The 60,948-nt window shown below is 20.8% G+C and overlaps 5 protein-coding genes across 5 annotated transcripts; 3 read left to right on the forward strand and 2 right to left on the reverse strand.

The window, feature by feature from the left end:
- The first annotated feature begins 5,999 nt into the window (after positions 1–5,999).
- LOC128957072 (peroxidase-like) lies at positions 6,000–23,804 on the forward strand. Its single transcript, XM_054302787.1, has 8 exons — positions 6,000–6,662; positions 14,632–15,188; positions 16,647–16,751; positions 17,388–17,664; positions 22,484–22,805; positions 22,904–23,208; positions 23,310–23,479; positions 23,570–23,804. The coding sequence occupies exons 1-8, from the start codon at positions 6,238–6,240 to the stop codon at positions 23,770–23,772; spliced, it is 2,364 nt and encodes a 787-aa protein (XP_054158762.1). The 5' UTR covers positions 6,000–6,237; the 3' UTR covers positions 23,773–23,804.
- Positions 23,805–28,405: 4,601 nt separating this feature from the next.
- Positions 28,406–30,947, reverse strand: LOC128957044 (uncharacterized). The gene is made up of 8 exons (XM_054302761.1): positions 30,752–30,947; positions 30,292–30,630; positions 30,045–30,182; positions 29,870–29,965; positions 29,694–29,804; positions 29,407–29,616; positions 28,989–29,300; positions 28,406–28,907 (listed from the first exon to the last, which is right to left on the reverse strand). The coding sequence occupies exons 2-8, from the start codon at positions 30,576–30,578 to the stop codon at positions 28,406–28,408; spliced, it is 1,656 nt and encodes a 551-aa protein (XP_054158736.1). The 5' UTR covers positions 30,579–30,630; positions 30,752–30,947.
- Positions 30,948–32,573: 1,626 nt separating this feature from the next.
- On the reverse strand, positions 32,574–35,040 carry LOC128957054 (dentin sialophosphoprotein-like). The gene is made up of 8 exons (XM_054302771.1): positions 34,813–35,040; positions 34,272–34,757; positions 34,094–34,201; positions 33,902–34,018; positions 33,601–33,813; positions 33,222–33,521; positions 32,866–33,150; positions 32,574–32,776 (listed from the first exon to the last, which is right to left on the reverse strand). The coding sequence occupies exons 2-8, from the start codon at positions 34,625–34,627 to the stop codon at positions 32,629–32,631; spliced, it is 1,527 nt and encodes a 508-aa protein (XP_054158746.1). The 5' UTR covers positions 34,628–34,757; positions 34,813–35,040; the 3' UTR covers positions 32,574–32,628.
- A 4,905-nt stretch (positions 35,041–39,945) lies between these two features.
- Positions 39,946–57,107, forward strand: LOC128957045 (probable serine/threonine-protein kinase MARK-A). Its single transcript, XM_054302762.1, has 8 exons — positions 39,946–40,023; positions 51,236–51,274; positions 51,527–51,551; positions 54,388–54,473; positions 54,617–54,715; positions 54,849–54,908; positions 56,314–56,388; positions 56,610–57,107. The coding sequence occupies exons 1-8, from the start codon at positions 39,946–39,948 to the stop codon at positions 57,105–57,107; spliced, it is 960 nt and encodes a 319-aa protein (XP_054158737.1).
- A 2,680-nt stretch (positions 57,108–59,787) lies between these two features.
- LOC128957046 (serine/threonine-protein kinase cst-1-like) lies at positions 59,788–60,681 on the forward strand (the record flags this gene model as incomplete). Its single annotated transcript, XM_054302763.1, has 2 exons — positions 59,788–60,299; positions 60,387–60,681. Coding segments are annotated over 2 exons (807 nt in total), but the record flags the coding sequence as incomplete, so codon positions are not given.
- Between the last annotated feature and the right edge of the window lie 267 nt (positions 60,682–60,948).

The following is a 60,948-nucleotide window of genomic DNA, read 5'->3' on the forward strand; positions in this document are numbered from 1 at the left end:
CACCGGTCCAGACGACTTATGTTGATAAAGGATAAGCAGTTTTTTTTGTGTGGATTATATTATAATAATATATTTATAACTATATATATATATATATATAGTTATCGTACATATTATATATTCTGTACACATCACACACACACACACACACACATACATAGAGAGAGAGAGAGAGAGAGAGAGAGAGAGAGAGAGATAGATAGAGAGAGAAAGAGAGAGAGAGAAAGAGAGAGAGAGAGAGAGAAAGAGAGAGAGAAAAAGAGAGAGAGAGAGAGAGAAGATATATATATATATATATATAGAGAGAGAGAGAGAAAAATTTAGTGATAATAATCAATTCACATAACAGACACAGATATTGATATAAATTTATTCATATATTTTTGTTTACTGTTATAACTTATATAATATTTATTTTTTTTTAAATTAATATAAAAACATTTTTTTAAATAGATTATACATTAAATGACTCTAAGCTTTTACAGTTATTTATAATGCCGTTTATATAGTGATATATATATATATATATATAGTTTACAGTATATATGTGTGATATAAATCACAGTCACAGTCATAGTCATATTAAATACTGTTTATTAACAGTAGTTATATAAACTTTATATATATATACAGTATATATAGATATTTTGTTACCCAAATTATATACTGATTATATGTGTGTCTCAAATGATAATAAACAAAAAAAATACTTATATGATATCACATTAGCAAATCATTTATTAATTCAATGATAATTAACGTATTTATATATATATATGTGATATTAATTTTTGTCGGTTAAACTAAGTATTCAAAACAAGTATTTTAAATAAATAAATAATTCAAATAACAAAAAAAAATTAACATATTATCTAAACTATAATTTTTTGTGTGCAATTAATTCATTGCCTCCTATAATATAAAACTTTAATAAAAACTTTATATATATTTTATAAAAATAATAATTTTTAATCATAAAAATATTTTTTCATATTATTATTTATTATACATAGACTGTATATATAGAAAAATAAATTCAAAACAGTTATTTATATGTGTAAAAAATATAATTAAACAAATTTAGCATGCATGATTTTCTAGTTAATTAATTATATATATATTTTTTTATTTTACTGTTTAAAAAAATTATATTATAGGGCGTATACACTTTATTATAGTGTGTGTGTTTTCATTGTAATAAAAAATAACAAAACATTTAAAGGTTATAATATTTAAATCAAAAAAACAAAAATAAATTATATTATAATATATAAATTTATATTATATATATATATACAGTATTTTAATCATTAATAGTTAGTTTTGAGCGATAGATTTGTCATAAGTTATCATTTAATTATATATATACTGTATATATATATTAAAAAGTTAATACTGTATTTACACGCAAAATAATTAGACACAATATATGTTTTAAAAAGTAAATATTAATAATTTATTTATTTATTTTTTAAAAATAAATAAATAAAATACCTATTATCAATTAAAAAATATATAAATGCCTATTATAAAAACATTTTTTAAATACATATAATTAATTTATATAACAAAAAAAAGTGTATCAAACACACAGTACACATACAATTTAGTTGTATTTATTATAATATTAAAATCATAGCACAATTAATAATAATAATAATAACTACAACAATACAAGGGTATAATCTTTTTAATTTTAAAAAGGGATAGACATATGATTTGAAAATTAAATTGACTTATAATTATTATTGTTTGAAAAACAATGTTTTTTTTTAAATAGACTTTATTATTATGAATAAGGTTTGGTATAAAAATTAAACAAAAATATATTTAAATAAAACAATTATTTATTTTAATTTTTAATTAGACTATATATTTTTAAATATATATATATATTTAACAATATTTGGACTAAAGTATTACTATATATAGAGATTTATAATAATAATAATTATAATAATAGAGTAGATATAAAAAATTTAAACTAATATTATTTTTAAAAATTTATAAAACTATTTTATTTAATAACGATTAATAAAGATATAATTATTATTCAGATTATTATTATTATTATTATTATACTGAATAAGTAGTTATTTATATTATATTTAATTTTAATTTTATTTTTTGATATACATTTAGACCTTGAGATTTTACATACATATAATATTTATTCAAATAATTTAGCAATTGATTGCTATATAATAATAATAATATAATAATTTTTGAAAAAATAATAATAATAAAAATCAAAATCATTTTAAGTTTTAGTTTTATCCAAAAGGTATTTTGTGTGGACATAAATATTTAATTAGAAAATTAAAATATGTTATCATTTAACTAGTAATAGTAGTAGTAATATAAACTTGATTTTTTGTTTTGTTTTATTATAATATATATATATATATATATATATATATATATATATATATATATATATATATATATATATATATATTGCACATATATTTACTGTATATATATTTATTGCATATAAATTTACTGTATATATATTTATTGCATATATATTTACTGTATATATATTTATTGCATATATATTTACTGCATATAAATATATAATACATATATAATATAATTTTTATAATTATATTTAATCGAGAATTAGAACATTAATTATATTAAGATATTTTATATTCACTTTTATTATTTATATATATATATAATATATTAATACTATATATATATTAATATATACTAGTATTTAATATTTTATATATATTTGAATAAATTTTTTATGAAAACCTTTAGGAAAATACATACAGTTTTTTTATATTTTAATTCATATGTATGTTAAGGATATTTTAAATAATAATAATAATAAAAAATCTAAATATTTAAAGGAAAAAGTGTTATAAGGTTTGGCACTTTCTCTCTCTCTCTCTCTCTCTCTCTCTCTCTCTCTCTCTCTCTCTTTATATATCTCTTTCCACTGTTTTTTGGGATGAATTAAAATAATTATTTAATATAATTATAATAACATTATTATTATTATAAAATTATTATGAATAATATGCATTCACACATTATTTAGTTTTAAATATTTTTATTTTGAAAAAAAATCATATGATTTTCTAGTTTATTATTTTTATTATTATTATTATTATCTAATGACTTTTGTTTTACTCCATTAACAATAATAATAATAATAATAATATTAAATTTAATAAATAAAACTTGAAATATTTTCTGTATTTAAATAATAATAATATTATTATATATATATATATATATAAAGATATAAATCGTTTTATATAAATTTTATTTAGATAATGAAAATTAAGTTATAATCAAAAATTGAAATTGTATTATAAAAACAATTTAATTAAAAAAAAATAAAAATAAATAATTTTTGATTTTTATTCCTCTTTCAAATTATTATGAAATCAATCACCGATAGACACAAAACATGTTTTATATTATATATATATATATATATATATAATATAACAGTTAAAAAAAATATTTACTAATTAGCAAAAAAAAATTTTTAGTTAATATTTAATTAAATATTTAATAAAAAGCATTTTATGTCAGATTTTTGTAAATTAAATTTATATAAATTATAAAAACAGTTTTATATAGTTATCTATTGAAATAATATGTTATTTACAAATTAGTATACTATTTAAAATTTATTAGATATTGTTATATATATATATTTATGTTAAATATTTAAATTTTTATTTAAAATAACAATAGTATTATACCTCAAAAAAATAATGTTTAATAAAAAAAAAATCTCATTTAAAAAAATTTTTTGATAATTGATTAATAATATTTGTTTTTTTGGTTGTCATGATTTTTAATTAAATTATTTATTGTTTGGCAATTTATATATAATATATATATGTTTTTATTTATTTAGTAAAATTATAATTTTTGAAAAAAAATATATTATGACATTGAAATAGAGTGTAAAATCGTGATATAAAGTCTAATAAGTTTTTCACAACAATAATATTAATGATAATTGATTAAAAATAATAGTATTTAAAACACATTATCTAATATTTTCCCATTATTTATATTATAAATATTATTGTTATCACTAATAGTAAATACTAAGCAAAAATAAAATATTACAAAACATTTTTTTTATTGTTGCTGTAATTAATTAAATTTATGAAAAATTTTATTATTTATTTATTAAAAAAATACTATTTGTCTTAAAGTAAACAATTTTTTATTTGCAAATAATAAATTATATTTTTATTAATATAATCATTGAATGGATATAATATGATTGCATTTTCCGTGAATTACATCATATTTTTTTATAAAAAAAATAAATAAATAATTACGATATGTATGATCTATATATTAATTATTTATATACTGTGTATATACTGTATATATTATATATACTATACATATATTTTTTTGATAATAGATGTGTAATTGCAATTGACTTTGAATAAAATGCAATTTTTAAAAAAAAAATAATGTCATTATGTAATAAATAATAGAAAATTAATATATAATATACTGTATATATATAATAATTACTTTTTTTGTGTTGAATATAAGTTATTTTATCCTAATGTTTTATTTAAGTATTAGATTAATATATATATTGTATTTTTTTAAAATAAAAGTAGAGCAAACTTACATTGATAATTTTAATATATATATTTCAGTAAACTAGAAAATTTCCCGGATATTTACCAATAATATATACAATATATATAAATATATATATATATATATATTGTATATACAATGTAAGTGTATGTATGTATGTGTCTGAATAAGTGTTATCCGGTTAATAAAACAGCAATTATTTTTGCAACAATTTTGATGATAAAAAAATGTTTGCAATAATTGTTATTAACTTATTATAAGCTAATAAAGCGAGTCATTTATGATTGTTTTTTTAAATAAAATAAAAATATATTTATTTCTAATAATTAATTAATGTTTTATTAAGTTTAGAAAATTAAACTAATAATACTGTATAATAGGGTATTTAGATTAATATTAAATTAATATTAAACTAGAAATCTATATATTAAATTAAATAAATAATTATCATATTTTTTTAATTATTTAAAATAAAAACATTTATCTTAATATCTAATTTCTTAAAAATGATTTATATATTATAATATAATATTACATTTTAATTAATTACAACAACAAAACATATAACTATCCTAAATGATGAACAATTTTTTATAATTAAAATTTTATTTTATAAAGTTATAATTTTGATATTAATTATTTTTTTTAATTAATTAATACCGCATTTTTCATAAAATAAAATAATTTTTTATTTAAAGTAATTATAATTAATTAAACCAACTCTATATTATATTAATAGTTTTAAACTTTCAATTATCATTAGCATTAACCCATTATTATTATTATTATTATTAATACTTTAACTAATACTATTATTTTAATATTATTATTATTATTATTATTATTATTATTATTATTATTATTATTATTCCTGTTGTTAGCATTGGGGAAGTCAGTATTGACATCATCACAAAAAACTACCCGTGCAATAGGATTGGCTCATTTAGATAACATTAATAATAAAAAGTAACAGTGACTTAAATATATATACTGTATATACTGTATGTATTAATATATATGAAAATATAATATACTGTATATATAATGAGGTTATAGTTTATTTTATTGTTGTTGCTGCTGCTGCTGTAAAGTTTTGAACAAGATTATTTTTGTTTTTTAATCAATTTTTATTTATTATTATTATTATTATTAATAATAATACCACTTTCCCAATACATACATACTTTATATTTACTACCCCTCCCCCTGATCCCCAACTAAATATCCAGTCCTCTTAATATATATAACTTATATATATATTATTTATAATTATTATAATTATTAAATATATATTTATATAGTTTAGGAGGACTTGTTTTTTTAATGAGAGCTAAAACTTTTATGAGTGTTAAAAGTTTTCATTTAGTAACTAACTCTCACAGTGTGTGTGTGTTTGTTTGTAGTGTATATGTTTGTTGTACTGTATGTATGTTTTTTTAAACATGTCTTTAAATTATTGTAATACTTAAGTGTTCAAGTATTCAAATAGATATAGATAAAAAAAAATTTGATAAACAATAATAAACTCTAAACTCATCCCCAAAAAAAAATATTTGTTATTTTTTTGTTGTTGAATACTGTGTGCCTACCTGTGAATATAGTGTGCACCCATACCATACCCATACCTAAATAATAATGTATAAGCTAACTACTATACTACTAGTTATCTGTTATCTACCCTATCTGATTGTTACCCAATACTACTCGTCATCCCATGGTGGTGGTGCGGGTGGTTATGGAGGTGCCAAATATGACCCCCAACGTGAATACTCTAGCGAATTGGCCAGTATCTATACTAAATATTTAACTGCCGGTGCCCAACAACACGGTTGCGGTAATGCTGGCGGCTATGGTGGTCCTGGTAAATCGTTTAGCCAGCTAACCGATCACGACCTACAGGAAGCCCAGGCCTACGCCGGCCAGCAGATCCAGGTCTACGAAAATCAAAATCAACAATACCTGGCCATTGATCCGCGCGGTCTAAACTTTTCGGCCTATATTTTCGGCGCTATCCTACAGTCCCGTTACAATGAGTTTACCACTGAATATTTGATGAGCAAGTAAGTTATTTTATAATTGATTTATTTTTTGATTGATCCTTGATGATTTTTTATGTAATAATTATAGTTTTAATATAATACAGTAGTATTAGTAGTAGTAATACTTATATAACTTTTCAATCAATAAAAAAAAATAATTATTATTATATAAAATATTTTTTTTTGATTTTGTTAAATAATGATTTTAATTATAGTGTTTTTTAAAAATAATTATTTGGTGTAATATATATTAGTATACTATAAATAAATTAGTTTCCTCTCTCTCTCTCTATCTCTATATATCTCTCTCTTTCTTTCTATATATATATATATATATATATATATATATATATATATATATGTATCTCATAATAATTATTATCTAATGATAAATCGTTGATTAAATTTATTATTTTCTTTTAAAAAAAATATTATTAATTATAAAAAAACACTTCAATGAATTGATGGGAATTTTTTTTTGTTGAGTAAATTTCTAAGTATTATATTATAAAAACATTTCTATACTCTCAATATTAACTATAATTGATGAATGAGTTTTAATTTCAAAATTATTATTATTATTATTATTATTATTAATACTTTATATTTAGTTCAACAAAAATAAAATATATAAATATGAAACAAATTCTGTAATTTATTTCACTTTTTTTCAAAAAACATATTATTATTATTGAATATAAAAGGATTTTCAAGGCTTTTAAGTTTAAATTAAATGTTATATATATTTATTAATTTTAGTTTTTTTGTGTAACTATATTGCTATTAAATTCAAATTTTAAATAATAATAATAATAATAAAAAAGATAAGTAAGTGAATGATAATAATAATATTAGATTTTTTTAAAAAAATATATTTACTTTCAATCTTTCAAAAGCAAACAAAACTTTTCAATCTTTTTTTGTATTTACAATGAATTAAATAAAAATAAAAATAGACATAAATTTTGATTTATAAGGATATTGTTTTACTAATACAGAAAGAGAGAGAGAAAAAAAATTAACAAAAAAAATTTCTATGTATTTAATTATTATAAATATTTAACGGGAAAAATAAAAACATTTACTTTTCACTTATAAGTTATACAGAAAACAAACAACAAAAACAATACATTATATGGTGTTATACTATATATCCATTTTAAGTGACATTTAAATTGTATTTTATATACATATATATCATATATATAATATATATTATATTAAAATATAAATAATTGATTAACTATTTTGCCTGAAAGCCGTATATATAGTTTAATCATTAGTATTATATAGGCTTGAAATTTAAGGGCCGAAACCAAAAACAATTGATATTTAATAAAAAAAAACAATTTACTATATAATGTTAGGAATAAATTTATATATTTTTTTGTTGATAAATATATATATAATTTTCATTTTTGTTACAACAAAAAAATGTTTACATAATATTTTCTATTAACTAGAGATTATATTTCATAATAATAATGCTAACAATATTATTATTATTATTATAAACAATGATTATTATGATTATTAACTAATGCGTGAAACACATACAGAAATTTATTTATTTTTTAATATACATTAATATAATAATAATAATTTTGTTGTTGTTTTATAAATGTATATAAAAAAAATTCCCGTAATTTTTCAATATGTATTACTAAATGGATTTGAAATGCACTGTAAAATGAGATTAATATCAAAAAATTCATGTAATAATAATAATAATAATAATGTTTTCACATTTTACAGGCAATAATAATATATTTTACTTTTTTGTTAAAAGAAATCATAATATTTCCTCCAAAAAAAAATTTTTTTATACTTATTTCACACACATATTACTAATACTACCGAAAAAAATAATAATCCAATAAATCAATAAATCAAATATTGGAGAAAAAAACATTATATCAATATTTTTTTTATGTATATTTTATGTTTTATTTTTTTTATATTATATATTTTATGTTTAACTAAATGGTATACATAGTTTTTATGGCCTAACATTTTTACATAACAACAAAAACACAATGTGTTTATTATGTATTTATTATTTATATTATATGATATATACTGTAGTATAGTATAAGTTGTTAGTATACACTGTATATATATATATAGCTTGTCTTTTGGGAACGTAGCACAAAAAAAACTAGACGTAATTTATGTAAATAAAAAATTTATTTTTTAAATATAGTCCCCTCCTAATTCGATGCATAGCTCCATTCGGGATCTCCACATCTCGAAAGCTTTTTTATAGCGATCTTCATATAATGGAGTGAAAATACTCCATATAGTCCAACTGTGTTCTGTCTTAAATGCTTGTCCGCGAAGAAAATGCTTCAGACCACTAAACAAACAAAAGTCACATATATATATAATATGGCGGGTGCGGTACAGTATATGACATAATATTTTTGGCCAAAAACTCTTGAGTCAGTTTTGCAGTATGAACTCGGCTGTTGTCGTGGTGCAGCAGCATTCCTTTTTTAGCAGACCCCTCAATGACTTTAGGAAGACATTGTGTGGTATATACAATATGGCTGTCTTCTGTCCGCATAATTATACCGCGGCCAAAAGTTATTGAAAAATATAACTTTTCCAATAGTTTTATGTCGCTTGACAATATCGGGTGGTACCTCATCTTCAAACACAAATATCTTTGCTTCTCGTGATAATTTTGGCTCATAATAATGAACATATGTTTCATCACCTGTAGTGATCTTATCAATTAAAACATGTCTCTCTCTCTCTCTCTCTCTCTCTCTCTCTCTCTCTTCTCGGCAAATGTTCACACGTTGTTGTTTTTGCTCATCTGATAGAAAGTGAGGAACAAACCGACATAAACGCTTCCGTACGCCAATCAAATCAGTGCATATTTTTTGAAGTGTTGTGCGATGAATGCCTGACTTTTCCTCTAACTATATGTAATCCATGGATCTGCTCTTATTATCTTTTCGACAGCGGCAACATTTTCAGGAGTCGATACAGTAACTTCCGGACCTTTATATATCTTTAAATGACTGTACACCGAGTTTGAAATGTCGGATCCATTTGGTGATTGTACTGTAAGCAGGGCTATTATTGCCCAACCTGTCCATCATCCGACGATGAATTCGTTTGGGTCTTGTGTGGACAAAAATCATAATAAATTATGACACGTTTGTGTTCCTCCGATAACTCCATTGGTATAAAAACTTCTGACCAGACCTTTTAAATGGTTATATCTTATACACGACTAGAGATAATTAGATGAAAATCACAGGTTAAGGGTTTGATATGTAAACAATCAAAAACACGTGTCAACCAATTTTTTATATTATACCGTTTAGGTGGCGCTATCTTCCCAAAAGACAAGCTGTATATTGATTTAACAGTTTAACCTAACGTATCAATAAGTTATTCAATAAATTAAACCGTAAAAAATTGGTAAAACAAAAAATAAATAAACCATTGAAGCCCCAGGTCTTTTTTTAAAAAAAATATATTGATATATACATATATATATATTGATATATACATTATATATATATGTGTGTGTATACAGTATGTCTGGGAAAGTCTAGACTTTTATTTATTCAATAGTGAACTTAATATATATATATATATAACGGATTTTACTGTATATATATATAATATATATGTCCCTAAAAATTTTATCAAACAATTTTTGTATTATATAAAAATTATAAATTAAATAATAACAACAAAAAAGTTCACTGATAATATATCTTTTTATATACAGTATATACTGTATTATATTGTATACTATATACGCCCAAATAGTTAACCCATTGATAATGTTTTGTTGTTTTTTGTTGCTGTAATAAAACAATTATATATTTTTTTATTAAACAGTTTAATATCTAATTATTTTGACATAAAAAACAAAAAATATTGGATAAAATTGATTGAAATCATAATAACAATAATTAAATAGAAATTATTATTTTTTTATCCATAAAATAATTTTACTCTCTCTCTCTCTCTCTCTCTCTCTCTCTCTCTCTCTCTCTCTCTCTCTCTCTCTTATTGATGAAATAAACTGATCATTAGCTGCTAATAAATAAAAATATGAAAAAATCAATTTTTTATTAAAAGTAATATATTATTATTATAATAGTATTATTTTGTAGTAATTAATTTTCAACAACAAAAATGTTAAATAAAAATTATAGATATAATTTGTGTGTTAATATTAAATATAATAGATAGCTAACTATACTGTAATTTACAAACATTTTTTTAATGTATTTGAATTTTAAATTAGATATTATACTGTAGTATAGTATTATGTTTCTCACATATATCTATAATTTTTATCAATTTATCAATCAATAATAATAAATGTTTGTTTCAAAAAATAAAAAACATTTTTTTTAAAAAATTACTAATTACTAGTTATTATTAATGAAAACTTGTTAGCAATAGGAAACACATATATAATATTTAATTTATATAATATATACAACATCATCATTGATAAAAAAAATAATGATAATTATTATATCATTTATTGAATTATACAATATTACTGATAATTTTGTTTTTTTTGGACAGTTATTAATAATTTTGACATAAAATTTTTTTTTGTCCAAAAACAAAATATTAAATAATTAATAATAAAATAGTTAGTAATTTTCTCACACACACATAAAGTAACCCTTAAATGGTATTTATATACTTAAAAAAATAATTTATATATATATATATAAACTATAAATATAAATTATTACTACTAGTAATAAACTGGATTAAATTGCTGGCCTAAATCGGTTTCATAAATTTATATTTAATATATATATATATATAACTTGAAATATATATTTTTTCATATATTTTTTTCATGAAATTTTTTTTAAAAAGATATAATGAAAGTGATAACAGTTATACATATATTTTTTTTGGTATAAATTATTAATAATTGTTAATTATATGGAAAAAACACTGTCAATGATATATTTTTCACACACACAACAAAATATATCCCATTTTATATTGAATAATGATTTTTTTTAAAAAAAACATTACTTATTAGCATTACTTAGAGATTTAATGTAAAAATGTTTTTTAGTAGTAGTAGTAGTAGTAGTAGTAGTAATAGTTGTAGTAATTTAAACTGTAAATCCCATTAAACATACATACAGTTTATATAGTGTAACGCAAATTGTCGTCAATTAGCGATTGTCTCGTCAAAAATGTTTATTTAATTTTATTATTTGTTTGTTTGCAATAAACAACAAAAAAAAACATTAAAAAACTTTTAATATAATTACTTAAAGTATTAACATGTAATACATATTATGTATGCAAACATATACACTGTATATATATATATATATATATATATATATATATATATATATATATATATATATATATGTATATATATATACATACTATTTAGCAATTTTAATTATTTACGAAAAACCTAATTAGCACTTAAAAATTGTGTAACAATTTCATAGAAAAAAATTAAATATATATATAAATTTATTTTATCAGATCATACAGTATTCAACAATTTATTTATAAAGTATTAAATATATATTATATATATATATAAAAAAAATTAGTCATATAAAAAATCACATACAGTACTTACAGTATTTACTGTACATTATTTTATTAGCTATATATATATAAAAAATTTTGTCATTTATTTTTAGACAGTTAAACTACAATCATTAAAGTGATCATCTTATATATATATATATATACTGTATATATATCCCCATTAAATATATATATATATATACAGTATATCCCACATATTAAATAGTTTACTATCTTTTACTTATTTTTTTTTGTTTGTTTGTTTGTTATCTTTTGTGGGGCAATAAAACTTAATGATACACATAGAAAAAAAACATTTTATTTTATATATATACAGTATTTACTGTAACTATAATGTCAATTAAATTGCATTTATCTAAATTGTATATACTATGATGATGATGATGATGATGATGCTGATAATGATGATTAAACTTAATACACATATTATTATTATTATTTAATTTTTTAATAAATAGTAAAAAATATATATTACAAAAAAATATAATAAATTAATCTAATGCTTAATAAATTTTTTTTAATTATGTGATATCTTAATCGCTAATATTAATTTATTTTAATTTTTTTTATTTTCAACAAAAAAAATTTAATAAAATAATTTCAAAAGTTAAATGACATATCAATTTATTTTGCTTGACATATATATGTATATTTATATATATATATATATATATAAACTATTTATCAATTAATTTAAATAATATTTTATAGTTTATGTTTTTTTGTTACTATTTATTTAAAGTTGATTTAATTAAAAAATATTTATTTTTGTTGACTTCCGATGACAAATATGTATATTTAATGACTTATTTGAGATAAAATTAAAATTGAAAATAAAAATTAATTTAAAATTAAAATAATGTATCATTTAAATAGCATTTAACATTACAATCAACTCTAATATTATATATATATAAATCTATGTCATAACAAATAATAATAATATAATAATAAATGTATTAATAAAATATTAAGTATTATATTATATATATATATATATATATATATATATATATAATACAGTACTTATAAAATTCATGTAACTAACAAATTGAACTAAAAATAAAAACATAAAATATTATACATAAAACATGATATGAAATTATTTTTTAAAAATAAATAAATAAATGTTAAAAACAACGTGGTATTAATATTTATTTACAAACTATTTAAATATAACTTTTATTATTATTATTATTTTATGTTATTATAGTGTATTTATTATTACTATTAAACTGATTTAACTATATTTTTATTTGTTTCACTATCTAAAAGATTAAATTATTCACAAATTTTTTTTGTTTATTAAATTTTAAATATATATATAGATTTAGAGTAATAATTAAAAAAATTATTAAAATAATTTTCTCATAACTTTATTCAACTAAATAATTAATGGTTTTTATCAAAAACTATATAATTTTATTAATTTTTTTTTATTATAGAAAAAATAAAGTTCATTCATATAATCTATTTATAGAAATTAGTTAATATATTTGTTAATCATATTAAATGCACACAAAAAAGTGATACAAATTTATTTTATATAAAAGTTTAATAATATGTTTTACTTTGAAATGATAAAAATGATAAATTATTTTTATAAATGATATTATTTCCAGATATCAATTTAGTATTATTATTATTATTCAATATTTATTATTATTATAATTAGAAAAATTATTTTAAAAATTAAATTCTAATTAATATGATTTTATTGATATTAAATATATATATATATATATATATATATAAAATTAGATTAACAAATCAAGCATAGTCAATTAACTAATTATTTATAATAACAAATTAATCTTTATTATTTATCAATAAAAGTGTCAAAAAATCTATTAATTAATAATTTACAGTTCAATATTAATTATATATATACAGTATATATATTTAAATAATATATTAATTATTATATATTTAATATTTATGAATTAATTTTCTTTAAAAGTAATTATTGTCTTTAAAAAAAATTATATTTAAACTACTAATAAAAAATAATAAAAATATTTTAATTGACTATTTATTTATATATATATATATACAGTATATATAGTATATAATTAAACTTAAACTTAAACACTCACTAACTTTAATACATACACTTCAAGCATAACATAAAATCATTTAATGATTATTATTTCATTAATATTTTTTATAAAAAAAACACATAAACACAAACATAATAATAGTCTATAATTTTTAGCAATTAATATACTATTAGTAATAATAAAATTAATATTAATAATTAACTATTAATATAAAAAATAATAATAAATTTAACACAAAATTTATCACTTTATATTAGTTTACTATTATTATATTATAAACAATTACTATTATTATATTATAAACAATTTCTAATAATATTATTATTATTATAAAATTTTTATTATAGGAAATGTATATCACGATTAGAGTCGGCATCCGTACTACCTAAGCTGGGTGTACCCCTCAATAAAAATCAAGAGTACTGTAACCTAAACAAGCCTACCAGTGCCGATATCCAATGCGACCAAAAATACAAGTATCGCCTAATGAACGGCCGGTGCAATAACTTACACAATACTAACTGGGGTTCAAGTTTTCACTGTCATCGCCGACTGTTGCCACCCGATTTTGCCGACGGTATCAATAGGCCACGTGCCGGTACCGATGGCCTACCCCTACCGAGTCCCCGGTTATTAACCGAATTTATTATGCCCGACATACCCGTCCAGGACGACAAGCGATCGGGTATGAACATGGCCTGGGGTCAGTTTATGGTACACGACAGTTTCCGTACCATACAGAATCTGGGTCTGGCCATCAACTGTTGTCTGATACCCAATGTTACCGTACATCCCGAATGTGCACCGATAACCAACTTTCCCCAGGACGAGGCCACACTGGCCTTCAACAAACAACAGTGTATCAATACGGTCCGATCGGCATCGTGCAATACGTGCAGTCTAGGTAATTATATATATACATGTATATATATATATATATATGTGTGTGTGTATACGCTAACTACCTGTCCCCGTTAGATTATATTATTTACCACAGTAAACCCCCTAATTATTATTAATGTGTGTGTGTTTGTGTGTGTGTGTGTGTGTTTGTTTGTGTTTGTGTGTGTGTGTGTGTGTGTGTGTGTGTGTGGYTTACTAATTTTTAATAATATGATATATGTTTTTTAGATAATGGGTGCTAAATATTAACTTAAATATTAGTTTTATGTGTGTGTGTATGTATGTGTGCGCTTATGTATCAAATTGTGAAATCAAATTTAAATATTATTATTTTTCCGATAAATCACGTTTTAATTATCATTTAATACCACACACACATACAGTGTCTATACTGTATTTATTATGATATTTTTGATATTATATTAGAGAATATATACAATACATATTTAATTTATATTTTTGTAAATAAATTACAAAATTTTAGTTAAATATAATAATAATAATAATAATACTGTAATTATATTTAAATTGACATAAATCAATGCTAATGGTTAATGATAGCATTTTAAATACATGATAATGATATACAAGTAAAATATTATTTTATTATTATTTTTTTTTTTCTATACTTAATTATTTGATTGAATTTAATGTTTTTTTATCCTTAAACTTTAATAATTATTTTTTTTGTTGTTTTAATTTCACTCAATTTTATTCAATATTTAAATCGATTAAATGGTTTATTTTATTATAAAAATTTTTTACTTTAGTTATTAAAATCAGTAAAAAAAGTCCATGAAAAACAAAATAAAATTATAATAATTTAATCCCTTAAGTAAAGTCCTAAATAAGTTGTTTTTTTAACTATAATATAATATTATTATTAAGAAATTTAAATAATTTGAAAATTAAGAAAAAAAATTTAGATTATATTAGTAAATCAATTTTATTTAAACTTCAATAATAATAATAATAATAATTATTATTATTATTATATAGTTTTACATTAATTAATTTAATGAACTTAATTGAAATAAAATAAAATAATAATAATTTTTTTTATTATTATTTGTTGAAAATATCATAACTCCCATCAATACTACACTACCCCTGTATATACAGTATGACATAAATATTCAGACTAAATATTTGGAAATATTTCAACAAAATACTTATAATTATTTTTTTTTTTTTTTAAATTAATACTAAAACAAACAATAATTCTAAAAAATTATATATATATAYATATAACATATAATATATATACACACATAATAATTTTTGTTTTAATTAAATTATTGCCAAATTTGTTTCAGAAATTTGTTTTTAATTGCTTTATTATAAATTGGCAAAAATTTAAGTTATTTGATTTTTATTGCATTATTATTATTATTACTATTACTTATAATTATCTATCGATAATATCCTATTTAATAATAATAAAAAAAAACTACTACAGGTCCTCGGGATCAGCTGAATGTGGCCACACAGGTGCTCGACCTGTCCAACCTATACGGCGGTAATCTAATCGATGACACACTGACTTTGAGAAGTTTTATTAAAGGTATTGATTAAAAAAAACAAATTAAATAAATAAATTAAAATATCCACAAAAATATGGGTAATTAGTGATGAAAATTAAGAGATAAGAAAAATAATTTCAACAAACAATTAAGTGATAATTTCGTTTAGTTTTATTTGTAAATTTTAAAATTATGATAATTTTTTTTAAAAAAAATTGTTGTTATGTTTTTATAATAATAATTAACTTTGAAAACATATAGATATATATATGTTTATAGTTGTTTTATAGCAATAATTATCTATAATATATATACAGTACAGTATATATATAATAGTGATAGTGATATCATATATTGTTGACAATAGTAATAATAATAATAATAATAATAAATTATTTTTTTATGTGTAAGCAATAATTTAATTACTGTTTTTGTTGATTATCATTAATAATAATAATAAAATATCGGTTATTAAGTAATTAACTATTTAGATAAACATTTAGATAGATAGATAAGCCAACTATTTATTTTATACAACAATATATACAGTTTTTTTTGATCAATTAATTTATGTAATAAAAATTATTATTATTATCATTTTATATTAATATATTAATAATTAAAATAAATAATGTTTGACACCCTTCCAACCCACCCCACCCTTGGTAAAAAATAAGGTCAAATGCGTGGCTCATTGGATGTCAACGGCAATGAGACACTACCGGTCCGGCGACTGCCCAAAGAACAGGACACCCTAGACCTAACCCCCTGTAACGAACCGATGGGCAACCCGGAGCTTACTTGCTATCATACCGGTGACGGTATTCGGGGTAACCAACAACCGGGTGTCAATTCAATACACATAATGATGCGCAAACGTCATAACCAACATGCCAAGGCACTGGCCTATGTTAACCCCCACTGGGACGATGAGATACTGTTCCAGGAGGCCAGGTATGTATTTGGCATAATTAACTAGTATATGATTTTGTGTGTGTGTGTGTGTGTGTGTGTGAATGTATGTATTTATGTGTATGTGTGTATGTATGTACTGTATGTATGTGTGTGTGAATGTATGTATTTATGTGTGTATGTATGTATGTGTGTGTGTGTGTGTGTGTGTGTGTGTGTGTGTGTGTGTGTGTGTGTGTGTGTGTGTGTGTGTGTGTGTGTGTAAAATTAAGTTAAACGGTAACAACAAATAAAAAAATAATAGAAAATAAAAGTGAAATTTTATTTTATTTTTTTTATATCACTAAAAGATATCTGTATTATTGTGTTTAAGATTTATATAATATAAACATTTTTATTATAAAAATGATATAATGATTAAAAAAATTAGCCAAACATTTATCAAATGTTTTTTTTAATATATATATACAGTATAAACAGCAGCACTGGTATTCAAACACATACACACACACCCATGACCCTAACCTACCAGTACACAATAATACAGTAATAATAATAATGAAAAAATAAATTGTTTAGGTTTTTTTTGTTGAAAAAAATAATATAAAAACCATTTATTTTCATACAATAGTAATGTTTTGTTTCCCCCCCCCAAAAAAATCAACATTTTATGAATGAATTTAGTATATATTATATTATAAATAAAATAAATTAATTGTATTCAAACTTATAAATTATAATACAATTTAATTGTTAGGTGTTTATTATATTATAAATATCCTATTATTTAATGTGATCTGAATATCGCTAACTTTAATCAAAGTCATGATATATTATATGATAGATATTTATATAGAAAATATATAAAAAAAGTTTTTATTTTAAATGTAAGTAATATTATTACATATATATAATGATTAAAAAATGAAAACAATTTAAATACTATACACACAAAAAACAACACATTAAGCAATATTTTTTGCACTTTTTTTTTGGGCAATATCTTAAAGAAAGTTATACTAAATTTATTGTTAATGTTGTTGTTGTTGTTGTTATAATTATATTATTATTATTATTTAATTTTTTTTATTTGTTGATTGTTTGTTTGAAAAAAAACAAAAAGTTGTTTTACTTGATAGTAAATTTGATTAAAAAATATATATATAATTTGAAATAGTTTATAGTTTTTTTTTGTTGTTGATTGTTTTGTTTATTTTAAATATTTAAATATACTTTATATACTGTATATTGAAACACGTTTTATTATTATTATTATTACAGTATTTTACATATCACTGTAATAGTATAGTAACCTATTTGAATACCAAAATAAGTTTAATAATTTAATAATAAAAATAAATAAATAATAATAATAATAATTTAGTTCAATTTCTAAATAATATTAAGATAGATAGTGTTTACTGATATATAAAGTTTAATAAATTATTTTAAACTATTTTAACAAATAAACAAAAATTGAGATTAATTTTTATATATAAAAGGCATTAGATTTTTAACTACTTTAAATATATATATATACTTAAATAAATAAAATAATAATTAAACTTTTATAGTATTTAAAATATCTATGTTATCATAAATGATACCATCATTACTGTATTAAAAATATAAATGTTTGCCCAAAAATTATTTTAATTTGTTGTTTACTTTTATATATATATATATATACTGTATAAATATATGATTTTATATAAAATAATACACTTATGTTGTCTTATATGGAAAAATTATATTTTTATTTATTTATTATTATTATTATTCAATAATAAACAAAATAAAATAATAAATAAAAATTAATACATATATAATATATTTAAAAATTTATTATCTATTTTATGTATTATATCATATATATATTAGATATATAATTATAAGAAAAAAAAATTTAGTTTTTTATTTTAGCATAATTTTCTAGCAATTAGTATCAGCTATTATTAATACAGTATTATTATTATATATTATATATTATTTAAAATATTTATAGCATAATCAAATACAATAGGATTTTACAAGTAAATGTTTTTGACACATACTTTTTTCGTGTTAGTCATCTATGTTATCAATTATCTATCATTACAATAATAGCCTTCAAATATAATAAAATTAGTTATAATTAATTAAACTATGTTGATTAAGTTTATTGATTATTTACTAGAGAGAGAGAGAGAGAGAGAGAGAGAGAGAGAGAGAGAGAGAGAGAGAGAGAGAGAGAGAGAGTAAATTAATTGTCTTATTAATCAATATATATATATATATATATATACAATATTTGTATTATTATATACGGTATGTTAAATAATTGAGATTTTTGTTATTTTTTGGTATCAATTTTCAAACAAACAAAATAACATAATAACCCGCAAGAAACCAGAGAAAAATTGTTTTAATGAAATAATAATAATAATAGACAAAAAAATAATAATAATAAGTATATTATTATTGTATAATAATTCCGAGAAATATTCTAATATGTAAAAAAATATTTGTTAATATTATTTGACAATTATTACTATATTTCTATTATCATATTATTTGTTAAAATTGAATCAAAATAATAACATTCATAAAAAATAAATAAATAACTATCTATTGAAAATAGAGTGAAATCATATTTCATTATTAATTGAGTTTATACAGTAAATATATATATATATATATATATATATATGATATATTATCACTTATACATACATTGATTAACAATTGATAGAAATTAATACCTTATTGTTTAACGGAACGGAAAATTCCTATTGAAATAAAAATCTATTTTTTTGCAACAAAAATCCCATATTATTATAATATTAAATATAACTTTTCTAATGTTTCAATATATATATATATATATATATATACAGTATATATGTATTAAAAAAAATTATATATATTTTTAGCCACAAAAAAATCTAAGTATATAATATATAAGCAAATTGTTTAGTCAACTATTTTAATAATATATTATTTTGTTTTTTTTGGATTAATATATAGCTTTAAAATCTTTAAAAAAAACACATAATATTTAATATTAGTCATCAGATTTTTTTTTAATATACAGTTTTGATTATTGAATTTATTTTTAAATAATAATAATAATTTGCTATTACATATCATACGATATTTTACACATATCATTGTTTGCATGAATGGCCACTAAATATATGACTATTTTTTTTTGGTAGCCCTGACCTCCTCTCATCATAAATAGATAATAATAGTAATAATTATAATTGTTATATACTCACAAAAAAATATATGTATGATTATAGTGTATTAGTAAAAAAAATTTATAAATTATAAGTGAAATGAAAATTAATGCCAACTAAAAAAAATCATTAAAACCTTTTTAAAAAAAATTAGTTTAGACTTTTAGAGTTTTAGTATAGACATTGAAATATATAATATAAGATTTTTTTTGTTGATTTTATATTTGATATCATAATAAAATATATACAATAAAAAAAAGTGGACACAAAAATATATAACTTTTATTTTTTTTATCACATGATTTTTGTGTGTATTAAATATATTTATATAAAAATATATATTATTATTGAATAAAAGTTTTTTTTGTTTAGTTTTTTTTCTAATGTATTAATATATAAAAACTATATAACTATATCTTTATGTACTATATTTAAGAGCTAATATCTCAAGGATAGGTTGTTATGTTATATTTATATGAAAAAAATGATATATATTTTGTTAAGACAATTGTGTTTTGTTTTTATTATTATTATTATTATTATTGTTTGGCCACCACTTATAATATATGAAGTAATCGTCTACTATTGGGAAGTACTGTAATATTTATGAGTATATACTGTATAATACTTTATATAACATACAAAAAAAAACAAAATAAATCGTTATTTAATTATAATAATAATATACAGAATATAAGATAAATATTTGATATGAAATATATATAAGTTATATATATAAAAATATAATAGTTTTATGATTAAGGATTTCATGGTTTTTTTTATTGTTGGTGTAGTGTTTTGTAAGACACCTAAACATTAGATAATTTTTTTTGTTTATTATTATTATTATGTGTTATTGTTATGTATATTGTAATTAAATCTATAATAACTTTTTTGTTTGTTTGTTAATATATTAAATATGATATATAAATATAATAGATATAATATTTTTTTTCAATGTCTCCTATTAAAACAATAAAATTATATATAACTTTTGTTTTTTATTGTTTTACTGGGATAAACATTTTTTACCCCCCCCCCCAAAAAAAATATATATATTATAAATATATTTAGTAAAGTTTTTGTAAAACTTTACTTTAATAAACCAACAACAATAAAAATAAAATAATATGATATATTGTTTTTTAAGTCTACCACAAAATAATAACAATAAAAACAATTGCATAATAATAGTTGCGTTTAGTTTGGTGTATATATATATATATATATATTTATAGTATATTGATTTTTATGACAAAACCATTAATTATATACTTTATTTTTATATATATATAAAAAAATTGTTTTTTAAAAATTTTACTCACATACACACACACACACACAAACAAAATAGATAAATAAAAAACACAATGTTTTATTCATACCTATTGTTTAAAAAAATTTATATATATATTAATAATAATAAAAATTATAAATTATAAAATCATTGAAAAAAACACTATAAAAAAACTCCTATAAAATTCATTAATCATTTTATTTATAAAAAAAACTAAACACAAAACAAACAGATTATCTCTAATTATTAATTACTCTATTATTTATTTATTACGTTAATTATAATCACATTATTATTATTATATATTTTTTTAATTTATTATTATTATTATTATTTTGGTTAGACGTCTATTGATCGCCGAAACCACTAAAATACATTACGCCGAATATATGCCATCGATTTTGGGCGAAAAATTGATGGACTATTTCGGTCTGAATGTCCAACACGACGGCCACACCCAATACAATCCGCACATCGATCCGTCAACCCTGCAATCGGTAGCCGTGGCCGCTCTCCGTATGGGTCATTCGCAAATATTTTCCCGATTTAATGTCCTCAACAAAGGCAACGGCAATAACCCGCACGGATTTGGCCAACAAAAACAATCGTATAGTTTTCTATTGAGAAACAAGTTTTTCGAAATGTCCGACATTTGGTTGGGAAATGTATGTCATATTTTTGTTTGTTGATACCGTTTTTTTTTGAGTATATATAATATTAATTTTTGTTGGTCACCCCCACCCGCCCCACCCGACCCCTATAGTCCCAGGGTATCCTACGTGGTCTGATTGAAGGCGAATCCGACAATCAAGTCGATCCGTTTATTGTTACCGATGTCAAAGATTTCTTGTTTTTCAACCCCCGTACGACTACTAACGGTAAATCAGTGATCACACAGCCGTCGGTAATTGACTTATCGGCCATCAATATCAATCGTGGCCGCGAACACGGCGTAGCCGGCTATGTCTACTATCTTGAGTACTGTACCGGCGCTCAGATTAAGTCGTGGCAAGATTTGGCCCAATTTATACCCGACTCACGTATTAAACGACTGCGCGATGCCTACAGGTTTGTTGTGGTTGTTGTTAATTGACTATTTAGCGCACGGGTAGTACATCCGTCCCTATTATACATATATAACACCTCCTTATTTGTACCCCCCGCCGTAGAAATGTCGGCGACATTGACCTGTTTGTTGGCGGCCTATCCGAGAACCGGGCATTCGGTTCGATACTTGGACCGACTTTTGCCTGTCTGAATGGCATACAGTTTCACCACTGGAAATATGGCGACCGTTTCTACTTTGAACACGGTGGCCAGGCCGGTTCATTCAAATCACGTTAGTACTACCACACCAACCCTAACCCCCCATATGATCCCGGAGCTGGTGACTAAATGTTGTTGTTGTCCCCCCCCCTTAATTGTACAGAACAATTGAAAAACATCCGCCAGACATCATCGCTGGCCAACTTGATCTGCAAGACCAACGACTTTGACTCAGTTCAGGCCAATCCACAGTTCCTGCCGTCCGATCACAACCCGAAAGTGCCGTGTCATGCGTTGGCCGAAATTGATTACGAGCTCTGGCGGGAAACACCCGCCTACGGAAGCTTGGAGTATAAAAAGAAATAATTTTTTAATTAATTAATTAAATAATAATTATTAATAATAATATCATAATAATGAATAATAATATGAGAGTAATAGTAATAATACTGTAATAATAAGGTATTAAATGATTATTTAAAAAAAAAAAATTTTAGTTAAATATCAATTTTTTTTATTAGTTATTAAAAGAAAAAATGATATTTGATATTAAATTGATATATATTTTATTTTTATAAATAAATAATTGTTAAGTTTTTTTTATTAAAAAAAATTAAAGTTGTTGTCAACAAATTAATTGGAAAAACAAATTTTTATTTATATATCAAATGTTAAATTTATGTTTTTTTAAATTGTAATTATAATTGTTATTATTATTGTTATTATTACTTAATATATATATGAAAACGCACTAATAAATTATTATTCATAAAAATATTTATGAATAAATAGATATTAAATTATATAATATATTTAGATTATTCCCATAATAATAATAATAATAAGTATTATAATTGTTTTATATGTTAAAATATAATACTTAATTATTATTATTTTTCTCCCCCTCCCCTCCCCCATAAAATAAAATGTTATTTTTTGTGTTTAATTTCATCATAAAAATATTAAACTATTATTGTTATTATTGTTATCAAAATGAAAATAAGTAAAAGTGTATACAATATCTATATAAATATATAAAAATTATTATTATTTTATTTTATTATTTGTTTGCTATTATCATATAATATGAAATATGTTTTTTTATATTTTGTTGTTATACACAAACACATAACACAAACTAAATTACCAAAAAATAATAATAATCTAATGTTATAACTATTAGTATTAATTTTTTTTATTATTATTATTACTTTCATATTATTAAATGTTGAATGTATTTAAAAACATATATTATATGAAAATATATATAATATATATATATAATAAAATAAAATATGGAAACAATTGTTAAGTGAATACTAAGAGAAAGAGAGAGATATATAAATGAAAACAATAAACAAAATTTTTATTTGTTATTTATTTTTTATGGTTTATATAAATTGTTTAGTTTTTATTATTATTATTATGATTTTTATTATTAATTACAATATTATTTTACAGATATATATAACTTTTGTTGGTTAACACAATTTTTATATAATAGTATTTATTATTATTTTTCTTATTTGCCAAAAATATATATATTTATATATTTTTAAAAAGTTTTTGCAATTTTTATTGTTGTTGTTATGTTTGATATACAGCATCATTATATGTAAGAAATTATAATTACATTATTATTTTTTTTTATGAAAAAATTATTATTACTTATTACTAAATTTCAAAAATTATATGACATTTGAAAACAAAATTAATTTAATTTAAAAATTATTTTTACAAATAAATTAATTGTTGACTGTATATAATATTTTATTCATAGTTATTAACAGTTAAATATTTTTTGAAATAATTGATAAAAATAAAAAAATAATTTTAAACTTAATTATCACTATTTATCTTTAATATTGATTCAAGATTTTTTTTTGAATCATTAATAGTAAACATAAAAATATAAATATAATACTTAAAAAAATTCAATAATTATTATTAAATTTAAAATTTAAATATTTATATTTCTGTATTAAAGTTTATTTTTTATTAAACATTGAGATTTATTTTTAAAAAAATTAAAATAACTATTCATAATATCAAATATCAACATAAACTTTTTAAATACAATAATATTATTAATAGTATTATTACAATAATAATAATAATCTTGTTTTTTAATACACTGTATAATGACTATAAAAGTAAAAATTATTAACAATAAAATTATTATGAAATATATTTTTATATATTAGATTATTTTTGTACATTTCTATTAAAAAACTTTTTTTTCTATAAAAATACAATATTTATATGAAATAATAATAATAATATCAATAAAAATATAATTAGTTTTATATTTCAAACTATAGTTGTAGTCAATTATATCATGAAAAATATGACACAACAAGTACTGTATTGTATTTACAAATGTATTATTAAAAATAGAAAATTATATTATTATATAATTTTTTTAAAAAGAGACATTTATGTGTAAAAGTATTGAAAAAAGTTATATTTATAACTTTATATCAATATTTATAAAAAAAAATTTTTTTGTTTGTAAAAAAAATCTTAAAAAAATTAAAATATTTTGTTACAATATTACACTCAATAATTGTATAATCATATTATAACTATAATTTGTTATATGATATAACACTTTTTTTTATATTAAAAACAAACTTAAAATAAAAATACAATTATTTTTTTTAAAACAATTATACATAATTTACAACAACAAAAATTTACAAATAATATACTGTGATAAAATATTAAGTTTTGATACATAAAAATAAAATGTTTTTTTATATATGTATAGTCCTATAATATACTATTATATACCGACTTTGCTGACATATAATAGCATGCAATTATATCTAAAGTGGTACCAAGGGGTGCAATTATATCTAGATATAGTTGCATATATTTTTTGTAATATTAAATAACATGATTACTAAAATTGACGTATAGTTGCTGTCATATAAAAGTTTTTTGAAACTGTAAAATAAGGTAAAATTTTTTGTCAAAAATATTTAGCAATTAGTATCCATTTTCACTGTCTATGTGTCTCATTATGACAACAAAATGACTGAATGTTTTATTAATGTGTCATCAAGTGAAGACTCAGAGGTAAATCAAGTGAATGATATGTCAATGGATATATCAATAACCTCAAGAAGTAGTGAATTGAATCTGACATCTGTATCAACGAAAAAGTCAAAATTAAAGACTAGACGGTTATCATATACAATACAATTCAGATTGGAAGCCATTGAATGGCATAAAAACAATGGTAATAATCAATCAGAAACTGCAAGACAATATGGGACCTCAAGACAAAACATTGCATTATGGTTACAAAATGAAGACAAATATTGCAATTTATTAGACAATAAGTCCGTTAGTGTGAAAACCCGCCGAAGACTTCTTAAACCACGTATCGGTAAATTTCCAGAAATGGAGTCCAAACTTATTGAGTGGTTTACTAAAACACGAAATGATAAACTTTTCGTCACATATGAATTATTAATTAGCAAAGCATTAGAGATATTTAATGAAATCAATACCAATAAGAGAGAGACTGTGGGTCTGGAGAAGTCAGACAGTCTTCTGTTTAAAGCATCGACTGGTTGGGTCCAAGGATTTATGCAAAGATATCAATTATCTGTCAGAGCTGTTACAACAATTGGTCAGAAAATACCAAAGAATGCGAGAGAAATCAGTTTTTGTTTTTTTCAAAATGTGGATAATTTTCGTTCTCAACAATTGCTGCAAAATAATCAAATTATTATCATAAATATGGATGAAATACCTGTTTATTTCGATTTACCACAAAACCACACAATTGATAAAATTGGTAACAAATCAGTAGCACTGCGGACGACAGGACATGAGAAGACTAGATTTACACTTATTTTATGTGGGGATAATATGGGTCGCAAATATAAGGCTACAATTATTTTCAAAAATTTGAAAAAGATTCCTAAGTGTAAGTTTCCATCTGATGTCGAGGTAATGGTCAGCGCGAAGGGATCTATGACTACAGATTTGATGCATCAATGGATAACTAAAGTGTTTGCTAAACGTCCAGACGGTTTGTTTCTCAATATGGCAGTCAAAAATTGTCAATTAAAATACCGTTCACTATTAACCATTGACGCCGCAAGAGCTCACAGAAGCATTGAAATAAAAAAACTTTTCGCTTCACATTATGCTACAAAAGTTGAGATAATACCGGGAGGTATGACGCCACTACTTCAACCCGCAGATGTCTCCTGGAATCGACCGGTTAAATCACATCTTAAAAAATATTGGGCCGATTGGATGGCATCAGCAGATGATACTAAACCTAAGACTAAAGACGGTAATGTCAAGAGACCATCATATGGTTTGATTGCCGAGTGGTGTAGTAAAGCGTGGAAAGCAATACCATTGCAACAAATTATTGATAGTTTCAAACAATGTAATCTTAGCCAAGTCAGAGATGATACACAATTACATTCAAAGCTAAAGTGTATTTTAAGTGATAGACAACAATCTGATGGACAACAAGAATCAACAGGAATTTCAGATACAGAATCTGATAATGAAGAGATTGAGGAAGTAATTGATTATATTCCTGATGTTAATTAATAATTACATTACATTTGGTTTAAATAAAAATTTTTGAATTGCTATAATTGAGTTATAATTACATGCAACTATATGTCAATTTTACCAAGGGGTGCAACTATATCTATGTATAATTGCATCAATTTTTACCCATGTCAATTTTGCTCAAATTTAGATATAATTGCATGCTATTATATGTCAGCAAAGTCGGTACATAATGATTACCTTAGATGTCATAATCTATACAAATGTTTAAAAATAAAACTATAATTAAAAACTAATAGTTTAAAAAAAATCCAATAATAATGATAATGAAAGCATTAATTAAAAAAATATATATAAAAGTTTTCAAATCAAACAAACAAAAACAACAAAAAAAAACAATAGACTTATCACTGATTAGCTATAATTGAAAAATGAAACCATTTTTTCTGTATTAATGAAACTCAAAATTTTCATCCGTATAACGTTTGGGCAGTTGTTTAACCCGTTTCAATGGCAAACAGCTAAGACTCGGATCCGATGATTGCTGTTCACAACTGACATCGCTGACCATCAGTGTTGGTGACGGAGGCGGCGTTGGCGGCAGTGGTGCCAACTTTTTCTTATTTCTCAAAATCATACAACAATTGTTGTCAACATTATTATTATTATTATCAGCGATAAAATGGTTGATTTTGGCCACAAGTTCGGTAAAGTTTTCACGTCTTACGAGACGAAGTCTATCATTGGCCAGAAATCGGGACGGAGGCGGTGACGGCAGAGGTGGTGGCAATAACTTCTTGTTGTTCCTTAAAACCATACGATTGTCCTCTTCTTCTTCTTCTTCCTCCTCCTCATCTTCATAGACATTGTCATAGCTGTCATCGAAATGTCTGATTTTGGCCACTGGTTCGGCAAAGTGGACACGTCTGCTGGGAGTGAGACTGACATCAAGTCTATTATCGATTCATTTATTAATAAATAATTTTTTTTTTAAAAATACATTATTAGACATAAATTTTTAAACAATAACTTACTGTTCAAAAGCATCAATTTGATCGGTACTGTCGTTATCATCATCATTATCATCATCGGTACTATTGTCCAGATTGATGGCCATAAATCGGCTGTCAATTGATAGATCACTAGTAACGGCTGATTGACTGACATTTTTGTCTACTATTGGTTGGCTGCCGCCAGTAGTGTCTGGACTTGATTGGCCGTCCATCGACTCATTGTCATTGTCTACACCACTGTCGTCAGTAGTATCGCTGCTGACTTCTTCAATGTCCATCGATTCGGACAACATATCATCGGATGGTTGAGTTGATTGCGATTGTCTTTCAGGACTGTGTGTGTGTGTGTGTGTGTGTGTGTGTGTAAAGTAAATGGTATTAAAACTTTTGGCCAAATAAACACTAATACAGTATTATTATCAACAAAAAAAATCAATACCTTTTCAATACCAAACGGTATCGCTTCTTGAGCGGCAAATGGTTGGCAAATGTATCGACAATTGAATTGATAGGATTGTAGACAATATCAATAGCTGAAGATATATCCATATGATTATCAATTGTAGCATTGGTCACACACTTAACGGTCAGATCCAGTGGCAAACAGTTGTCAATTTGATCATCAATTGGCTGATCAATTGTGTCAACACTTTTTTTGAAAGTACCGATAATTTTGAGACAATTAGATCCGATAACAATAAAATAATAATCAATTGATTTATTTACCTGACGTTTGTATCGATTGGGCATTCGTTTGATGTATCGGTGATAACAACATTGTCCACAGATTTGATGGACAAATCAATTGGTGACACGTCGTCATTATCATCGCTATCACTAAATAATATGAAACATGTTTTGTATTAAAAAAAAAACAAATTATCGGTAAATGTTAACCAAACCTATCGGCCGACAAATCGATGAATTCAATCTTTGGCTGCTTCGGTGGTACCAACTCGTCCATCACTGTATCGTTAGTTTGGACACCAATTATCAATCTGTTTCACACAATCAGCAATATTGTTGAATCACGAGAGGGAATCAATGGATCAATTGATAATTACAATTATAACTAACCTATGGTTGTCAAAGTCAATGAACAACTTATTATTGTCTGTCCAATTGATTATACCAATCATCGGCTGCTGTGGAGGAGGAATCAACTGATCCATCATTACTTGTGTCGTGTCGTTAGTTTGGACACCAATTGTCGATCTGTTGTTGTTGTTGTTGTTGTTGTTGTTGTCGACGACAACAATTATTGTTAAATCGGATAATTAGATCAAACAAAAAAAACCAATCAATCAATCAATCAATTACTTACCGATCGGTTGTTTTATTGTTGTCGTTGTTGTTGTCATCATCGGTGCGAACGATAACCATATCGTTGTCAACGATAACATCAAACGGACAATTGATTGCAAACCTGTCGGCGATAGACTTTCTGACGCAACCAATAATAGCCAATTGGTCTTCGGGTTTAATCGGTAAAAACTTGTTGGCCATCATCATCATCGGCGACGACAACGACAATGACGATTGACTCGAGTCGGTGGTCGCCGACGACGACGACGACTGAACATCCGGTTTGAAGGCCATAACGGTAGACATGAGCTATAGTGATGGTCGGTCGGCGCGCGGCAATGAAGTGGTCAACAACACACTGATTGGTGGCAAAGATGACCGATTGATGTGATGGTCAGTGCAATGGGTTTATTATTTTATTTTTTTGATGGATCAGTTAAGTGATCCACTTATTCACAGACACACAACACAACACTTACCGATTTTATATCCGATTTGATGGTCAATACCCGACTGTTTTGTTTTTTTGTTGGTCACTGAGTTTCGGGGATTACTATAGTGTATGAAGTGATTCACTAATACTTAGCAATTGATTGATTGATTCAATGATTGATTTTTATTGTACTTTACTTATCAATAGTCAATCAAACAAATAGTAGACAAAACTAAATGTCAAAACACTATATATTTATTAAAACAAAACAATAAAAACTGTCAAATGTTTTGTTTGTTTTTGTTAACTAAATGCCAGTCAATGTCAATGTCATTGACCTTATATAGTGTGAAAATATAGAGTGACCACCAAAAAAAAATTACAGTATAAACCGTTATTTTATTATTTTTTGAAATAGTTAACCATTAGGTAGATTAAGTTGATTAAAAAAATTTATTATGGTTAATTTTTTCACCAAATTGCATACTAGTTTTTTTTAAATTATATATATATTTTTGTTAAAGTAATTAATAAATTTAATAATTTTTATTTTTACAGGTTTGTACCATTTTGTAGTTGGCAACACTTTTTTTCATTAATTGATTTTAATACAGTATTTTAATCCAATTAATGGATAACTGTTATAATGTATTCAATATTACTTATTATATGTATTTAAAATAGTTTTAATAATAATGTTTTTTTTAAATTTGTTTTTTAATTTTATTATTATTATTATTGATATGTATTTTTTTTTACTTTTATTTTTAATTATTATCATAAAACCAAAAAAAGTATTTTATAAAAATAATTGTTATTTGAATACAAAAAAACTATATAAATTAAAATATATGAAAACTATTTTTTATAATTTAACTTTACTTATAAATACTATAATTTATAAATATATTACTAAATTATAATTGAAAATAATTAATTATAAAAATATATACAACTAAATTAACCTGGGTTATCTAATTAAAAAACTATAAAGTAATTTAATTAATAAACTACAAACAAATTAGTTAATTATTTTTTATTATACTTTAAATAATTTAGATTTTTATTAATAAAATTATTAAATAATAATATCACTCAATAGAAACTTAAATTATCATTAATTTTTTCAATACAATTATCAATATTTATTTTTATTATAATTTTTAAAAAAAAACTATTTATAATATAGTGATAAATATAACACTGTATAATAATAAATATTATTACAAAAAATGAAAAATTATTTTTAAAAAATAGATTATTATAGTATATAAAATTTTTCAATAGTTATATTATTAATTATTAATTTTTAATACAATATTTTTGTACATTTTTTTTGGTACAATTTTTTTTACAAATTTTTTATACAATATTTACACACGATTTTAAATTTCAAGCTATAATTATGAGTTATTGCATAAAAAATATGATACAATATATACACTAATAATACTGTATTTTAAACAAAATTTCTTATATAATAGCATATTATAATAACATATATAAGTTATATACATTTGTCTAAATAAAAAAAAAAATTAAAACATATATCAAAATTTACACACACACACAAAAATTATAAACAATTATACATAATTTTTACAACAAACAAAATGATTAAAAAAAATGTATGAAATTTTTCACAAAAATGAATTTAAATAAAACAAATAATTACCAAACAATTATAAATTATGAAAATATTTAAAACTAATATCATATATGATCTCTAATATATAGATGTAATTAAACTAATATAATATATATTATATATATGTTTTTAAAAAATAAAATTTTAAACAAAACAATAGGAATAATTACTATTGTATTAATAAATTTGAAAAAAAACTTATTTTTTTGTGTTAATCTGTGCTATAATAATGGCAAACAATTATAACTCGGGAACCGATTGATTGGTCACAGCTATCATTGGTGTCCACTACTACTACTGGTAGCGGATGCTGAGGAAGAGGAGGTGGCCATCGAAGGTAATAATCGTTTTTTATTCCTCAAAACCATACCTTCATTGGCCATTGGTTTCGAAAAGTTGATACCTTTGAGACATAGACCAAGTCTACCGATAATCAATCCGAGATAAATAAATATATTTATTATATTAAAAATTATTTATTAAAAAAATACAAAAATAAAATCATGAAATACCGTTCAAAAGCTTGTAATTTGTCACTACTGAGGACAACATAACTACGGGTAGGGTTGTTGTTGTTGTTGTTGTCTACTTCAACTATACCACCACTACTAGTAGTTCCAGTCGATTGATGACTAATGGTGTCCATAGGTTGGCCATCAGTTATATTGTATGGAGTTGTTGACTGACAATCATTATCACCACAATTCACATCATCGTCATCATCAGCAACAACATCACTGTTGTCCACTGCTTGTTGAATGTCCATTGAATTGGTCGATACTGGTCTGTGTTTAGGACTGTTTGGTGATGAGGAAAAAAAGTGGTCAAACAAAACAAACCCATCCATTACTCCATAAAAAATGCATACCTTTTCCATACGTTACGACCCATTAGTCGGCGGCGGCCTTTGTATTGGTTATTGATTGGCGATTGATAAGCAAAACTATCGGCAACTGATGTATTGCCCGAGTCATAGCCAGAATCGACAACAACTGCGGCAGACATCTCGATTGGTTGGCCACTGCCAGTTGTGTCTTGACTTGACGACTGGCCGTCCATATCATCCACCATTGAACTGTCGTCGCCGACATCAATGTCCATTGAATCGGCTGACACTACATCATCATCATCAGCTGAAGTGAGCGATGATTTTGATTGGGGTTCAGGACTATTGTTCACATCAATTGATCCACAAAAAAACTCATTATCTAAACCTATTATCTCTATTTTTTAAAAAAAAACCATACCTTTCCCAAACTATACGCCGTTTCTTGAGCGGCAAATGGTTGGCAATAGTTTCGCCAATCAATTGGTTCGGATCAGTGTCAGCGACAACAACGCCAACAACAACATCATCATCAGCTGACATCTCAATATCATTGTCTATAGACTTAATGGTCAAATCCAGTGGCAAACTGTTGTCAATTTGATCATCGATTGACAGATCAATAGTTTCAACACTTTTTTGTTGTTGAAAAAGTACCGATAATTTTTGAGACATTAGATTCAAATTTAACTAATTATAAAAAGCAATTGATTTATTGATACCTGATATTAGATGTATCGGTGATAACAACATTGTCCGCAGATTTGATGGACAAATCAATGGGCGACAAACACTCGCCATCATCGACGTCGAGGTCGTCATCATTATCATCGTTGTCACTAAATATAAGAAGATGTTTAAAAGATATAGTTTTTTGTATCCAAAAAAATAACAAATTCAATGGACAACCAAACCTATCGGTAGTCAAATCAATCAATTCAATTGTTGGCTGCTTCGGTGGTACCAACGACTCATCCGTCATCATAACTGTGTCATCAATTTGGACACCAATTTCTGTCGATCTGTTTGACAACAATATTGTTTGGATTTGGATCAATTGAAAAAACCATTGAATTAAAAACAATCACTTACCTATTGGCAGCGGCGGCGGCGGTGATATCATTATTATTGTTATTATTATCGGTACTGACCATCATTTGTTCATCCATTGACCGAACAATAACCGTATTGTTGTTCATCAGTACATTAAACGGACCATTGATGCCATACCTGTCGCCTATCAAGTCTTTGATCTGACCAATGATAGCCAATTGGTCTACRGGTTTAATCGGTAAATACTTTTTCGGTAAAAACGGCGCGGAGGACGACACTGAAGATGATGATGACGATGACTGTGACGATGACGATGGACTCCTCAGGTCTGTGGTCGCAGAGGACGACGACGACGACGGCAACGACTGAACAATTGTAAACATTTTGTATGCCATATGAATTGGCAGTTTCGGTGGTCAACCCCTGGGGGAGTCGGTAATTGAAACTGTCTTAAGCGGGTATATATATAGAAACTGATTGATCACCCGATAGATTATTGGTGTCAACACTGCAGTTGTTGGATGACTATGGATAAAGTGGTGGTCACTATAAACTGTTTTTTTTTCGGGTAATCACTTACCGATTGGTTGGTTAGTTGGTTGGTTTGAAAAGTGGACGCGGAAATAGACGCGGGTATCCGATTTGGTGGCCAATAAAACACTGGTTGGTTGGCGACAACTATTTTTTTTTTGAAATCACTTTGATTTTATGGATCAATTGAAATTAAAAACCACTTTAAGATCAAACAACACTTTAATTAATTGATTGATTGATTGATTGATTGATTGATTGATTGATTGATTGATTGATTGCTTATAAAAAAAATTTATTTTAATTTTTTTTTTACTGTACTCTCAATACTTGTCTATCAGTCAATCAATACAACTATAATATAACACTAAATGTCAAACAAAAGCATCAAAGCTGTCATCAAAAACAAAAAAAAAAGTTTATTTTGTTTTGACTGCCAGTCAATGTCAATGGGGATTAAAGGGGGGGGATTTAGTGGGGGATTAGGAGTGACCATAATTTTTTGTTGTTGATAAACCTTTATATTTAATTTTAAAAAAATTATTAATTAAAAACCAATAGTTTTCTGATTGATTTTAATGTGTTATTAATATATATACAAATGTATATAACAATAGATTTGTTTTAATTAACTGTTAAAATGTTTATTAAATTTATGTTAAATTTGTTTTTTTATTTATTTTTTGAATAATGATTATTGTATTTTTAGTTAAAAATATTTTTACAGGTTTATCCAATTTTTATTTGGCCAATTTTTTTTTATTAAATTGTATTTAATACAGTGTTTATTGGATAACAATGTTTACTATTACAGTGTTTTTAAAATTGTTTTCAAACTTTTTTTGTTTGTTTTATTTGGTGATTGAAGAGTCAAAGTGTATATAAATAACATAAAAAAATTATTTAAAAAAATTATTTTATTATAATTTATAAAATTATATTCTAGTACATTAAATAGTTAATTATTATATTTTTTTTAAATAATAATTATAAATAAATTTAAACAAATAAATAATTAAACCAAAAAAAAAATTAAAACTATTTTTTGTGTCCAATATTTTACTAAAATAATTGTCTAAATATTTTTTTATCATATATTAATTAACTGTCTATTTATTTTATAGGTTATACATCTGTAATTGAAAAATTTTATGATTATTTGAATAAACAAATAAATTAATAAAACCATAAATAAAATAAAAATAATAATATTATTGGGTAATCAATAATTGTTATGTAATTGTTAATATTAAAATTATAATATATAGTGTAGTTTAATATATGTAAATTTTTTATAACAATAATAATAATTTAAATTGAATATTAGAGGATAATAATTAAATCAATTAAAGTTAACTTAAATAAAATAATATAATATTAATTAATAAAACAAATAATTAGTTTTATCAATAAAATAATTATTATTAAAATTGAATATTAGTTAAATAGACAGTTATTAGCAAATAAATATTTTATATTATTATTATTATTACTGTATATAAAATTAATTAAAATTTATATTTATATTTTAATACAATTATAAATATTTATTTATTTTAATTTAGTTTCTATTCATAATACATATAGAATTTTAAAAATATATATAAATAAATAATTATAATTTTTATTACAAAAGTAAAGATTATTATAAATAAATTATTATATAAAAAAATATTTCTATAATAATAATTGTATTATTTTTATATACAATACATTTATATTTAAATAATATATAAAATTTAAATTCAAAAAAAATTTAGTCTTAAATTTCAAGCCATAGTAATGTGTTATAGAAAATACGATACAATAAATAATTATTATAATGTATTTACAAATGTATTATTAAAATAACAAATTATAATATAAAACTTATATTATTAATTTTTTTATAGAAAATAAATATTCTTATATAATTCACAATATCTTTAAAAAATTACAAAAAAAATTATTTTAACTACATTTTTAGATATTACCGATAATATTATGAATTTTGATAAATAAATAATTAATTAAATTTATTGTTATGTTAAAAATTATTTTATATTTAAAATTTAGTAAATGTTATATTTTTTTAAATAATTTATGTTATGTTAAATTATATCAATATTTAGAACAATAAAGTTTTAAAATATAAATAATTAATTTATAAATACTAATAAATTATAAATAATTTTTTATTAAGATTTAATATACAATGACTATATTTTAAATTATTGTTAACTATATTATATATATATATATATTTATTATTTATTAAAAAATTTATCTAATTATTTATTTATGGGTTTTTATAAAATATAATGATTTACTAATATTAATCTATGATTGTCTGAAATATATTAAGCAATCTATTATTTAATCATCTAATCTAATAAATAAATAATAAAATTATAAAATATTTTATTTATTCTAAAAAACATTATATTTAGTATTGCAAACAAATAGTTTTAAATAATAGCTTTTCAACATATATTATAAATGTTTGTTGAGATTATAATAATACTAATAATATCTGTATTAATGTTAGTTTAACTATATTTATATTGTAATTTATATTGAATTATTAAATATTTTATATAAATAATATTTACTGTTTAAATGTTTTTTTCTATTATAAATAAATAATTAATTTCAATATTATATAATAGACAAATTTATTAAACTTATTTTATAAATTATAAATAGCTTTTTTAAAAAGTTAGGTCAATACAAGCTAATAATATATCTAATAATAATTTTATTAATATATAAATAAATAATGATTATATTTAAAATTACATTTAAATGTATGAATTGGATTTAAATAAACATTTTAAATGCATTAAACAATAATCAATATGCAAACAAACAAAAAAATCATGATTTAAGTGCATATAAATAAATCCTAATAATTTATTTCATATCACTAGTTAATAATCCAAATAACAATAATAACTTAATATTACTAATATTACTTAAACAGCGACTAAATTAAAAATTATATTATAATACACACTGTAGTGCAATAAATGCAAAATTATTATTAAAATAAATTATTATTGTAAAAGTAAATTGAATAATTAAAAATAATTAAACCAATTACATGTAATTTAATAAAAATCGTATTATTATTATTAATTTTAATAAAAATAATAATAAAATTAATAAAATAACAAATATTAAATAATTAGTTTTAGCAAAACATGCAAAAAACATACAGTAATAACAAATTGCTAAATTAGTAAAAAAAAGTATAATTAAAAATAATTTTAAAAAACATATTTTATAATATGTACAGTATTTGAGTTAATTAAATAAATTTTTATTTTATTTTTTTTTTGTTACGTAATTGTGTTGATATACTGTACATAAGATATTTAATTTTAAATAATTTTATATTTAATTTAAAAAACTGTTAACTAAAAAAATTATTATCAATTGTATAAATATTAAACTTATAATATGAAACATTTGTGTATAATTTTACCAAAAAAATATATAAAATAAAATAAAATATCCATTTTATCTGTTTTTTTCTTACAATCAAAATATCAAATACATTAGTATATTTGGAAATATTTTTTATTACAATTTGATATATAATTTTTCTTTACAAATAAAAAAGTAACTAAAAATATACTGTATATCAACAAAAAAATATCAATTTCGATATGAAAATAATGATAAAAAAAAGTTTTTTTTTTGTTGCAAACATTATTGTTTCACAATTTTCTATATATATATATATATACTGTATATATATAAAAAATGTTAATCAATTGATGATAAATTGCGAAATATCTAATTGTGTTATTTGTTATATTATATGGCATCACATTTAACGATAACCTATAAGTATCATTAAATATATATATATATATATATACAGTATACGTATTTTTAGCAAAATAAAAAAATAAATAAAAATTTTTATAATATATATATATAAATCTATAGTTATTTTTCAATAATAACAACAACAACAACAATATACTAGTAGTAGTGATACTACAATAAAAACGCACAGTTATTACATAACAATGATAACTGAGCGCAGAATCTATTAGTAGTTTTTTATAACAAAATAAAAAAATTGGGAAAAAACAACAACAAAATCAAAATAACATTAGAAAATATATATTATATATATAATAAAAAAAATAAAACAACAAAAATCGGTTTCAAATAAAAAAAATAACTGTATATTTTGTATTTGATAGTTGTTTTTTATGTGTGTGTGTGTGTGTGTGTGTGTGTGTGTGTGTGTGTGTGTGAGTCTAGTATAGTATATATATTGAATATATATATATATATTTATACAGTTGTCTGCCTAATACTGTAGTGTCGTGTCGACGGCACATACACTTTCACTCAACTGTATATACAATACAATATATATTGTATATATATATAAGTATAGAAAAATGCTGATTATTTAATAGCATGTATTGTATATGCCAATCTTAAATAGCTTAGTATAGTCACACACACACACACACACACACACACACACACACACACACACACACACACACACACACTCAGGAGCACTGTTAGCTTAAAAATCTAACGGTGCTCTCACTCACTCTCTCTCGAAACTCAGTCACACACACACACACACTCACTCAGTGTCTGGTATATTCTCACTAACTCTCTCTCTCTCTCTCTCTCTCACCCACTCTATGTTTCTCACTAAAAGTCGAAATGATATCACAGTCTAGACTACCAGTTCTCGGGGAAAGTCAGTCATAATAAGTAGAGATAGAGATAGAGAGTGAGTGACTGAATGATAGATAGACTGTATGTACTGTTAGAGAGAGCGAGTGTAAGAATATTCTGTATATATTTTATATTGACTTATATTTTAATGCATATAGTTTTAAGGTATAATAAAATCCATTATATATATATAATATCAATATATATATATTCTGTATATAAAGATTGACAATAAAAAAACAACTATAAAATCACTATTTTTTTCAGTGACTTTTTATTTAATAAAAAAAATAAAATAAAAGTAAATATCGATTATATTTAAACGCCAACTGTTTTTATTTTGTTGTGTATTTTTTTCAATAACAAAAAATTGTTATAACTTTTCTCAATATCTTATTTTTTAAGTTAAAAAAATCGACAATTTATTTGTTTAATTAACTTTTATTTTCCGATAAAAAAAAAATTAAAAAAAACTATACAAATGATGGCAATTATCAAGTCGTGCTGTTTTGGTGTCAAATCTTTAAGGACAGGTAGCTTCATGTGCGCTATGTATACACTGGTATGTTATATACTGTTTATTATTATTATTAATATTATTAATTTAAATATAATATTTTGTAATCAATTATTTTTATAATAATATTGTTTATAAAAAAAAAATTATCTATAATTGTATGTAATTAAAGTATTATATTTTATATATAATATATAGTATAATAATACTGTATTAATAATACAATAATATTATACATTGACTTATAAATAGAAAATTTAATAAATTTAATTAATTCATTCAATTATTAAATAAAAATTATGATGATTTGAATATTATTATTTTTTTTAGTATCTATAATATTGTAATATAATAGCCCCATCCATAAAAATATATTATAGTATAATTATATTTAAATAGAAAAATTACCAATTACTATTAATTAAAAATTACTATTAATAACTATTTTTAGCCAGATAATTTACATATAGCATGTGACCTATATCAAATTAATAAAAACAACAACAACAAAAATTAATAACTATAATTAAAAATAACTATTATTTTTAATTACATATATCTACAGTATCTATGATAATAATAAATTCATAATTATTATGATTATATAATATACTATCATATTTATTAAAAGATATTAATATATCACTTAGATATAATAAAATAGATATAATAGGGGTGTCTATTAAATATATATATAATATTTTTATTGTTTGTTAAATAAAAATGATTAATCATGTGTTGATTTTTGATGCCAAATAAAATTATAGATCACATTATCTGTAATTAAAAAAATAAAAAATAAAGTTTTTGAAGATAATAATAATAAAAAGGATAATAATTTATATAATAATTTATAGTTTTCAATATAATATGGTTATTGTTTGAAAAATTATTGGTTGTGTGTGTGTGTGTGTTTGTATGTATGTATGTATGTATGTATGTATGTATGTATGTATGTATGTATGTATGTATGTATGTATGTATGTATGTATGTATGTATGTATGTATGTATGTATGTGTGTATGTATGTGTGTATGTATGTATGTATGTGTGTATGTATTTGTGTATGTATGTATGTGTGTATATATGTGTGTATGTATTTGTGTATATATGTGTGTATGTATGTCTGTATGTATATGTGTCTATGTATGTGTGTGTGTATGTATGTATGTATGTATGTGTGTATGTATGTATGTATTTGTGTATGTATGTATGTATGTATGTGTGTATGTATTTGTGTATGTATGTATGTGTGTATATATGTGTGTATGTATTTGTGTATATATATATGTGTATGTATGTCTGTATGTATATGTGTCTATGTATGTGTGTGTATGTACAGTATGTATCATATTATTTTGTTTGCTTAATATGTTTATCGTCCATTAAAATCCATTAGAGTTTATTAAAAGTTATATAAAAAAAATTTTAATAAATAAAGATTATAAAGTTTATTATTAAACAAAACAAAAAAATAAGTATTTTTTATGTTGAAAATATAATTTATTAAATTTTTTTTCACTAAATATAATTCAAATGTATACCTGAAAAATATATATTACTTTTTTTTTGATTTAATGTTTTTTTTTTCGTTGCAACATAATAATGTATAACACTATTTGTATAACATTAGACATTATTATAAGCATTAAATACAGTTTATTAAATAATAATATTAATAAAACTATTAAATATTGCATAATATAATTTTCATGAAAAAATGTTAGTTTTTTTTAACTGGCATCAGATATATATATATATAATAGTATATAATGTAAATAATATGTTAATAGTTAATGTGTTTACATGTTATAACCGTATTATAAATGGGGCCAACAAAATTGCTTTTTTATATATATATTTATACCTTACAGTATATATCTATATATATATATTATTATTATTATTATTATATATTAATATTATATTAGAGATAAAAGATACGGTAAATATAATTAATTTTTTCTGCCCATAACTGACATACACACACATAATATATATATATATATATATATATATATATATATATATATATATATATACAGTATATGTATTATTTATCACGAAAAATATGATTAAGTAAAATTTATCTATTATTATTATTATTATTATTATTATTTAGTCATCCTTAATAATATTGTAATAATAATAATAATATTAATAATATGAAAATATTCAACAATAGCTGCAATGTTATTGTAAATATGATATACATGTATACTGTATCTATCTATATATACAGGTATATATTTATTTATTGGTTCAAATTAATTTTAAGTAAATAAACTACTATACTATATATAAATTTCTAGACATTAGTCTATTAACTAAATAATTTTTATATATTTACAATATATTATAAATTTATTTATTATATATAAAATAATTAAAACTTTAATTTTTTTTGTGTTTAAAATTTATAATTTTAATAATAATATTTCCATTCAATAACCAGTTAAAAATAGTAATGACACCTTAAATTGTCCATAAAAATTACAATAGGCTTATAGTTATGTAATATATGATATATAAGTATACACCCAATACATGTGTGTATATGTGTGTGTGTTTTTGTTTTGTCATTAAATTAATTTAATTTGTTTGCTTTATATATATTTACAATAATAGACACACACACACACATACATACATACATATATGCACACACACACACATACACACACAAAAATACATACACACATACACACACACACACATACATACATACATACATTGCATACAAACTATTTATATTGAAAATTATTTTAGATTATCGTAAGTTGAAGCCATAAACATTAATGATTGCCCTTTAATATGATATTACATTTAAATATTATATGTCACTAATGGTATAGATTTATAAACCTCTCTCTCTCTCTCTCTCTCTCTCTTTCTTTCTTTCTCTCTCTTAAATAATAATAATAATACTTAAAGTAAAAAATCACAAATTGTAAAAATAAAATAACCGGATATCTATTGTTTTTTGTTATTTTATGTTTTTTTTCAACGAAAAAAAAATCTTTAAGTAGATTTTGTCATTTAAATGTACAGTATGTTTGAACTTTTTATTATTATTATTATTATTATTATTATTATAGAAGATATCTATTGAAATAACATTTATATAATTTGTATGTTAGTATGTATAGTATAATATCTTATGGGAATAATAATAATAATAGAGAGAGACATTGATAAAAAAAAATATATATATACATAACATAACATGAAATGTTAAATGTAAATTGTATTAATATATTTACATTACATGCATATATTATACAGTATATATATATATATAACTAATATATAGTATATATAATATATATATATATACTTTACTATACTATTAAATAGTAGTATAATGTTAAATATTCAAATACATAGTATTTTTATTTTATTTTATTATATTTTATTAGATTTGTATAGTTTGTATATATATATATATTTATTTATAATGTATAAATTGAGTTTACTGTATACTACTATCATATAATAGTATGCATTTTTTTCCTATTGATTTCACCCCCAAGTGTTTTTTTTGGGCACCCATGGGGTGGGGAGGGGTTAGTTAGGAGAGAGAGAGAGAGAGAGAGAGAGAGAGAGAGAGAGAGAGAGAGAGAGAGAGAGAGAGAGAGATGTTATACTGTATTCATTAATGCGATTAAAATAAAAAATAAAACGTTTGTTTTATATACTCATATTAAATATAAATAAATTATTAAATACAGTGTATAATAAACGTTTTTTAAATATTAATATTATTATTGTATGAAAAATAATAAAAAATATGTAATAAAAATTGTTGAAATGTTTTTCAGACAAATCAAATTTTTAAAATTAAAAATTAAGTAATTTTTTACTTTTAAAATAAAATTTATATATATATATATATATAAACATTATTTTCAAATTAAATTTAAACCATCTTTTCCAAACCATCAGTAAACTTATTTACTCACTCACTCACTCACTCACTCACTCACTCACTCACTCACTCACTCACTCACTCACTCACTCACTCACCCGCTCTAACAATGCACGCAAATATTAAAAACATTACTAAAAACTGTAAATGTTTTTAATGAATAGACAATCAAAACTAAACTAAATAAAAATAAAATCCAGAATATTATTCAGTGTTTTGTTAATTAAGAAAATAGTGTTTTTATTTTATTTTATTTTAACTAAAAATAACAAATAAGACAAATACAAAAACACACACTCACTCACTCACTCACTCACTACTAGTATATCTATTTCTCGCTTATTTTGTTTAATTGAATGACATTTATAATTTTGTAAATTAAATGTTATTTTACTAATATATATATATAGTGTATATAATTATATTGTAAATGAATACATGACTGTATGTACGTATAACATGTATATGTGTGTGTGTGTATGTGTGTGTGTGTGTGTGTGTGTGTGTATGTATGTATGTATATGTGTGTGTATTTTGTATGTATATATATGTATATTTTAGTGAATATAAAATTTTAGGTTAATTTAATAGCAATTTTTATTATTAGGTTAATAAACATAAACTAGAGATAAGAATATTCTGTATATAATTTACACTCAAAATCAAATTCAGTCATTCATTCATTAATTTATTTATTAATATATTCACACTTGCAATCTATTAAATTTATCATTAAAAACAAAACAATCACAAAAAAAACTACAGACTATGAGATTACTATTTAAGTAAATGTCATTTAATTAACTAAAAAAATATATCATAGTTTTATAAATAAATATATATATATATAGTATTACTATTACTAATATTGTAAGTGTGTCTGTGTGTGTTTAGTATAAATAGTAATAATAATAAACACTATAATAAAGTGTGATAAATAATATATTATATAATTAAAATAAAAATAAAAAATTGTAGTTTTCAAACATTTACTTAATTTATAAAGTTTAGTATTTTAATTATATCAGTATATTAGCATATATTATAATTTATAATATAGTTAATTAAATGACAGTTTTATTTTATATATATATTTTTTTAAAAATGTATAAATCTTACACATCATAAAGTTTATGAATAATTAAATTAAAATATTATAATTTATTTTTTTTTTTCGCACAATTTATCTCTTATTTACACAACACATATATGATGTATATTTTATAGTAATATTTATTTATTATTAAAAATAATTGTTTTTTTTGAACTGATATTTTTAGTTAATTAACAACATTTTTTGTTGTTGTTTAAGTTTTGTTTATTATTATTATCAATATATCAAATTATATACTATTAATGTGTATATTGTAATACAATATCTTTCTATAATAAAATTTATAGTAAACACTATTGACGTATTTTTTTAAAAAACAAAAAATAAACTAAAAGGTATTAAAATATTAATTATAAACTAACACTTAGTTTGATTAATGTTTTTTTATGTGTGTGTGTGTGTGTGTGTGTGTGTGTGTGTGTATGTATACAACAATTTGTGTTAAAAAAAACATCATAGACTACATTATAATTAATGTTAATACTAGTTATTTATTAATATTATATAACAATTAATTATTTAGTGTCTTATGTTTTTTATATATTTTATTTGTTTATGCATGTGTGGGCTAAACACACATACACACACTCACATACATACATACACACACACACACATACATACACACACATAGCTACATACACACACACATACATACATACATACATACATACATACACACACATACATACATACACACACATAGCTACATACACACACACACACATACATAGACACTGTATATATTAATTTAAATGATTGATTGTTGACAACAACAACAACAAAAATATTTAATTTAAAAAATAATGTTTGTTTAAATGTTTGTTTTTTTTTAAATATAGTATTGGATTTAAATTTTGTTGTTGTTTTTTTAATACACTATATGCAACATGTGTTATAAAGTAAATTAATATTAATATCATAATTCAAAGTTATTCAAAATAAAAAAAAATAAATTATTAATAAAATGTAATTGATATTATAGTTTGTAAAATTAATTTTCTTATTAAGATTTATTAATATTTTTTATTTTTTTTATAAATATAAATATGTTATATAAATTTAGTTTAGTTTTTTTTATTATTAATGATTTTTTGTTTGTTTGCCATTAATTCATTTATCATTAATTTTTTTTATTTATTTATTTTTAGTTTCACGCAAACAAAAAATATAAAGTAAATTAATAATCAAATAAATACAGTATATATACAGTATATATGTTTTATGTATAATATGTCATATAAATGTGTATATGAAATATATGACAATTTTTTTGAACTATTTTTTTTATATAACTTAAATATATAATTATTTTAAATATATATATGAAACAAAAATAGATAAATAACTAAAAAAAAATATTTTTTTATATGAATATAAAATCCCATTGGATATAATAACCATAGTTTTATATTATATTATATTTAATGTAATGATAACAACAACAACAATAATAAAAAATTTATACTCATTTTCATAGATAAAATTATTTTATTACTTTCTGTTATATCAGTATATATTATAAAATTTTTTTTTAATAATGTTTTGGTTTTATTTTGTTTATTTGTTTGTTTGTTATTTTCTCTTTTAAAAAAATCATTTTAAACTATAAATTATGCGGTTTTTAAAAAGCCATTAACTATTATTATAAATATTTTATATGACTTTTATTTTCATTTGACTAAAATGTCTAATAATATATCATATTTTTATTTATTTATTTTTTCCAATACTTATTACTGTATTATATTATGTTTGACTTTTAATTTACATTATTATTTAAGACTTATTATTATTATTAAATATTTTATCTGAATTTATACATTATTTTATTTATATATATAAAAAAGAGATATAAACTTTTATCTACTAAAATTAAATCTACAGTAATTAATACAAAATACAAATCTAGATTATTAATATAATTATTAATTAATTAATTTAGATAATAGGGTAGTAATCCGGGAAAAATAATGATTTTTTTTGAGGCTATTTATATACAGTACATATATGATAAATATTAATACTAATAAATTAGATTATTATTTTGATGTTTAATTAGTTTAATTAGTATAAGATTATTTTAAAAATATATATTATATAAATTTATATATATATATATATATATATATATATATATAATCATTATTGTGAAACATTACAGAGAGTATATTATATTGTAATGAGAGCACAAACACAACAAAAAATAAATTTTTAGTTAATTTAATTAAATATATAATAACTCTCTCTCTCTCTCTCTCTCTCTCTCTCTCTCTCTCTCTCTCTCTCTCTCTCTCTCTCTCTCTCTCTCTCTCTCTCTCTCTCTCTCTCTCTCTCTGTTTATTAGCTCTTAATGCAAGATTAACTTAATTTTAATGTTGTTTATTCAGCAATTATAGTCTAACTATACATTTGTATTATTATTATTATAACTATAACTGTATTATACAAAACTTTTTTTTTAAAAAAATTGTTGTGTACTTTACTATTACAAACAAACAAAAATTATTATAAAAGTATTAGTAAATAAAAGATAAGCTGGCTTATATTTTCATAAATTTATTTTATAAATTTTTTTTGTATTGTTTTTTATTGAATTTTTTTTATATAAAAAACAAGATTTACTTATTGCTTAAAGAAATATTAATATATTATACTTAATATAATACTTATAAAAATTTTTAAAAATATATTATTATTATTAGTAAAATCTTATTTACAAATTTTGTCAATATTTTTGTTGTTATATTAAAATATTTTTAAATGTAAACAAAAGTTGAATTTTATATATTATTATAATAAATATAATTAAATTATTTTTATTTACACTGATAAATTTTAGATTAATTAATTTATAAATTATTTATTAAAATTATTTACATATATTTATAAATAATAGACATTTTTTAATCCAATTTAATGGATTTTTTTTCAAAAGTCTAATATTAATAAATATTTATTAACAAAAAAAATTATTGCAAAATAATTTTTTAAGTAAAAAAATCCTAGGATTTTAAAAATTAGTATTATTTTCAATATATATAAATATATTTATTAAATTTTTACCAGATTATTTTTTAAAAAAAAAATATCTAATTATTGAACATTTTTATATTTTATATATATTTAATACAATCAGCTATAAAATATTATATATAATATACAGTATATATACATTATATTATCTATAAATATATGATTTAATAAACTATATGTTAGTATTCATTTATTTTATGTTTTATTACTTTTGACATATTTTTTGATGACTATTTTTCTAGAAATAAAAATCACTTATTTTTTTGGATTTTTAGTATTATTGTTATTTTTTATAGAAAAAAATAATAATTTTACTAATAGGATTATCTATTTGGCAATAAATATAAAATATTGAATATAAATTATATATATATATAAATTTATATACAGTATAATAAATACAGTATAAGCACACTATAAATAAATTGAAAACTAATTAAAACATATAAATTAGATTTTATTTTTCCAATACACTAATGAATTGTTTTAAATAAAATAAAAAAATAAATAATACTAATAATAATAAAAAAGACTATTTTAATTAAATTGAAATTAATAAGATGTTATTTTTATTTATTTATTAAAAATATAAATACAAATTATATATATATATTAAAATTTAAATATCAATATGTTTTTGTATTTTTTTATTTTGTATTTTATATTTTGTAACTTTATATTTGCTAATTAGGTTTACAATTATAATTTTTAGCTTAAAAATAAATGATTAAAAATTTTTTTTAGCTAGGTAACATTTAGTAATTAAAGTTATAACAACAAAAATGTATTAATTTTAATGTATTACGTAATCATATATAAATCCAATGTTAAGCCTAAATTTATTTTTCTAATTAATTGTTTATTTATATATACAATATATAAATTTATATATATTTATATATAAATCCTTATGTTAATTAAAATTTAATAATTGATAAAATGTTTTGTTTCTTTTAATTATTATAAAACATTTTTTTATAAATATATTTTAATTATTATAAAATTTAAATAGTTTATATATTTTATAAACTTGTTATAAAATTTAATCAATTTTATTGAATATATATAAAATATATAATAAATAGTGTATTCATTAATATCATATAAATATTATGAATAAATGTGTCGAAATAAATCACACCATATAAATGTCAAACATATTTTATATATAAAAAAATATATAATTTATATTTAATAATAAATATACAAATATATATGTATATAACATATACTCTTTATATAATTCAATGTTCAATAAAATAGATAATATATTATATGTCATAATAAAATATCTAACAATAATAATAATAATAATACCAATAAAAGTAACGCTTATTTATCATAAGTTATATATATATAAAAAAATATGATTTAAATGCATATATATATTGATATAATGACATCAAAACTTATAATTATTTTATTTATATTTTTTATATATATTGTAAACACTATTGTAAAGGAGGGAAATAAAATTTATTTGTTAGTTATATATATTTTTTTGTTGTTATTTTATGTCAAACACAAGTTATTACATAATCAATAAAAAAACTATTTTTTATTGTTGTTGTTGTTGTAGTTGTTGTTGAATTTGTATCATAAATATGTAGATATTTTTTTTATTTATTGGGTGACAACAACTACAGCCAACAATAAAAAATAACAACAAAACAACAAAAAAATAAACACTTTTTTTTGTGTAAAATATATGTAAATATCTTGTTATATATATATATATATGTTTTGAGAAAACAAAAATCAAATAAAAGTTTTTTGTTTGTTTGATTGATATATTTATTTATCGACAAAATTGTTTTTTTTTGTATTATTATTATTTGTATTTCTAGTGTAAATCGTTTGTTTAATTTTCAAATAAATATTTAATATATGTTTTTCTTTTTTATTTTGTTTATAATATATATATATAAAGAAAAACTAAAATTTAAATTTATTATTAAATGTGTTTTTTTCGTGTATGTTTAAAAATTGAAATATCTGAAATAWACATTGTATATATATATAAAAGTTATAGTAAAGTAATTTGTTTATTTTTACTTTTATTTTGTGTATCATTTTATATGCAAATTAAATAAACATTAAGTTTTTTTTTAAATTTTGAACTAAAATTTTATTTTTATATATTTAAGATTTCTACTTAAATAATTTGATTTTAGTTTTCTTATTTTTTACTTATTGTTAAAATAAATATATTTAAATTTAATTAGAAATCTATATTATTTAAAACTATTCAAAAAAATAAGATATACAACACATTAATGCTATTACTATTGGATAATAATAATAATAATGAAAACAAAARTTTATTATTAATTTGTTTTTTTATAAGCAATCATACCTTAAATAATATATATTATATTATATAATATATATATTATATTTATATATGTTATATTATATAATATTATCATATATTATATCATGCATTAAATATAATGCACTCGTGTGACAATAATTTGTTTGTTTATATGTTATTTTATATTATATATATATTATATATTATRTATATATATAAGAAATAATTAAATTTATAAGATATTTATACAAAAAAACTAATAATAATAATAATAAATAAATAAAATAAAACTTATTTAGAAAATATTTATATTATCTATTATAGTGGAAACTATAGCAACATTTTTTTTATTAATATTTAACATTAAATACTACATAATAGTTTAATACTAAAATATAATGTAGTTTTTTATATATATATTATTTTCTCATTAGAAAAATATTTATTGCTTAAAAATGTAGACTTAATTTTTTATTTTTAAAAAATAAGTAAAATATTTCAAATAATTGACAATACATATACAGATACTATACTACTTATAAACTAATTTGTATAATAAAATTTTTAAATTATTTTTTAAACAGAAAAATTTTCTAATATTTTTTTTATTATTTCAATTTCTATATAAAATCTAAATTAGTAACTTAAAAATTTAATTATTTATTTGTAATAACAAAATACAATATTTTTTATTAGTTTAAATAAAATAGATGTATTGTACAAAATTAGATTTTTATTATTATTTAGTTAATATTATAAAAAAAACTTTTATGTTTGAATTAAGTAACAAAAAATAAATAAACATATTATTTGAATTAAAAAAAATTTCTAATTATATTTATTTATTTATTATTATTATCTATAGATTTCTTATACAATATTTGTGACTATCGGCGCCTTTCATGTAAGCCTTTTAAAAGTTTTTTTATGTGTGTATATAATATATAAAAAACTAAAATAAATATATAATTTTAATAAAAAAAAATTTTAGATTTTAGATTTAATGCAACTTTTTTTATATTATTATTAATTTTTTTCCAATTTTATTTCGGCGACAACAACAACAACTATAACAAAAAAAATAATAAAAATTTTCATCAAATAATTTATGGCTAATATTATATATATTATATATATATATATAACTCATCATCAGATAAATCTTGTCATTCATATTCCCGGTAAGTATTATATAATATAAACTTTTATATTGAATATATATATATATATGTTTTGAATAATATTATATTATTATTATATAACATAAATATATAAAAAAATTATTTATTTTTTTGTTTTTGCTTATTGCATACATTAACATGTATACCAGTACTATAATAATATATGAATTGTATATAAATTTATATGTTTTAATACTGTATGTATAGTATATGCCATTACATCTAATAATAATAATAAAATAAARTTTTTTTTAAGATATTAATGTCGCTAAGAAATGCATTTAAAAAATTTCACAACAAATATGAATATATTATAWATATATTATTAATAAGATTTATGTTATATTATATGTTATGCATATATCATATGTCTTTGAAGAAAAAATAATAATAATAAATAAATTGCTATTACTGTTGTTTATACATAAATTTATATATAATATTCAACAACAAAAAATAAAAACATTTCAAATAACTATAATTTTATGAATTACATTTGTAAGCACTTTTTAAAAATAWTATGAAATTTATATATATATATATAATATATATTATATAAAACAAATGCATAATTTTATTTTTARCACATTATTTTTAATATATATATATATATTATATAAGATTTTTTGATAAAACCCTAAAATTATTGCAGTATTATTATTATTATTTTGTCAAATCTAATGCTAAACTATATATATATATATTGTATATATATATATATATATCATATCATATATATAGCTATTTTATTTTTTTTCAATATATTTTTCCGCTGATTCACACACTTTAACACAATRAGACCTAACATAGCATAAGAGACTGAAAATTAATTCATTGATTTAAGCGTAGAAATTGTGTTTGATTTCCTGATATAAACGATAGATAAAGAGAGAGAGAGAGAGAGAGAGAGAGAGAGAGAGAGAGAAAAATTTAATGATTTGGTGACAGAATCAAGCAATTTATAAGCTATTGTATTGTGTGTGTATGTMTGTSTGTGTGTGTGTGTGTGTGTGTRTGTGTATGTATGTATGTGTGTGTGTTATGGTGTGTTGTGTTGAATAGATTTGTAATGTATGTATGTATAGTGAGTGTGTGTGTGTGTGTGTGTGTRTGTGTGTGTGTTATGGTGTGTTGTGTTGAATAGATTTGATAATAATAATAATAAAAACTAAATGAAAATTTAATGCACTAATAGTGAGTGAGTGAGTGAGTGAGTGAGTGAGTGAGAGAGAGAGAGAGAGAGAGAGAGAGAGAGAGAGAGTTTTAATAGTTAGCAKTTATATAAGCAGCTCATGTGTGTGTCAGTGTATGTATGTATTGATATGTGTTTTAAGTATATCAATGATTTTGTGCACTAAATAGACAGAATATTCTTGATTTTTTGTTTGTTTTTATTTTCAACCAAAATATTYCTTAAGATATTTATTAAATATAAATAATAAAAAAATTATAAATAAATTCCGGACATTTACTTATATATATATATATATATATATATATTGTATATACAGTATTATAACGTATATTATATTTAAAGATTATTTTATCAAATATATAATAACTGTCTTATAAACGTCATCCCAACAAATTGAAGTACTTTTATTTTTATTTTATGATAGATTTATTATTTTTTATTTTATTTTTTATCTACAATATTATTATTATTATTATTATTATTATTATTATTATTATTATTATACTATATCTTTATATATTTTACTACTAACTTATATCACAGAGATATTTATTGTCATAAATACTTAATAAATTTGTGATTAGATTAGGGTTTTTTTTATATATTATATTATATTAATAGTATTATTATTATTATTATTACATTATATATCGTTTTATCAGTTGAGTTTGATTATAATTTTTATTGATGATTAAATTGAGGGGAAGATAAAATGTTATTAATATTTTTGTATTGTTTTGTTTTTACTAACAAAAATAATAATAATAATAAAACAATCAATTTTTTTCTATTGTATTTATTACTGTATATTACAATTAATAATAAATAATTTTTAGAAATTCAATTATTATTATTATTATTGTATCTTAATATACAATATATAAATTATATACATTATATATATATTGTATAAGTATTAAATAATATTGATATAAATTATATATTTATTAACCGCAATAAAAAAAAAATTTGTTATTAATTATTTTTTTCTGGCGAAACAATACTTTTGTTTGATATTTGTTTGATATTTAATTAATATAATAAAATGAGTATTATTTTTAATCAATTTATTTGACTAATTTTTTTTATTATTAATTAATATTATACTAAATATTGTTTATACAGAATCCAAATAATAATAATAATAATAAATAATAAAATAAATTAATGCTAAAATAATCAGCTAATAAATATAATAAAAATTATAATTAACATTAACATTAAAGTATTAATAATTAAATATAAAATTATAATTAACATTAACATTAAAGTATTAATAATTAAATATAAAATTATAATTAACATTAACATTAAAGTATTAATAATTAAATATAAAAATTATTAATCATTTGATAATAAAATTATTATCCAAGCAGCAATATTTATATTAGTAATATTATTTATTTATTATTATCTTTTAATTATTCAATTAATTATTACTTATAAATATTTATTTAAATAAAAAAAAAATAAAAAACACCCACACACACACACACACACACACACACAATTATATATCAATATATATATATATAACAATAGATTGCAGTAAATCTAACCAATTTATTTGATAGTTAATAACTTTATTATCATTTTTATTATTTATATCTACCGTTCCTATACTTCATCATCAATGGACAGTACTATTCATAATAAGCATATTATTGCTATTATTTTCCGGACTATGTGTTATGGCATCGGTATTATTATTGGTTGGATTATGTGTGGTATGTATAATATATATATATATATATAATATTGTAGTTAATTATAAATAATAATAATAATAATAAATTTATTTATTATATTAATATAATAAGCCAATTAATAATAATATGATATATTAATTCAATAATAACTATAATAATAGGATAACCGGAAAATGTTGATACCCTGGTTGATAGCCGTATCCATCACTACATCACTTGATCTAACATTGTGTTGTGTATTCATCAATGATAAGGAAACGGTAGGATTTTTTGAAAATTATTATAAATAGATTTGTTTTTAAAAAAAATTATTAATTAAAAAAAAGTTATTTTTTACTATTTGTTAATATTGTTATAATTRTTAATATTAATATTGTTTGACTGTATTTATAGATTTTTGACGCTTTTGTTTGGATATTGTTTTCAACAGATATATCTATTTGTATTATCAACGTATGTATTATATAATTAAAAAATAAATAAATAAATATTTAGTTTAGCCATATTAATAACAAACAATAAACAAAAAAAAATATAAATTAAAAATATATATATACTGTGTTTGTTTGGTTTATAWAAAAAAATCTTTACAARAATAATTGACTTTAAACTTTTAAAATAAATAAACAGTTACAATTTTATTTAATTTAATTTTTCATATATATATATATATATATATATATATATATATATAAACAAATATAAATATATCATTACATGACTACAAAATAAAAAATATAAAACTTAATAWTTTTGAGTGTTTTTTTGTTGTTGTTGTGTGTCTAGAAAAATATTTATTTAGTTATAGTCTAGTATTAATTATAAAGTGTCAAGTTATAATCATGATTTTAATAATGCTTATTCTAAAGCCTTAAAAATCTCTTATATTATAAAAATAATAAAAATGAAAGATTGTTAAGAAAGTTCTGGAAAACCATTCAAACTTAAAATTATATATATATATAGAAATAATTTAGATAAATCCAATAAAGAAAATTAATATAAGAGATAGTATGTTTTGATTGATTAATTTTTAAAAAATTATAGGCTAAATATATGTGACATTTAATTAGGTTCTATTTAAATTTAACTATTACCAATAGGAAAAGCATATCAAAATATGGTAACAATTATTTTAATTTAAAATTTCAATGGATTTATACCATGAATTAAAATGGTTGATATCATTTTATACAGCAAATATTGCTTTGTATTTATGTTTTATTAATATTATTCAAAAATCGGAAAGTGGTCAAAATCGGTGTCAATGAGTTTTAAGTTGTTAGTCGATATATACAAATGAAGATATGATTGAGAATTAAATTACGATTATATAATTAATAAAAATATAATAGTTTTTTAATTATATAAAATTTAATAATATGCAAATAAAGCGAAAATAGTTTTGCATTCGAACAGTATATATATATATATATATATATATATATATATATATATATATACAGTWAAAGTTTTTTATTATAAAAWATAGTATATAATTATTTTGATAGTAAATTTTCATTTAAAAAAATAGTTTTACACTAGWTTATTTATGTTATTATTATTATCTAGGTTATTAATGATATATACAGTGTAGATAGTCTACTTTATTTTTATACAATATATAAATAGTTTTTAAAATAATTTAATAAAATTATAGTAAATAATTAGATAGATTTATGACAACATGTTTTTTATTTAAAGAAAAATAACTAAATAATATGTTAATTAAGCAAAAAAAAATAATTACTTACTTATAAATATTGTTTTTTTATTAATACTTTATACTAATATTTTTGTTTTATTTTCTCAATTAATATTTTTTTTGATTTTTTTTGTTTATATATATATATTATAGATATACTGTATTTTGTGTATTTACTCTCAATATCAAGAATACTTGGAGGGCAGGGGTGGTCCCGAAGGTGATCAGGTATGGCGTGGGACACCAGTCTAACTAAAAAAAAAATAAATAAAAATAATAATAATATTTGTGTCAATCAAAAAAAATAGAYGTGTTTTGTAGTAGAGATTTATAATTACATATTCCTTATATAAACCCCAAAAAAATTTAAAAAAACTAAAAACTAATAAAAAAAATKAAATAATAAATATCTATATATGTTATCATCAATTATTAAAAAAAATCAAAAGAGACGTCGCACTGACAGCAACTTTGTATTATTGTCGCCAAACTTTATGACCAAAACTGCCGGCACTGYCGGTGGTAACCACCGATATGKAGAAGCAACGGTCGGACATCATCCACACCACCACAACAGCAATACAAGTATCGGCGATGGCCTAGTGATTGGTAACGGTATGTCATGCGATGGTATGTCCAACGAGACAATTGCCAGTACATCCTTGATATCGTCGTCRATGGTTATGATGATGACGACATCGGCGACCAGTGGCCAGTTAGTACCGCACCACTCGGCGACCACCGATTATAGTCAATCGGARACCAATTTGATGGCCAACTCCTCGGCAACACTACCGCCGCCGCCGCCGCCGCCGCTGCCGAAGCTGATGGACGGCAGTGATGTCAACAATCAGTCATTGATTGTTGTCAGCCATAGTTTCAATGATGGCAATCAATTAAATACAAATATCAACAATAATTRTAATAATAATGAGAATAATATCTAATAATAATAATAACAGAATATTCTGTGACAAAAACTTATATCAAACAATGTAAACACCAATTGTATTACAACAAAAAAAAACCAAAAAAAATGTGTTTTCATATATATTTATATATCTATCAATGTTTTTCACACCACAATTGTTAACAATTTTTTTTTTGATAGTATAGTTGAATATTTGTTTAAAATTATATATATATTTATATTGTATTTTGTTAAATATTTTTTGTATTTGATTGATATATTTGTTTTCCAAAAAAAAGTGATAATAATTTGTAGAAATGTTATTATAATTATTATTAATTAAAAATTGTACAATAATTATAATTTTAATTTWAATAAAATCTATTGATGTATTTATTTATMTATAAACGAAATCTATATATTTTTTTCAACTTAATWACTTATTGAAATAATTTATTTAAAATTATTTTTATATAATTTAATTTAATCATAAATTAAATTATATTTATTTGTTTTATATTATCTAAACTATCTTTATTCAATAGTTKACATATTATTTACTAATTAACAGACAAATATTTAGTTAAATTAGTATTTATTKTCATTTAARYACATATATAAACTGTATATAATTTTAMTTTATTTTAAATATAATAATAATAAAGTAAATTAAACAAATATAAAGATTTTTAAATAATGATTTCTTTTATTAGTGCAATCAGTATATAAATGTAAAAATGATTTTTTTTAAATTTAATAATAGCTATAATAAATAAATAATTTAAAACAATTATAAACAAGTACTGTATTATTATAATGGTAAAAATTAAATTATCAAAAATCTCATAACTATATTACAATATATATTTATTTACAATATTTGCAATTGCATAAATAATATATATATATACTGTATGTCAATTAAAATCAACATAAAAATGTTGATAAAAAAATTTCTAATAAAAAGTGTAATTTATGTGTTAATTTTTATTTACTAATAAATGTAATTTAATATATATTTTWCATACATATTTTAAATGAAYTAATAAACATTGATTCAATGCATTTTATTATGTTATTACTATACACTAGTCTATCTTGTATTAAGTGATTCATTATTTTTTTATTAAAAAAAAATAATTAAACAATATATTAATATTAATACATTATTTTTTGCTAATTAATTGATTAAAATTAATTTGTTTATTAAAATAATGACATCAATAATGACATCAAATGAYTGGATTAAAATAATTACAAACTTTTATGTATTTGACGATGAATTGGGTATTAATATGTTGTTTGTTACTAACGACGATCGGGTCTATGGATTGGGTGCTAATGCTTACGGATCGCTGGGTTTCGGACACAACCGGTATGTAAGTCAACCGCAAGAAATTGAAGAATTAAGACATAAACGGATTAGAAATATAATCAATGGCCAAGAAATTACAATATTTCACGATTGTAATCATTATTTATATGTTTGCGGTCGCAATGGTTTAGGACATCTGGGTATCGGTTACAACAAAGACATACTTATCCGACCGATTAGACTAGAAATTAATGATAATAACAAAACAATTAGTAGTATTAGTTGCGGTTCCTATCATACATTAGTATTGATTGATGTCAGTAATCAAGTGTACGGTTGGGGTAACAATATGTTTGGTCAAATCGGTAGCCGATAATTGACGTGTGATGCCATTGCTAGTCCCGAACCGATTGAATTCGGTGGCAATTATTCAATAAAAATCTGTTTACTGTTGCGATCATTCATCGTTTGCATTGACAAACGATGGACAGGTGTTTAGTTGGGGTGAAAATGATTTCAAACAGTTAGGTCTGTTAACTAATAGTAACAGTATTACTCCTATTACTACTAGAATATGTAGACCGCAATTGATTAGCAATTTATCGGGCATTACATCYATACAATCAGGCAGTGGTAATACATATTTTATTAGTGAACTGGAAAATAAAGTCTACTATTGCGGTGTTTATACTAATGAAATTACTGGTCAAATAGATATAACAGCCGATACCTAAACCAATTGGTAATTGTCAACAATTTTCAAATATTCAATCAATTACATCGAATAAATGTAATGAACATATTTTTATGTGTAAAACAATTCATAATAATAATAATAAGACTATTGTCTATGAATTGAAAAATGCACAAAAATATCAACAAAATTACAAAAATTATTTTGAATTTTCTATMACTAAATACCAGATAATTAATAAACTGATTTCAAAATCTAGATATAAATTTGATAAACAAGTACTCGATTATCTAAAATTAATTTTAACTAAAATTAATACTGACTGCCAAACTATTAGCAAACTTTATAGCAGAAGTAAGTTATATTAAATTATTATWTTATATATATATATATATATTTAATTTTTTTAAAAAAAATTATTAATCACTAAAATAGATAATAGATATAACTTTTATGAGATTTGTTTCGATTATTTACGAAAACTKGGTTCAGGAGGTTTCGGATCGGTATATAAATGTAGACAAAAGTTGGATAAAAATAKTCAGGCAATAAAAATCATTGATATATCAGGTATAATGATATATATATATATATATATATATATATATATATATAATAAATAATAAAAATTACTATTTTTTGGACACGAATAGTATTATTTAAACTAATAATATTTATTTTTTTTTAGATAAAGATATTATAAATAGATTTACGAAAGAAATTGATTCGTTAACATCACTAGTGTCGCCATATTTAGTCAAATATTATGGCAGTTGTTTACATTCAAATAAAATCTATATAGCAATGGAATTCTGTATAATGTCGTTGAAAGAGGCTATCAAACTGAAAGCACAGGTATTCAGTAGACAACCATTCAGTGGACAGCCTATGGATTGTATCGAATATTTTATTACCTGTGAATTATTACGCGAACTACTAGAATGTGTCAATGGTTTGCATGAATTATCAGTTATTCATAGGGATCTGAAACCGGAAAATATATTGATAACCCATAGCATACAAAACGGCCGTTTTGTTAAACTATGCGATTATGGTTTTATGACTGTCCATCAATCAAATGGCCAGTTGCATACTAATGGTTTGGGAACACCTAAATATATGGCCCCAGAAGTCAAGGCCCGACAATTATACGATACAAAATCAGATATCTATAGTATTGGTATTACTATTGAGGATATGTTTGAAACAAATATCAATTGGTTAGTTAGTGTGGATCTTATTAATTGTTTTTTTTTATTTTATTTATATATAAATTAAATTTTTAAAAATAATTAATTTTTTTTAAGTAAATATAATAAATACAAATCGTGCGGTTGGTCTGCAAAATATTTGAAACTATTGGATATAATACGTCAGACAACTGGTGTTAAACGAAATTTAAGGCCTACTTGTGCTGAAATTTTAGCCCAATATCAGGACTGGTCTATTGATTATCGACTATTTACTGGTAATCTAATGATTTTTTATAGACTACTAGAACTTAAAGACAAGGAACGGGAGCTTAGAGTCGATGATAGGAATAGTGAACCAGAGTTTTGGGAGTTTGTGTTTTCATTTTTTATCGTACAAACAACTAAATGAAAAAAATTATATATATATATATATATTGCGTTATATATTATTATTATTGTATTATATATATATATATATATATATATATATATACAAACACTACTAAATTTATTGAAAATATATAGTATTAAAAATTTAGTTTTTTTTATACTTAAAATTAATAATTAATTGAAACTTTGAATTATTTTGTTATAAATATATTTATATTTTATCAATTTTTCTAATAAAAATAATTATTTCAATAAAAAAAATAGTGCAATATATTAGTAATTTAAA

The sequence above is a fragment of the Oppia nitens genome, unplaced genomic scaffold (genome assembly GCF_028296485.1).
Source record: "Oppia nitens isolate AA-2021 unplaced genomic scaffold, nextdenovo-longstitch-racon4-pilon3 scaffold35_pilon_pilon_pilon, whole genome shotgun sequence".
NCBI lineage: Eukaryota > Metazoa > Arthropoda > Arachnida > Sarcoptiformes > Oppiidae > Oppia > Oppia nitens.

Bases quoted from the DNA above. Each gene is read 5' to 3' on its own strand.
- LOC128957044 (XM_054302761.1), bottom strand. From the start codon at position 30,578: ATGTCTACCGTTATGGCCTTCAAACCGGATGTTCAGTCGTCGTCGTCG. The intron at 29,805-29,869 runs GTTTGGTTAACA...CATATTATTTAG, and splicing joins ATCGATTTGTCGGCCGATAG to TGATAGCGATGATAATGACG. The intron at 28,908-28,988 runs GTAAGTTATTGT...AATCGATAATAG, and splicing joins CAAATTGATGCTTTTGAACA to ACTTGATGTCAGTCTCACTC.
- LOC128957072 (XM_054302787.1), top strand. From the start codon at position 6,238: ATGTATAAGCTAACTACTATACTACTAGTTATCTGTTATCTACCCTAT. The intron at 15,189-16,646 runs GTAATTATATAT...AAACTACTACAG, and splicing joins GTGCAATACGTGCAGTCTAG to GTCCTCGGGATCAGCTGAAT. The intron at 23,209-23,309 runs GTTTGTTGTGGT...CCCCCGCCGTAG, and splicing joins CGACTGCGCGATGCCTACAG to AAATGTCGGCGACATTGACC.